This window comes from Mya arenaria, chromosome 15 (genome assembly GCF_026914265.1).
Source record: "Mya arenaria isolate MELC-2E11 chromosome 15, ASM2691426v1".
In the NCBI taxonomy this organism is placed as follows: Eukaryota; Metazoa; Mollusca; class Bivalvia; order Myida; family Myidae; genus Mya; species Mya arenaria.
The window spans coordinates 35,095,772-35,156,719 of record NC_069136.1 but is presented as its reverse complement, the minus strand read 5'-3'; the positions used below and the strand labels follow the sequence as shown (position 1 = coordinate 35,156,719).

Genomic DNA, 60,948 nt, shown 5'->3' with positions numbered 1-60,948 from the left:
TGCCCAATAAGAGCAACATGGAAAATGGTGTTGGCATCTTATGCATGGCATTTATAAAAGTCATCACATGTTTTCAAATGTTAAACGTTATGTAATTCACTTAAATTTGACTTGTATTAAAGAAAGCCGTTAGGTTAATCTAGTGTTACAAACAATTGTGAAGCACTTAAGCTTTAAGTCTAATTAAATGTGTAGCGGTAGTTACTGTGGATAATTATATATCCTCCACTTCAGACATCCGCCTGCACCACGTTGTATTCGTTTATTTTGTTTTGTTTTAATTGCGGAAAGTCTGTGTCTTAAAAACATCATGATTTACCAAGCACGTGGAATTTTATCGTTGATTCTGCTGATAAATTATTTAGAAAAAGCATATGTAAATGTAAGTATTTCAAGCTTTTCTATTATTTATTTTCATGACAACACTTTCAGACTTCGATTATTTTCTTTACAATGTTATTCAACGAGGGTGGGTGGGTGTAGAGGTCGGCATACAATTTCATCTCTGTCAGTTTGTTTGTTTGTTTGTCCGAGTGTCCGTCCGGTAAAATCGCACCACATTGAAACGTTCTCCATTTTAGTTAAATTTCGATTAAACTTGATATGAATAAATGTACAGCATCTTGAAAAGAAGTTTCATATTATGCATGTGTGTTCTCGACTCAAAAGACCTGGAAAAGATTTAATATATATTATGCCTTTGTCTTTCTACTATTTCCTTAACTTGTATATGTATGTTGTACATCTATCACATGCTACTAAATAAAAGAAGTATCGAGCTTAGCATTTGCGTTCTCACCTCAAAGGTCAAGGAAAAGGGGTTTAATATATGCCTTTGTCTTTCTACTGAAACCTTAACGTATATATGTATGTTGTATATACATCACATGATACCTAATAAATACGGTTTAAACGAAATGTCGATGTGCCACTTGACGGCTTAATACCTATGTAGTATTTTGCATGCCGTTGCTTGCTACCAAAAGCGAACAAAGACCTTTGAAAATCTTGTTTCCCACAATATGCATAACACATATATTTAATGATTCGCAATCAGTTCGGAATGTAAAATCTGAGTGTATGTCTACGTCGAACTAAGATAATTGTACAAACACGCTTTAAAGAAGTTACATCTTGCGTTAGGAAAGAGGTACACTGGGACGAAATTACTGAAGTAATTAAACAAAAGTAGTTAGAAAAACAATACCGTCGTAGGAATCTAAGACAAGTTGAAAAACGAACTTGTACCTCTATTGGGATTGTTTTCCGTAAAGAAAATTGCAAAAAATAACATTTTCAAATCGCAAAGTTCAGAGAGCGCACGAAGCGAAAACCTATAATACGCTTATAAGGTTAGAGTATGTATTAGTATCAGATTGTCCAGTATGTATTTTGATGATGTTCGTTAACTTGATGTAGAAACTTCTGTATAAGGGTCCAATGGTATAATAATTCCGGAATCATGCCTTACCATTATTATGTTAATAATAGAAACCTTTTAAAAACACATGTGATATATATTTTTAAGGCGGACGAGCCAGCATGTTCTAAGTTTGACTTTGAAGAACGATTGCTCGCCAAAGTCATAAAACTGGAACATACGCTAAAGACAACACAGGAAACCGTTGAATCTATAAAAGCATCTGCGAAAAGAAGTAAGCGTACATAATGTCAGTTCCATGTTACTTAAAGCAATGCTTATTTTACCAAAAAATAGATGAAATAAACGAATTTATCATGTTGTGTATCATCGGATTTAAAAGATAGCTAGAGTAGATAGTATCATCCCCTCCTCAACGATATGTTAAAGAAATGATATCCTAGTTTTTAACAACATGTATATCATATAACGTTTAGTGATACAATTTAATAGCCAGTAAAGCTGTATTTGTAATGTTATTTACAACGGCATGATGTGGCAAACGAATGATTACTTTTTATATTAATGGTCTTTTTCAGCTGGAACGACTTACATACGCTGGGGTCGAACCGAATGCAATACCAATGGCACAGAACTCGTGTATAGAGGTTGGTTGTTTTTATTCAATTATGTTGTACAGCGCACTGGCGTTATACCACACCTTGATCTTTCTTAGTGGCGGTAACTCACTATCGTAAGACCAATTAAAACAAAAGTAAACTAGAACGTACACATTATAACATAATTATACTAAAGGCCTACATCTAACTTGTGTATACAATTTAATCATTTCATAGTGCCATTCAAAAGTACAATACTTGGCTCGTATTCATAAAGCATGTCAAGTCGTTTGTTACTTTAAGTCAATTTCCTCAAATGCCCACATTCACATTTGTTTTAACAGAAAAACCTGTATTGTCCATCAAATCACTGTAAAGAAAGTATTTCACATATAATTTAGTCAAGAAATCATATGATAGGTGAGATTATTACTTACGTAAGATGTTTTATGAATACTGGCCCAGTTGCCCAATACCTTGCAACCAGAACTTATTTTTCTTAATGACTACAGCAAGCAAAGGCAAACAAACAAATAGGACCTACATAATACAACCTTTATATGGAACCCGACTAACATTTCTACTTAGTATAATAAGTATTTGTACACGAAACTAAATCAGTTATTTCAACAATCAAGTTGAATATAATGGATAGGGACTAGTCCATTAAAGGAGTAAAAGCCGTTGACAAAAACCCTGACGCAATGTTTATATATCATTTTGTTTAATCGTGTTTGGGTTGAATAATTATATCTATTTATATTTAAGGTTTTGCTGGAGGATCGTTTTACACAGACAATGGCGGAGCCTCGAATTACCTTTGCCTTCCGGAGAAACCGGAATGGGGAAATTACGATGATAAGGAGAACGGCGACAGTGCCTTAGTGTATGGTGGAGAGTTCCAACTTAACAACAGAGAATCATTTTTTGACCACGCAGATGTGGGTAATATATACCAGCAAGATGTTCCATGTGCAGTATGCAAGACTGAGCGATCATCTTTGATGATGATTCCGGCGAAAAGAAATTGCTTCGACGGGTGGACGAAAGAATATGAAGGTTACTTGGCAGCGGGCTCGATAGCGACAACCGCGCCTTCTGAGTACGTTTGCTTGGATGGGAAACCGGAAATCCTCTACGGCGGAGGTACGAACACAAACGGGAAATTGTTCTATATTGCCGAAGCGAGATGCGGCTCCCTGCGTTGTCCGCCATACGTCAATGGACGTGAGCTAACGTGCGCTGTTTGTACTGCATAGGAACGCTAGAACTTTTGTATTTCTTGTTTTGAAATGTTTTATTAAGGCAGTATTCTAAATATATTCTAACCTCACTTTCATTTATTTTTATTTTTCAAATTTTATTCAACACAAAACAACAATGTTATATTACATGAAATGCACTAAATCTTTAAATGATGCCGAAATATTCGGCAAAACTATTCAAACATCTGTTTGTGACTCTATGCTTTTTATAGTATGAGAATAGAGTGACAAATTCATTTTTAAAGATATGCATAATGTCGACATGTTATCGTCTACTATTGCTGATGAAATATGCTTTATATATACTATAACCTAGAGTGGCAAATATTAGGTTTAAATAAAAATATTCAGGATTAGTAATATTATATCCAAGTACAATATATTCAATCTTTCTTATATTCTTGTTTACCCCGTATTTTGAAAAGGCATTTGAAAAGATCTGCCAAACAGAGTTGACTGATAAACAATCTATGAAAACATGTTCATATGTCTCACACGTGTTGCAAATATTGCAGTTTGGTGAATTACTCTTACCCCACTTATGCTTTATAACGTTGCACGGAAAAATGTTGATTAAAACTTTATATTTGAATTGTATTATTCTGTTGTCTGGTATGGCATAAATAGTTTTATAAAATGAATCCCAAGCTATTTGTTTATCAAAATAATGTTTCCAAAAGCGATGGACATGAGGTTTGATAACCTTGTCCTTAATCAAATACGAATATATATCCTTGTTTGTCAGCTGTATAAGTGATTTATTATTAATAGTAATATTTTTATTTATTGACACTCTTGATTTTTTTGATATTTCGCTAGAGGTTATTCGTAACCAATTTTTGGGGAACATGTTTTAAAAAACTTATTTCTGATATCAAATTTTGCCTATAATGTAATTTTTGAAATATTTCCCCCCCACAAATTACACCGTCTTCATTTAATATATCATTTACATAACATATATCAGAATTAATCCAGTCAAAAATATGAGTGATTTGTTGTGAAATTTAGTAAATTTGTTACCACAAAGAACTTGGTTCCTGATGTCATAAAAACTATTTGGGGAATCAGGTTAAACATTTTTTAGCCTTATCCAAAGAGTAATTAAATCTCTATAAAAGGGAGATAATTGACTGATTTCAATGCTTTTAGGACTATCTTAATTCATAGAAAAAACTAGAAAATCCTTGCCAAACTTTTGCATCATATATTTAGGTATAACTTTCCAATGAGCTTTTTCTTCTGAAATTAAAGATTTCACCCATTTTATTTTTATTGAGTGAATGTAAGATTCTAAATCTATCATATTTAAACCACCGTTCATTTTTGCAGCAATAAGCGTCCTTCGTTTTATTTTTTCATTTTTGTTATCCCACAAAAAGCTAAAAATGATTTTGTTTAATAGTTTTATCACATGATTCGGAACGACCAATGCATGAAAGGCATAAGTGAATTTTGAAATAAGTAGCGTTTTTATAATTTGTATTTTTCCATAAAACGTTAATTTTCTTTTTGACCAACCTTGTACTATCTCTTTGCATTTTTCTACATTAGAATCCCAATTTAAAGATGCGCACTCTCTCCGGTTGAGACCAAAATAAATCCCAAGTGCTTTTATTGGTTTATTTGACCAGTTGATATTGCCAGGTTTAATAGAAAAGTCCTTGGCTTTTCCTATCCACATACCTTCCGTTTTAGTTTTATTTAACCTTAGTCCGAAAAAATGACCATATTCTTCAATTATTTGTAATGCATTTTCATTATCATGTACAGAGTTTGCAAAAAGAGTCGTGTCATCTGCTAGCTGAGATATCTTGAGTGGAACTGTTATATTGTCTACTGTAACCTCAATACCTTTTACAATACAACTAGATCTAATTCTAAGGGCCATAATTTCTGCAGCAAGAATGGAAAGTAATGAAGAGAGTGGACATCCCTGGCGTATACCTGTCTCAGGGAATACCGGATTTGATTTCCATCCATTATTGAAAATATGTAAGAAGCAATTTTTGTACAATGTTTGGATCCAAGTGATAAATTCATCGTGAAATCCAAAATGTTTTAGTGTATGAAATAGAAAATGCCTTTCAATCGTATCATATGCTTTTCTAAAATCAAGAAATATGATCGCGCTTTCGGATTGCAGCTCATCCGCATAATCTATAATATCTTGTATTTGACGAAGGTTGTATCCTATAAAACGATTTTTGCTATACCCTTGTTGGTCTGAACTAACAATTTTGGATATAACTCTCTGTAGCCTTAGTGATAACACCTTTGCTGCAATTTTGTAATCTACATTTAAAAGCGTAATTGGTCTCCAATTTTCTATATTTGTAGGGTCCCCCTTTTTATATAATAATGACAATATTCCTGATTTTTCTGTATAGCTAAGCTCTTTTTTGACGAATCCCTCATTAAAAACATCACACAATAAAGTGCCTATTAATTTCCAAAACTTTCTGTAGAATTCAACTGATAAGCCATCGGATCCAGGGCTTTTATTTATTTTCATTGACAATAAAGCATTTTCGCATTCCTCATTAGTGAACAAACCTTCACACATTTTCGCCTCTTTTGCGCTTAGCTTATTTTCTAAAGGAGTATAGTTAATATATGTTTTAATACGTTTTCATCTAATTTATCGGATTTAAATAGCTTGCTATAAAACTTTACTTCTTCATTTAGAATATCACTTTTTTCTGAAAATAAATGGCCATCCACCTTTAATTTTGTCAAATTTTTCCTTGTTTGTCTTGATTTTTCAAGGGACAAAAAATAACTTGTGTTTTCTCACCTTCTTCTAGAAATTGAATGCGGGATCTTATTTGAGCACCTCTCGCTTTGTTTGCGTAAAATTCTTCTAAATCCATTTGTATTTTATTCTTTTCCTCATTATTAATATCATTGGCTTCTAGATAATTTAGCTTTTTTCCAATGCTGTTATTTTATCTCGGACGTCCTTTGATTTATTTTTTGCAAATTCAATGGATTTATCTTTTATCTCAATGTTCATCAGTTCCCATTTTGTTTGTATGTTCATGTTTTCACTTAATGATAAACTACGTTTTATGGTATTAGACATTGCATTTACAAACTTTTCGTCATCTAAATATGCATTGTTCAATTTCCAGTAACCTTGACCTCTTTCTATTTGTTTATAAATTTTTATAGATATTGCCATGTGATCTGTGTATTTAATACAGGCTGGTCGGACATCAGTACTTTCGATAAGGGGAACAAATGTTTTATCTATTAACCAGTAGTCAATTCTGCTTTTTTCGTGACTGTTTTTCCTTCTCCATGTGGAATGTTTTGTATCTGGGTTGCTTTCACGCCATACATCATTTAATTTGTTTTCTTTGATAAGTTTAATAACGTTTTGTCCCGACTTTGCATTATTGTTGTTTTTAGAAACTCTATTGATTCATTAAAATCACCTCCAATCACTTTAATACCTAAGCATTTATCTTTTAACATGCTATTAAGATTAAGAAAAAAAGATTTCCTTTCTTTGATATTATTATGCGCATAAATATTAATAAGGGAATATGTATGTTCAAAAATTTTGATATTTAGAATTAAATACCGACCATTTAAGTCCTTCACGTTATCGATAATGCAGCAATTGCTTAATAAAGATTTTTAATTAGAATAGAGCATCCCCGGCTTAGATTGTTTCCATTTGCATTAAATATTACCCAGCCGTCTAAGTCATTTGAGAATTAATTTATTATATCATCAGTCAAGTGTGTCTCTTGCAAAAAACGCTATGTCTACTTTTTGGTTAGACAAATATTCATTAAGACGTAGAGGTTTGTTGTGATCTCTCAACCCTTGACAGTTGAGAGATAAAATGTGAAAAAAGTTAAACATCATTTACAAACATAGTATCACACAATAAGTCAAATTGCGCATCATGCCTACTTAACGAAAAAAACGAAAATTTAAGTATAACATGGCATCACATAAAATTATGCATAGGTTAATCTTGCGTTTACACATATCATTTAGTCTTAGAGAGGAAAGTTTAAGACAATTTGTATATGTAGCAAGTTAGGTGTGAACATTGCTTGTAACATAAACGTATTATCACAAATATAACCATTAAAAAACTATCATTTATATCTCTATGATAATATTTGTTGCATGCATCTGTAAAATACATGGAGTAGAAAAAAAGCAACACGAAATAGGTTTATGCATATAACAAAGGTATCATGTTACCTGCGTCAATAATTGATTTAACTTCTTTTTGAATACTATTATTCATACATATATATATTTATATATACATATGTTGATGGTGGTTAATTCTGAAGACAATATCTTCAAATAATATACATGTGTCGTACATGAGTATTTGTATTTCAAAAACGCCTTGTATTTTGAGTAAGTTCAAAAACATGCGTATTTAATATAAGAGCATGCGATAAAACATGCGCTGTAATCAAAATCATAGAACAAAATCATAATCCATTTATAAATGCAGAATGCCATATAGTTCGAAACAAGCAATTGAAGTATCACTATTTTTTCTTTTTATTCTTTTTAGTTGTGTCCGATCTGTCGTGTATAATGTCAACAGGTGTGGGAGGAGAACGACTATGAGCGTGGCCTACTTTTCATTTGTTAAGAGTCTCGTGCTTGTTCTCTTTCCCGGCCATGTTTACAAAATTGTCCATTGATCGCTGGCGATGGTCGTAATGTGCGTTCCTCGTGGAGGATGTTTGGCGTAAACTGGGACCGGGATCACGAGATCGCGGCTTTCTACTGTAATTGGATGCTGCCTTTTTGGGACTTTGGTTTGGAGAGTTTCTCGCGCATATTTTGAATGACATCAAGGCCCAGAAAGGTAAATTTCATTTTAGTATTGTAGTGCCAGCGCGAAATTGATCATTTAAAAAACAACAACTCTGTTTCATTAATGATAGGATAATGTAATGCATAATTATATAAAATACATGTACCCGTGTTAATCAGAATAAAAAAAATATAATTGATTCGTTTTAACGATACAAATAAGTTTATGCTCTCCGTGTTATTGAAATGTACCTGTGTAAAATGTTCTGTTAGTTTGTATTATTCGCGAAAAAGGAAAATACCTGATGACGGGGCGAAAATACGGCAGACACGAAATGATAAAACGTCATGTTCCACCCCGTTCACATTTTCGACCTGCCACATGGCGTTTGTCGCCCGTCACATGGCGTATTGTCGTGCTTTCTAAACGCAATTATTTAACCTTACTTGTACTGTTTAACATATGCCTTAAGGAAAAAAGTATATTTTATTTGTCAAATAAATGATGTTGAGGCATTACAACTTGTTGAACTAGTCATATAAAAGTGATATATGTATTTTTGTAATAATATAACACAAAAATGTATACGAAGTCATATCATTTGAATTTGCTACCCACGACTTGCAATCCATCGATCGGAATAACCCATACTAAGTTTGGGAAAATAAGGAGGAGTAAAAGACATTAAATTTAACGATGATTTATGAATTGGAATTGCATTCGCCTTTTATTTAATCAACATACTCAATGTTAGAAGAAATCAATATACAAAGAACTTTTTCTGTAAATATATTATGTCCAAAACCCTGCAGGATCTTATCACTTCAATTTACACGTTTGATTTAGTTCTTATCTAATGACCCGCAAAATACTGAACTCAAGAATGTTAGTAGGTCGATCTCAAAATCAGATAACACAAATGTTGGTTTAATTGGCTCGTTGCTGTGGTTCAAATTGTTTTATTAGTAGCCAGTTATAAAGGCATAATATTTCATCATGGAGGTAGTTGTTCCAGTAATATTAACTATTGCTGTATGCTTGACAGAAATACAGACTGTTTCATGTCAAGGTAAAACTCTAAAAAAAAAATTTTTAAATTTTAATTCTATTGATTCTTAACGAAACATATTTAAATTATTATTTATATCACGTTTTTTTGTCCGAGCCGTTTATCAACCATCATTTTGCGGCACGCTTCTAGAACGTCCGCATTTGAATTAAATGTTCGCTTCAAATCAAAACGGCTACCAGTTCAATAATTGGATGCAGTATTTTTTATACTAAAATAAACTCTTGTTACCAATCCAATTATGGCAAAAACCAACGTCGGTTTGAAATAGGATATATCTAAAATGAGTTTCATTAGGGCTACCCATATTCAGCATTGTTGGAGTTGAGGTAAAATGGCTTTTATGTTATTGCAAAGCGATTTATTCAAACCTATACATTGAACTTCAATGATTTGACTATAAAGGAAAGTAATACTGATTAATTTTCGATGGATGTTGTGACACAATAAATATACTTACGTGGTTATTCACTATGTCAACATTCTCATTCACCAGAGGTTTATGAGGATAAATCTAACCTATGTGTAACGCATCACATTATCACTCTGGTGTACGAGAATGTTTGTCAAATGCCTTTTATAAAACAAACAAAATATGAAATCAAAAATATTCAAATTCAGGATTTAGACAGTGGACAATGTTTTTTCCCTTTTTGTCTGGTTATTGTCATTTCAAATAAAAGGAGATTTATCATTGATTGGATGCTCTTTGTATGCTCCAAAATATTTACTCAACAGACAAAAGGGATTACATGGAAACCACGATGCCCTGTTTTGGTTAACGTTTCGAAAAGCAATGATCAACACAAATTAGGAACAGGAACGCCAGTTATGATTTGACTGATGACGGTATCCATAAACTGCATAATTTGACAACACATCAGTTTTCCAATGCCGTTCTGATTCTCAAATGCTCCATCGGCATATCCAATTAATAAATCAATCGCCCATGTCTTGTATGTTTGCGATCTTTTGATCTTTATTTATGATTTCTCAAATAACAACTTTCCATTACGTTTTAAGTAAGATGCCCTCATTACAGGATACGGTAAATCGTGGTTAACGAGTTGTAGAATTGTGAATGTTGAACCCCTCCATCCCGACCATGACTAAGGCGATTGCAAGAAGTAAAGTCCTTGTTAACATGTAAGGTTTTATGTTCACACGTAACTTTTACATAATATTGTAAAACGCTGTTGTAAATATTTCCGACATGTAAGATAATGCGTCAGGAGTCTTACTATACATAATCACATTTCAGTGGTCTGTCCAAACAGTATTACTAGTTAAAGTATTAAAGTGAGATAAAGGCAATTGGAGGAAATTATGTTAGTTATCGATAACCACGAGTACACGGTGGTGTATTTTTCTTCAGCGCTGACGTAAATCATTCTGCTTTCTACTTGTTTATTTTAGACTTTTAATCTGAAATGTGAAATCAAAACATACAAAACATTATAAGTGGTTTGTACTTTAAGTTATCAAATTTGGATATGACTTTTGGAATTGAATTTTACAGGACTAGTGCAGGTGTTCAGAAAGAATGAACCAGAGGGGAAAAAAGCTTCACAATGTTGATTGTTTTTCCCCGACTCGGCTTACTCTCAAAAACTATATTTGAATGGATAGTATGTTTCCTCCTCTTCGTCAAGTCTCAATGTTATACGCATATAACTTGATTGGGGACAACACTTAAACACGTTTTCTTTAAAAGAAAGAAAAAGAAACGTATTATATACATAATTTAAAACATTGCAAATCCGCCCCGTTGCGGGATAAATGGCCCTCGTGTTTAAAACGGCCTTTGCCTACTTCTTGGGGTGTAATGAGGCATTCTTAGACTAATCAGTTATCGCACAACGGCTCATCCCCGCTACCTGTTAACCTCTAAATAATAAATCATCGACTTCAAGCCAAAACCACAGGCATCTGGCTCATTATTTGTTACTAAAATGTGGATTAATATCATTTTGGGTACACATAATGAGATAAACAACACATCTGAAAGTATTTAATGTCATCGATATATAATAAAGAAACAAGGTATGTAACTTTAACTTACTGGATTTCACGGTAGAATCCAGTTTCTTTACAAATGCCACGACTTTAGGAACTTTAGGAACAACCGTGTCAGTCTTCAAATTAAATCACACTTTAAAAATTCGTATGAGGTGGCTATTTTCCTGACAAGCGCTCAGATGATGGCCTCGTTGCATTTGTCATTTTGTGATATTTCGGAATGGAATTGTATTATCTTTACACAGAAGCATAGAATCACTATATATTTCTGTGTGTAGTGCTATTTACACAGGGACAAATTGAAAAATGGAATGGGCTGTTCAGTTTCTGACTACAGAAAAATACGAGACATTGAATTTGGCTTGTTTGTCTAATTTAAAAAGACAATATAGTTATACTTGCTCTTTTCAAGTCACATATTTAAAAATGGATTGTTTCTATGTTGATTAAGACAATTTGATGCCCAATATGTACCCATAAAGATATTCATCAACATTTAGACTCAGACAATGAGCCAGATGCCTGTGGCCAAAACTTCATTAGTCGTGCCTAGCTGTAGTGTCTAGTATTTTTTTATTCGTGGAAGGGAGTAATATAATTTATGTTTATATAATATGAACATTCATGGACCTTGATGCAAATAAATGTTGACAACTTGAATGTCTACATTCATAATTCAGATACAAACCTTCAAAAGTCTTTTAGGACAAACACTCCTAAATAATATATATCTCGTAGGGCCTATCTGTTTCGCATGCAACAGGACTGAAAATCCCGAAGACTGTCGAACACACGTGACGTGCGGTCAGAATCAATTAAGTAGAAAAGTTTGAGTCACAACTTCTAAAGTGAAAACGAAAACCAATAATTATATTTGAACAGTTTTTAAAATATCCATTTCTCTTGCAATATCAATATTTCAATAATTTAAACAAAGTGAATTCTGATATCTACCCGACTGTATAAACGACATAATAAGAACTATATATAGATCTGACATAGCACTCAAATGATACTTTTATTTGACAAGTACACAAAACGTAATCGTAATAAAAACTCGTGACTTATGACTAATCATTTATATGGAGCAGGAGTTGTTTACGGCACTAAGAATATTCAGTAAAAATCGCAAAATAAAATAACTTTTTCACCGAAATGCGATTCCTATAAAACGCAAAGTTTTTTTTCCTTATTTCGTGTTTTGAAAAGTTAATAAGTGAATATGTTTGCAATCGTGTTTAAATCGTGTTTACAATTGTTGTTCGTCTTCAGGTTTGCAGTGTACAAGAGGCGTCCTTACCACACGGAGATGTGTATTTTTGGTCAGGATGTGAAGATGTTGAGGTGAATATTGCCACCGCAAAAATACACGTAATATCTAAATTTCATGACAAAACAAATCGACACCATCGTAGTTTATTATTAATCCCGAGCCTGCATTTCATCGGGTGTTCCTACGTTACCGTGAACAGGATTATACCATAGCATATACAAATAATAATAAATAAACACTAATATGTCCGGTTTTTTTTGTCATAGGCGTTTAACGTTTCAAATTTTCATAAAATGTTACCATCAAAACAAACAGTAAGCCAATGTTTAAGGGCCATCCACTATTTTAAGCATGTGGAGGAACACTTCAAACACTAGAGTTTCTGTAAGATGATCATTTTTAAGTTCAAAACATATAGTTTTTCCTACACGCCTTTGCCAGTAAGTATTAGTACGATTGAATATTAAATCTTCTATCTGTTTCATTTCCGAAACTCAGTTTGTATTTAAACGGTATCGTCTTTCGGCTGTTTTATTTGTTCCGTTGTTTTGCGACATTTCTACGGTTTAATGCAGATGCTCTGGGAATTAATTTCTACTAAATACATAGCAAACTCTACTATTGGGAATATTACTATACTACATACATTTCAATGAAATTATTTCGGTCATTCAGAACCACTTTTTCTCGGTGAATTTAAACAAAAGAGGATTAATTGGATTCTTACTTGTTATCAGAGTTTTTTTATACTCAGAGTCATTTTGTTTATAACAACCATCTTTACTATGTTACAAATACGTAAACATGTGGTTTCCTTGGTATAAAAGTATATTTATCTAGTAATTGACATTGTAACAGCTGATCTATGATCTTATTTCTCATTAGACCTGCGACTATCTGTCAGACCAACTGTCTTCCTCCTCTATCATTGGACGGCGTCAGACTTCTGTCAGTCTCTACTGTTGCTCTTCAGATCTCTGTAACCGAAATTGCACGTGTAAGTGTTCGAAGTTATTGTTGAACATACAACTGTCTCTAGACCAGCAATCCTTTGTCGGACTAAAAGCATCGTGTGGTGACACCCCATAGAGTCCTTTCTGCTACACTTCAGTTCTCGGCAGTAAAACATTAAGTAACAACATATTCAGCGCATTCGAACGCTGTGTCGAAAATTTCTTTACAAAAGTAGGTCACTTAAAATATGAGCAGTGGCAGAGAGAAATGTAAGCGGAATAACATAAGTCCTTTGCTTCGGTGAATACATCGGAACGTGTGCCTATGCTCTGATATGGTCTTTTTTCAATATTTAAACAAATTTTAGAATTAAAGGATAAAAATAAACGCCGATACGGATTAAATTTGCTTTAGTTGTTAAAATATTATATCAACATTTATTCTTAAATCTGATTAGAAATAAATGTAAACATTATAAAATTGAAACGAAAGAGTAGTCAATACTTATCATTATATATGCGACAGGTTGATGAAAAGAAATATGTTTGTTAACTCTATTTTAAATAATTTTAAAGCCTTTGTAAATCTGGCAGTCACAGTCAGTTTGTTTGTTTGTCCGAGTGTCCGTCCGGTACAATCATTTTAGTTAAATTTCGATTAAACCTGATATGAATAAATGTACAGCATCCTGGAAAGAAGTATCAAATTTTGCATGTGTGATCTCGACTCAAAAGTCATGGAAAAGGTTCAATATATTATGCCTTTGTCTTTCTACTATTTCCTTAACTTGTATATGTATGCTGTACATCCATCACATGCTACTAAATAAAAATAGTATCGAGCTTAGCATTTGCGTTCTCACCTCAAAGGTCAAGAAAAAAGGTATTCCTTTGCCTTTCTACTTAACGTATATATGTATGTTGTATATACATCTCATGATACCTAATAAATTAAACGAAATATCGATGTGCCACTTGACGACTTAATACCTATGTCGTATTTCGCATGCCGTTGCTTGCTACCAAGAGCGAACGAAGACCTTTGGAAATCTTGTTTACCACAATATGCATAACCCATATACTAAGATAATTGTACAAACACGCTTTAAAGAAGTTACATCTTGCGTTAAGAAAGAGGTACACTGGGACGAAATTACTGAAGTAATTAAACAAAAGTAGTTAGGAAAAGGCAGTACGTAGGAATCTAAGACAAGTTGAAAAACGAACTTGTACCTCTATTGGGACTGTTTTCCGTAAAGTAAATTGAAAAAAAAATAACATTTTCAAACCGCAAAGTTCAGAGAGCGCACGAAGCGAAAACCTATAATACGCTTATAAGGTTAGAGTATGTATTAGTATCAGATTTTCCAGTATGTATTTTGATGATGTTCGTTAACTTGATGTAGAAATTTCTGTATAAGGGTCCAATGGTATATTAATGTCAGAATCATACCTTACCATTGCGATGTTAATAATAGTAGCCTTTAAAAACACATGTGGTATATGCTTTTAGGCGGACGAGCCAGCATGTTCTAAGTTTGACTTTGAAGAACGATTGCTTGCCAAAGTCATGAAACTGGAACATACGCTACAGACAACACAATAAACCGTCGCATCTATAAAGGCATCTATACAAAGAAGTAAGTGTACAATGATGCCAGTTCCACGTTAATATTTAAGCATTTATTTTATAAAAATAGATGAAATAAACGATTATATCATATAATGTAACATCTGATTGAGAAGATAGCTAAGAGAATCACCTCCTCTTCAATTACATGTTTTAAAAATGCTATCCTGGTTTTTATGCACATGTATTACACATAAGGTTTGGTGATATGATATGATATGATTTTAAATGTTTTAAAAAGTCATGACACATATATCCGATGCAACATGCAAAGCTGTGATTAGGAGTTGAACATGTTTTACGAAGGAATATTTTATCAAATTTCCAATCAAAAAGCATTTACCTTTTCATACAAAATGGATATGTTTGTGAGTCAAATTTATCGGAACTTCCTAATCAACAATGCCTTGTGGCTTTGTGTTGATTGCAGCTATTTAAAAAAGATACATGCATTTTTGCTTCCCGGAAATGAATTTCATACACGAAATTTCATTATTTTTCTTAATATCTGTCTTAGTTGACAAGATATCATCAAGATCTCTCAAGACATTGTTGAATAGGTAGTCTTAGGCATTTTCACATAAAAACGAAGTACTAATCTCGACAGACCTTTCCGTAATAATGTGAATTCTTTTTGATCCAAAATCTGTTTAAATATTTTTTTTGTAAAAGTTGTTGAACTCCTAACTAACCAAAAACATGTCGCCAAGAATAAATGCTTCACTCCAAATAAAGATCGTTCCTCAAAGCTAAATAAAACATGTATTTTAAACGTTGTAGTTTTTTACCATCCCCAACCACTTTGCATCGATGACGGCCCTTAATAGCCAGTAACGCTGTATTTGTAATGTTATTTACAACGTTATGATTTGGCAATCGAATGATTACTTTTTATATTAATGGTCATTTTTAGCTGGAGCGACTTACATACGCTGGGGTCGAACCGAATGCAATACCAGTGGCACAGAACTCGTGTATAGAGGTTGGTTGGTTTTTATGCAATTATGTTGTAAAGCCCAGTGGCGTAAGGCTACACCTTGATATTTCTTAGTGACATTACTTCAATGGGTTAAAGTCAAATTAGAACAAAAGTAAACTAGAACATACACATTAAAACAGAATTATACCAAAGACCTACATCTAACTTATATAAACGTTAGATAACCTGACTAACAGTGTTCTACTGAGGATAATAAGTATTAGTACACAAAAACAAAATCAGTTATTTCAAAATCAAGCTGAATATCTTAATGATATGGACAAGTCCATTAACGGAGCCGTGGACAAAAAAACCTGACGCAATGTTTATATATCATGTTGTTTAATCGTGCGTGGATTGAATAGCTAGATTTATTAAATGTTTAAGGTTTTGCCGGAGGATCGTTTTACACAGACAATGGTGGGGCCTCGAATTACCTTTGCTTTCCGGAGAAACCGGAATGGGGAAATTACGATGATAAGGAGAACAGCGACAGCGCCTTGGTGTATGGTGGGGAGTACCAACTTAACAACAGGGAATCATTTTTGACCACGCAGATGTGGGTAATATCTACCAGCAAGATGTTCCATGTGCAGTATGCAAGACTGAGCGATCATCTTTGATGATGATTCCGGCGAAAAGAAATTGCTTCGACGGGTGGACGAAAGAATATGAAGGTTACTTGGCAGCCGGCTCGATAGCGACAACCGCGCCTTCTGAGTACGTTTGCTTGGATGGGAAACCGGAAATCCTCTACGGCGGAGGTACGAACACAAACGGGAAATTGTTCTATATTGCCGAAGCGAGATGCGGCTCCCTGCGTTGTCCACCATACGTCAATGGACGTGAGCTGACGTGCGTGGTGTGCACTGCTTAGGAACGCTAGAATTGTGTATGACTTGTATTGAAATGTTTTATCATGGCAGTATTTGAAAATAAATATCTCAACTTCATTTTCATTTTAGTACTATAATGGTAGCGCAATATTATTCAAAAACAGTTTTCATTACTGATAAGATACTGGTCCGCATAAATTGAATACATGTCATCGTATTCAACAGAATGAAACAAAATTGTTCAGTGTAAATGTTAAGGATAATTATATTAAAACAAGTAATTTCGTGCATTCCGCTGTTTTATTGAAATGTAACTGTATATATTATTTCATTTACTGAATCTCTGAAATATTTAAGTCTGTTTCAAAGGGGTGTGATTTTTATCATATTGTATTTTTGCTTCAAAAAACCCAAAATACCTCAAATGGCGAGGCGAAAATACGATAGAAACGAAATGATAATCCGTCATGTTCCGACCACGTTCTTATTTTCGACCTGCCAGATGGCGTATCGTCGTGTTTTCTAAGCGCAATTTGGATTTAAAAATTGTCATCATTTCACCTATGCTTTTCACTTGAACTGTTTCCCATATGCTTCAAAGAAAAAAATCAATACATGAATTTTATGCCGTTGACTCTTGTTGAAATAGTCATATAAAAGTGATACATGTATTTTTGTAATATGATTTTATAACACAAGGATGCATACGAAGTCATATTATTCAATTTGCTACTCACGATTTGCAATCCATCGATCGGAATAACCCATACTAAGTTTGTTAATATACTGAAAGGATGAGTTAAAGATATTAAATTGAACGACGATTTATGAATTTGAATTGCATTCGCCTATTTTTAATCAACATACTCAATGTTAGAAGAAATCAATATACAAAGAACTTTTTCTGTAAAAAGATAATGTCTAAATCCCAGGATCTTATTACTCCAATTTACATGTTTGATATAGTTCTTATCTAATAATCAGTAAAATACTGAACTCAAGAATGTTAGTAGGTCGATCTCAAAATCAGATAAGATAACACAAATGTTGGTTTAATTGGCTCGTTGCTGTGGTTCAAATTGCTTTATTAGTAGCCAGTTGTAAAGGCATACAATTTCATTATGGAAGTAGTTGTTTCAGTAATATTGACTATTGCTGTATGTTTGACAGGAATACAGACTGTTTCCTGTCAAGGTAACACTCTAAAGGATTTCTATTTTAATTCGATTGATTCTAAATGAAAACATATTATTTTTTTTATTTAAATCACGTTCATTTTTGTCCAAGCCGTAAATCGATTATCAGTTTGCGGCTCGCTTCTAGAACGTCCGTATTTAAATAAAATGTTCGTTTTAAATCAAAATGGCTACCAGCGAAATGATTGGATGCAGTGTTTTATACTGAAACAAACTTTTGTTACCAATCCAATTAAAGCAAAAATCAACGCCGAAACTGCATTATTCATGCCTAGCTGTAGTGTCTAATATATTTTTTATTCGTGAAAAGGAGTTATATAACCTTTATATAACATGTGCATTCATGAAGCTTGATGCAAATAAATGTCTACAACTTGAATGTTTACACTCATAATTTAGATAAAATCCTTCATAAGTTATGTAGGACAATCACTCCTAAAAGTATATATATCGTAGGGCCTATCTGTTTCGCATGCAACAGGACCGAAAATCCCGAAGACTGTCGAACACACGTGACGTGCGGTGAAAATCAAGTAAGTAGAAAGGTTTGAGTCACAACTTCTAAAGTGAAAGCTAAACCTATAATTATATTTGAACAGTATTTAAAATATCCAATTCTCTTGCAATATCAATATTTAAATAATTTAAACAAAGTGAATTCTGATATCTACCCGACTGTATAAACGACATAATAAGAACTATATATAGATCTGACATAGCACTCAAATGATACTTCTATTTGACAAGTACACAAAACGTAATCGTAATAAAAACTCGTGACTTATGACTTATCATTTATATGGAGCAGGAGTTGTTTACGGCACTAAGAATATTCAGTAAAAATCGCAAAATAAAATAACTTTTTCACCGAAATGCGATTCCTATAAAAACGCAAAGTTTTTTTTTTCCTTATTTCGTGTTTTGAAAAATTAATCAGTGAATAAGTTTGCAAGCGTGTTTAAATCGTGTTTACAATTGTTGTTCATGTTCAGGTTTGTAGTGTACAAGAGGTATCCTTGCCACACGGAGATGTGTATTTCTGGTCAGGATGTGAAGATGTTGAGGTGAATGTTGCCATCGTTAAATTTGATAACATTCCATTGGTACCATCGCAATTATTATTGATCCCGGGCTTGCATTACATCGGGTGTTCCTACGTTACAGGATTATACCATAGCATATACAAATAATAATAAATAAACACTAGTATGTCCGTTTTTTGTCATAGGCGTTTAACATTTCAACTTTTCATAAAAAGTTACCATCAAAACAAACAGTAAGCCAATGTTTAAGGGCCATCCACTATTTTAAGTATGTGGAGGAACACTTCAAACACTAAAGTTTCTGTTAGATGATCATTTTTAAGTTCAAAACATATAGTTTTTCCTACACGCCTTTGCCAGTAAGTATTAGTACGATTGAATATTAAATAGTCTATCTGTTGCATTTCCGAAGATCAGTTTGTATTTAAACGGTATCGTCTTTCGGCTGTTTTATTTGTTCCGTTGTCTTGCGACATTTCTACTGTTAAATGCAAATGCTCTGGGAATTAATTTCTACTTAATAATGTTTCGTACATAGCAAACAAATGTTGTCTACTATGGGGAATATTACTATACTACATACATTTCAATGAAATTATTTCGGTCATTCAGAACCACTTTTCCTCGGTGAATTTAAACAAAAGAGGATTAATTGGATTCTTACTTGTTATCAGAGTTGTTTTTATACTCAAAAGTCATTTTGTTTATAACAACCATCTTTACTATGTTACAAATACGTAAACATGTGGTTTCCTTGGTATAAAAGTATATTTATCTAGTAATTGACATTGTAACAGCTGATCTATGATCTTATTTCTCATTAGACTTGCGACTATCTGTCAGACCAACTGTCTTCCTCCTCTATCATTGGACGGCGTCAGACTTCCGTCAGCCAACAACGCTGTCTCTACTGTTGCTCTTCAGATCTCTGTAACCGAAATTGCACGTGTAAGTGTTCGAAGTTATCGTTGAACATACAACTGTCTCTAGACCAGCAATCCTTTGTCGGACTAAAAGCATCGTGTGGTGACACCCCATAGAATCCTTTCTGCTACGCTTCAGTTCTCGGCAGTTAAACATTAAATAACCACATATTCAGCGCATTCGAACTCTGTGTCGAAAATTTCTTTACAAAAGTAGGTCACTTAAAATATGAGCAGTGGCAGAGAGAAATGTAAGCGGAATAACATAAGTCCTTTGCTTCGGTGAATACATCGGAACGTGTGCCTATGCTCTGATATGGTCTTTTTTAAATATTTAAACAAATTTTAGAATTTAAGGATAAAAATAAACGCCGATACAGATTAAATTTGCTTTAGTTGTTAAAATATTATATCAACATTTATCCTTAAATCTGATTAGAAATAAATGTAAACATTTTAAAAATGAAACGAAAGAGTAGTCAATACTTATCATTATATATGCGACAGGTTGGTGAAAAAAACATGTTTGTTAACTCTATTTTAAATAATTTTAAAGCCTTTGTAAATCTGGCGCTACATCGGCCTGCATATGAGAGCTCAGTAAATGGGATTGGCAGTGCAGATCTAGCTGTCGACGGGGACACAAACAAAGACTTCTTCAGCGGAAAGTCTTGCATGCACACTATTTCGAACGAGCACTATTCCTGGTGGGCGGTGGATCTGGGACGGGAATTTCACATCACGAAAGTGAAAATACATGAACGGGGCGATGCCGGAGCAGACGGTAATAGACGAGTGACCATGTTTTATTATACGATATATATTGGAACCAAAAAAAGCCTTTGCGCTATATAACGATTTTAGTATTGTTACGCTGTGCGTTTCTCGTTTAGTCGAAGTTGGTTCTTGGATTGTGTATCTTAACAGAATATTCGATAATTTAGTATATATTTTTTATTATATTGGTTTACAAACTGTTCGCTCGAAAACACCGATTTACCTTTAATGTATATGGAATAAAAAATAAAGAAATTTCCATATAATGTATATTCGGACTGCTAAAGAACTTAGTAAACGGTAACAGTAAAGTCGAAACTCGTTGGCTCGATAACGCTTGGCTTGATTTCCTCGTTGACTCGATTTGATGTTATGGACATATTTTATTATTTGGCCGCTCTCTTTGATATCAAGACGACGGGTTTCGACTGTACAAAACTACGCCTGAAGTACCTATCACCTCTGCCAGCAAAATTTATTTCATTTATTTTTTTCTTAATTTAAAATATGATATCAGCACACTGAAAGCAGAGTATATTTCAAGCCTTGTATAATAAATATTAATATCTATTGCGACATCTTATCATTCTCAGGTCGCAATTTCCACCTTCTTGTGCTGGCGAGCTCGGTGAACGCCACGAAACTGGACAGGACATCAACTCTATTCACCAAATGTGGGGCGTACTTCGGCCACTCTAGCGAAGGCAACACAATTGTCATCGACTGTCCTAGGAGCACGACAGGTAAAGTGCCTCAATTAACAAGCATGTAATGGAATTAACACATAAAATGTTGGTTTTTATTACATGATTTTGGCAAGATTTTATATCAATAACAATTTAGTTCTGTAACCCTGAGTGCGTTGCGTACTGTATATTAACTGTAATGGTTTCATCCCTCTGTTTTTAAGCATGTATTTATTGATATATAATTGCTGATCTCGTCCAAAAATCTAAAATTGCCTATATGGTGCAATGTACTATCAAACTTGACTACCAATGTACGACTTAAACTAACCGTCATTGTACATTGCAAGTCGAAATGTATTTCAATAAAATACTTCCTATTACAGGTCGTTGGATAAGAGTACAGCAAAATGATCCGCACATTGAATATCTACATCTGTGTGAGGTGGAGGTCTTTGGGTTCTAGGTGTCCTCTAAATAAAGAAGAATTACGTGTTTGTTTGGTTTGAAAAAATAAATGCGCCATTGATCTTATTGTGTGTTTTGTTCTGTGGGCACATACTATCTTGATGTACAATTGCCTCTTAACAGATTGTTCACGTACATTGTACATATTAAATGCATACTTGTTGCCAACCTAAACTATCTGAAAATAGGTAACTATCATTTCTTCGTGCGTTGTTTCGTTATTTACCTTCAAAAGTTTTAAGTCTGGCTATTTAACATTTAATTGATTCAAGTTGTATTAGCAAATCAGCACTTTTCCTTTCGATATCAACAAGAGCAGAGAGTTGTTTGATCCGAAAGCGCGTAGAACTTGATAGAACTGGGCTATTGATATAACTTGGGATGTATCTAATAAGCATTTCAACTTAGTGAGAATTTCGTAATTTTTGACATCGATTATTTTAAACACCCGCTATTTTTCATCAGATTTTTTCATATGCATATATTGTTTAGACCATTTTTTTGCTTATTTTCATATTTTTGGTGCACAAACATTGTTCGTTTTCTAAAAATTCAAATAAGAAAAAAGGCATTTTTTAAATAAGTTGAAAATTGTTACTAAGATGCTTATTGAATACGGTCCCAGAGCTATTGTATATGTATGCGTATTTATGTGTCTTCGTTTTCTCTTATCAGACCATTCATTAAACATGGCAATAATCAAAGATTATAAAACTAGAAACAATCTTATCCATGTGTAATTGATGTAAACGCAAGAACAATTGCCTAGTATTAGGCAAGGTATGTGCAAGCAAAACTCGTCCTCCCGTGATAATAATTCGGCACGAAATTAAGCGTGACCTCATTTAATGAGAACAGAACGGAACAGAACCGAAATTTCATTCGACTTAAAAAAAAGCTCATCGTCACAACACTATGTATAGTAAAAAAGACATGGCATGTGAAATTATAACATAAGTCATATTATTAAATCATTTATATGTTTAATATAAATATTGTGAGAGTGTGTATAACAGTAACAAGACTGTCATCGATATTAAGGAATAAAATGGAAATGTAATTATGTCGGTGATTTATAGATTTCTATTTCTATAATTTCTATAATGTGCTGATCAATGGTTAAATAATACAACCGAAAGGTTCCTCTACGTGATATATACAATTTTGTGGCTAACTGTGTCAGAATATTAATTATTAAGAAAAAACAAGAAAAAACGCAACAAAAATCAAAAACAAAAACATTTGTATGTCCTTAGGATTTACAGATTTCAAACAGTAGTAATTTTTAGACTGGGTTTGTCAATGTTATCTTATTTGTACCTTAGTATCAATAATAGAGTAATCTAACTCTTTTAAACTAGTGTTTAGTCTAATTGTGCTTATCATTACTGTTCTGTTTTCAAGCACCATAGCCCGATATTAAGAGGTTGATTTTTTTGTACAAGTCTTGCATGCCTTGTGGGGAAGGCATCGGTTTGATCTTTTTATTGACTTTACCGACGTGAGTTCGCATCCAAAGAAAACCAAAATACTTCTTAATAGTATAATTGTATTTTTATCTGCGAATTCGATCATAGAATGATATAATGATACAATAAGTGTTTTCAGATGCATTACCGTTAAAACCTATGTTTAATCCAAATACATAAGCGAGTCCTTTTTAACAACAATCCGCTAGACAAACGAACTATCTGGAACATTTTTGAAAAGTAGATAGACATTAAGGCAAAGACACAGATACAATAAGATAGCTGTACTAGGTCGCACAGGCCGCACTAGATTCAGTACGCAGGCCGCCATACGTCGATGCCCGTAAGCTGATATTCCTGATTTGTAATTCTAGTAAGGAATGCAATGCTTACCCAAAGATATTTTCTCTTAGTATTGTTAGTTGATTTAGTGCATTTGGATACTGTTCTTTTTGTGAAAGTGTTGCGTTACTAACTGAATTTACTTGTGTCGCATAGACTGACAAATCGCTACACTGCTCAAAATGAACGGTAACTAAATATGTTACGCGTAGAATAATGTAAATGAATGTTCTTTACTGTGACAGTGTTAATATGCTACCTTAAATGATGACGTATTTTCATTATTAGCTACATAACATTAGCATTGCCAAGCATTGATGACAAACATAACAGACTTCGTTAATTTAACAGCAACCAGCAAGCTTCAAAAATAACTAATTCATTTGGTGTCAATTTTAATCAGAATATATTCTCTTCATTAAATGCAGATGTATCAGAGCACTTTCGTTTAAACTTAAACAAATATCGATAACGCTTAGGCAACAGGTTCGATGTCAGGAAGAACTCGATATTCGAAATATTTCTTCTGGTATTTGATCACATTGAGAACCCAGGGGCCATATCGCTCAGACTTGTGGTCCGGACCTTGACCGGTAGCTTTTGACATAAAGTTGATCCCGATATCTCCGTCGTAGCTGGGCGTAAAAAAGAACGGTACGGCGTAACGATCTTGCTTGATGTCGATAACGCGGTGCTTGGTCGCCTTAAACCTCCCGCCCATCATACGAGAGAAGGTATCTCCAATATTCATGACCAGGGATCCAGGTCTCGGATCAACCCCAACCCACTCACCGTTCATGTTCTTGATCTCTAGTCCTCCGTAGTTAAAGCGTGTAAGTAGTGTCAGGAAGTTAGTGTCGGTGTGTTCTGGAGTAATAAGCACTTTCCCGTCTTCAATCACAGCGTTTGATGGTGGTTCGCCTTCCCAGGGAGGATAGTGCATGATTCTAAAGGTCGTACAAGGCCTATCAGCGAAGATCGAATCGAACGAGTTTTCATCAATTCCTAACCCAATAGCTGCGAGGCGAAGGATTTCTATGGCGGTGTTATGCAGAATCTCATAATGTTCCTGCATAAAAGCTTTGAATGGAAATGAGCCGTCTTCTTCAGGCCAGGGGGATTTTTCATAGAACCAGTTGTTTTTCGCAATAGTGGAATCATCTTCGCGCACGTCTCTAGCGAACTCGAAACCTTCTTTTCGGCTTGGCTCGCCTTCTTGCACGGGGAAATACCCTCTATAAACATTCTTGTTCGCTGGATTCCAAAAGTTTCTCATCACAGTCCGTTTAAAATCAATTGGTTTGTCGAAAAACCATTTGCAAGCTTTAAATAGCCCATCGTAATCCAGTTTATCCACATTATCAATAAATAGGAATCCTTCATTTTCTAACCCTTGGACCACTTGATTGGCGAGCTTCTGTCGCTCAGTGTAAGCCTTCTTCATGTCGATGATAGGCAGAGTCGTCGACATGTTGGCTAAAATATAGAAATGTATTTACCTTTTTAATGTGATACATTACATAATTAGCCCAGTGAAATAATGTACAAGAATGTTCATGCATGAAAACAACAACAATTATATACATGTTATAAAGTCGAACCCCGTTGGCTCGATATCCCAGGGACCGGCCAAAAACTTTCAGCCTCGCGCATTACAAGCCAAGCGGGAAGGCTTATTTAGAGTGAAATAAATATCGCTCTTTTACCTTAAGTTTGAGACAAAGAGAAAATCGAGCCAACCGATATCGAGCAAACGGGTTTCGACTGTATAACATAAACATAATTATTTGTTTACATTCATGACCATTCTTAAATTTATTGATTTTAATACATTTAATATCTGAACGTTTTGCGTCTGAATATGAGACTCATTATATCAATGCAAACTATACAGACACTTCTAGTAGTCAATCCCCCAAATGTAATTTCTGGTAACGGCCCACCCAAACGATACTGAATGAGAAAAACAATCATGAAAACAACACCAACAGATCATACACGCGTCAACATAGCTTTGCCATTAAACTAGGAGATAACTGCATTGGAAAATTCACTAAAACAAGAGTTCACTGCAACCAGAGTTTATTCGGGGTTAAGACCAGTTAATATGTTCAACATTCATCAATAATTACAACATTTCTAAAATAAGCCTTATCATGGCAAACATCAACTTGAACACCATGAAGAAAACATCATAAACACCATTAACGTATTTTAACTTTGAAGAAGCGTAATTTCATAAGCATTGTTTATTACTTAATGCAAATAACATTCAATCACGGTTTAACACCTAACAAAGTAAGCTTTACACACTATTTGGATATAATATCTGTATTCAAATGTCACAGATTACTCATGTATATATATTGGTACAAGTAAAGTATAATTCTTACCTTCTTTTTAATTGAATGCTTCACTAATGATCCTGTATAATCTACTAAACTAAACAGCGATAAACACTACTCTAAAATGATATCAACTTCAAGTAAACAAAAGTTCAATATTCATACCTTCACTAACATTGTAAGATTATATTGTAAGGTTAGAAAGTATGTACATATAAATAAGATATGTTAGAGATGTCTTAAAGGGACTCGTTCTGGTTTTTGAACAATTACAATTTTTTGTTTGACGAAATAAAGATATCAAAAGCTGGAAACTCAAATGTTTGTATAAGCTCATTTTTTTGAAGGCCACAATGTTTATAAAACTTAGGGTCGCTTAATAGGGGGTTTGTTGTTGCACAATGATTAAGTTAGTATTTAGCCGAAGCGAAGGGCGTCTTCGATGGTCAAACTTACACTAAACGAAGGTCAAACTGACACTTAACGATGGTCAAACTAACAATACACGAAAGTCAAACTAACTAACTTTTTATTCTTATACCAATTAGTGAGTGCTCAAACTCGCACTTGTAAAAAGGTCGTTTTAACTTCCTAAAAAGCCTACAGCGTGTCCCCCTAATAACACTTCAAACTAATACCCTTCGTTATATCATCAACAATTCAGATATTAAATCATCAAAGTACACTTAACAACACGCCACGTGGAGATAATTAATGAGTTTCCAAGGGTATCAAGTATTGATATTAGTGGCAAGTAAGATATACAGTTTTATCAAAAAACTACTGTCTTTGTTTGCTGTCTGGTCTAGCGAGCAAGGCGATAAATTGGAAATAAATCAGATACGTCCAGAAAACAAGCCACTTTATCAACATTGAAGTTCCAGAGATCGTAAATCAACGTTAGCAGCACAAGGTACCTATTTAAAGTGTTACTGTATCAATTTATCAGATTGTCAGCTTTAAGAGGAAGACGTGTTAAAAGACAAATGGTCAGATTGTTTTCATCACGTTAAATTATAATATTTCAATAATACCCTGAATCATAAGATCTCAGAGAAGTAAAACATACAACTTCAAGCCAGTTATTAAAGTGGCACTCTTATTCAAAACAAATACATACACATGTATAACGAACATCCATTTTGAGTGATAAACCTTTAACTTCTTAGTAAATAATTATTTTATGGTACTTATCAATTACTGATAACAAGATTGTAATCGTGTATTTTATAGCTGAAAACGCAAGAATATTAAATGATTGGTGAGTGCTAAAAGATTTACTGTGAATTACTTTTGTCTCATAATGTGGAAATACCATGTTTTCTGCACATTCCTTTCAAATTAAATTCGGTTTCCTTCATAAGAACCGCTGGTTCATTGGATGAACCTATCTCTAATGATGAAATTAAAAAAGTCTTATCATTGGGTCATTGAATCTCTTTTTTAATCATACGACACTCCTCGTATGTTGGGCATTAAGTCATTTCCAATTTTATTATTCCCATCAGATCCAAATACTTACGGAGGGTTAACTCTTATTAGCATTTGTTTCAAAATTGATTACTCTTATATTGAATGAAAGACTAAAAACCTGGGCGGAGTAAAACAGTACATTAAAGGTTGCACAGTTTGGGTTTTAAAATAAGTACAGTACTGTGGATCCTCTTTTTACTTTACACGCATTGCTTCAAAAGCAGTTTGAAAGGAAAAAGAAGGTGTATTGTTGTTTTATTGATTATAAAAAAAGCTTACGATTGCATTGATAGAAACAGGCTCTGGTATAAATCTAAAGGTTGGAATCGATTGTAAAGTTTTGTCCGTAGTAAGATCAATGTATAATAAGGTGAAACTTTGTGTGAAACATTGTGTAAACTGTAGTTAAATTGAAATTGTTCACATAAGGCTAATACGCGTTCCTAATTGGATAAAAGGTTAAAAAAACTATATTTAGATTTTTATCAACAACCTGCCAGATCGATTTTGTTGATTTTTTCGGATTGTTGTCACTTAGCAAATATGTTGATAAATTGCAAAAGGTCTTCTGTCATAGGCATCCATTAGAGTTCTTTGAATGTTAGAACTATTTACAAAAATAATTGTTGATGGAATAACGAAATGTTTTGCTTTTTTCAATGTATTTTAATGTAATTTAAAACTGAATCCAAACCGTGTAATTTTCGTTCTAAACATCAAGTTCAATTGTAACAATACAATAAAATATACAGGGACAAACCCAATAGTCGAAAATTAGTAAAAAAAAAAACGGTTAAAGGGCACAAACAAAGGGCCAAACGACAATGAATTATAGACACAAGGCATTAAGTCACATGCACAAACAAGGCTGTTAAAGGGCACAAGCAAAGGGCCAAACGACAATGAATTATAGACACAACGCATTAAGTCACATGCACAAACAAGGCTGTTAAAGGGCACAAGCAAAGGGCCAAACGACAATGAATTATAGACACAAGGCATTAAGTCACATGCACAAACAAGGCTGTTAAAGGGCACAAACAAAGGGCCAAACGACAATGAATTATAGACACAACGCATTCAATCACATGCACAAACAAGGCTGTTAAAGGGCACAAACAAAGGGCCAAACGACAATGAATTATAGACACAACGCATTCAATCACATGCACAAACAAGGCTGTTAAAGGGCACAAACAAAGGGCCAAACGACAATGAATTATAGACACAAGGCATTCAATCACATGCACAAACAAGGCTGTTAAAGGGCACAAACAAAGGGCCAAACGACAATGAATTATAGACACAACGCATTAAGTCACATGCACAAACAAGGCTGTTAAAGGGCACAAGCAAAGGGCCAAACGACAATGAATTATAGACACAACGCATTCAATCACATGCACAAACAAGGCTGTTAAAGGGCACAAACAAAGGGCCAAACGACAATGAATTATAGACACAACGCATTCAATCACATGCACAAACAAGGCTGTTAAAGGGCACAAACAAAGGGCCAAACGACAATGAATTATAGACACAAGGCATTCAATCACATGCACAAACAAGGCTGTTAAAGGGCACAAACAAAGGGCCAAACGACAATGAATTATAGACACAAGGCATTAAATCACATGCACAAACAAGGCTGTTAAAGGGCACAAGCAAAGGGCCAAACGACAATGAATTATAGACACAACGCATTAAGTCACATGCACAAACAAGGCTGTTAAAGGGCACAAGCAAAGGGCCAAACGACAATGAATTATAGACACAACGCATTCAATCACATGCACAAACAAGGCTGTTAAAGGGCACAAACAAAGGGCCAAACGACAATGAATTATAGACACAACGCATTAAATCACATGCACAAACAAGGCTGTTAAAGGGCACAAACAAAGGGCCAAACGACAATGAATTATAGACACAACGCATTCAATCACATGCACAAACAAGGCTGTTAAAGGGCACAAACAAAGGGCCAAACGACAATGAATTATAGACACAACGCATTCAATCACATGCACAAACAAGGCTGTTAAAGGGCACAAACAAAGGGCCAAACGACAATGAATTATAGACACAACGCATTCAATCACATGCACAAACAAGGGTGTTAAAGGGCACAAGCAAAGGGCCAAACGACAATGAATTATAGACACAACGCATTCAATCACATGCACAAACAAGGCTGTTAAAGGGCACAAACAAAGGGCCAAACGACAATGAATTATAGACACAACGCATTCAATCACATGCACAAACAAGGCTGTTAAAGGGCACAAACAAAGGGCCAAACGACAATGAATTATAGACACAACGCATTAAGTCACATGCACAAACAAGGCTGTTAAAGGGCACAAGCAAAGGGCCAAACGACAATGAATTATAGACACAAGGCATTAAGTCACATGCACAAACAAGGCTGTTAAAGGGCACAAGCAAAGGGCCAAACGACAATGAATTATAGACACAACGCATTCAATCACATGCACAAACAAGGCTGTTAAAGGGCACAAGCAAAGGGCCAAACGACAATGAATTATAGACACAACGCATTCAATCACATGCACAAACAAGGCTGTTAAAGGGCACAAACAAAGGGCCAAACGACAATGAATTATAGACACAACGCATTCAATCACATGCACAAACAAGGCTGTTAAAGGGCACAAGCAAAGGGCCAAACGACAATGAATTATAGACACAACGCATTCAATCACATGCACAAACAAGGCTGTTAAAGGGCACAAACAAAGGGCCAAACGACAATGAATTATAGACACAACGCATTAAGTCACATGCACAAACAAGGCTGTTAAAGGGCACAAGCAAAGGGCCAAACGACAATGAATTATAGACACAACGCATTCAATCACATGCACAAACAAGGCTGTTAAAGGGCACAAACAAAGGGCCAAACGACAATGAATTATAGACACAAGGCATTCAATCACATGCACAAACAAGGCTGTTAAAGGGCACAAACAAAGGGCCAAACGACAATGAATTATAGACACAACGCATTCAATCACATGCACAAACAAGGCTGTTAAAGGGCACAAACAAAGGGCCAAACGACAATGAATTATAGACACAACGCATTAAGTCACATGCACAAACAAGGCTGTTAAAGGGCACAAGCAAAGGGCCAAACGACAATGAATTATAGACACAACGCATTAAGTCACATGCACAAACAAGGCTGTTAAAGGGCACAAGCAAAGGGCCAAACGACAATGAATTATAGACACAACGCATTCAATCACATGCACAAACAAGGCTGTTAAAGGGCACAAACAAAGGGCCAAACGACAATGAATTATAGACACAACGCATTAAATCACATGCACAAACAAGGCTGTTAAAGGGAGATATTTTTTATTGGTTTTCAATTCTAATATGTTTTTGTTTAAACTTTCGGTTTCTGAGCTTGTTTCTGTAGTTTTTCATATGCATTTTATGTAAGTATTCAAAAAACATTTCGATAGAATATCTTACATATACATATTTACACAAATAAAGAGTGTGAGCAACGCAATTTTTCCCGTGTTGCCTTTTGTTGAATTTGTAACACTACTAACCTGTTTGTGTACAATACTGATGATACCTCCAGAATTTTTTTAACCTAATCTGTCTGCTTCTATGATTTATTTAAGCAATTATTTCCAACTTAATACCCACCTGTTACAGAAACGCATTATTGGACAATGAACTTTCCGATCCTCTGTCAACAGACTCAAAGCCATCCATATACTAAAGTGACACTCTTTCAAAATCAATACATACACATGTATAACAAACATCAATTTTGTCTGATATACCTTCAACTTCTTACTAAATAATGCATTTATGGAAAATATTTGTTACTGATTACAAGATAACCGTGTACTTAATAGCAGAAAGCGTAAAAATAGTAAATGATTCGTGAATTCTAAAATATTTACTGTGGTCTTCTGTCGTCTCATAAGGTAGAAGTACCGTGTTTTAAGCTTATTTCTTTCAAATTATACTCAGTAACCTTCATAAGAACCATTGTTTGCGACATTTATTCATCCTCTTTCGATCATTAAAACAATATTATTAATTTATGGTAATCTTATTTGGGAGTAAAAGTGCATCTTGAATGGTTTATATTTACACAGTCAAAAATACAACCAAATGAGCCGCCATGCTCAATATTTTTCAATCAATGGTGAACACATTTACAATTAGCAACATTATTTATTAAGGTTTGGACACGATAAATCTACACCATGGTCTTAACATGGTCGTCGGTCCCAATTAAATTACCAGTGTTGTTGGGTTATCGTGGTTCAATAACGTACATCGTGTTTGCACTGCCACACGGGACCCTCCCTTGGCTTCTATAAGTAGTTTAGCTGAATGACTTGGCGGATGTTACCTGCGACTCGAGAATTAACAATCAAGTGTCCATTTATTCGGCCGCGGATCCACAATTTTATATAAAAGACTGTTCAATTAATTTATATTAGTAGGAATAAACCCTTTTACGTAATTGCATAATGAACGCTCAAGGGTTCACGTTATAAAGTACATAGGGCTTTGATGTTCATTCTTTGGGGAAAAATGTGATAAAATCCAATCAACAATTTGCTTTCATTCCCTCTCGGTGTCAAAGAACAATAATTTATGAATCAATCATTCTTTTCCGAATGATGGACAGCTTGATTTAAGATGTTTGCTAACTCTTTATGTTAATGCTTTTTATCCAATATTAAATAGTTCGTCGTCAAATTTACTTATTTACGTTAAACAGACGGATAAAACAAATTAGGTGGATCAAAAGTACTTCAATTCTATATTTTAAGTTGTTCTACATTTCGATTTTATGTGTGTTATCTTCGTTACAAATACGGCACCAAACATCGGTGAAAATTAAGTTTTCATTTTCATACCGAAACGTACACTTATTTAATTACTATTTTAAACTTAAAGTACATTAAAAAACAAAAGTATGTAAGAAAGATGTTCATAGAAATATTAAACATACTTTGCTTGCAAAGTATTATTGACATATCTCGGCAGATGCTGGTCAGTTCAATTGTGTTATTTCATGGCGCCATTTTTGCCTTCCAGACTATGGTCCTTCTTAGAGTCATAAACCGACCAAATGTCATCATTGAGACAGAATTAGGGTGGTGAAAAAGCACAAACATGATCCATATACTGTACACATGATGCATAAAATGTGAAAAGATAACATTTCGTCTATTTAAAGCGTTGAACTATAATTTTATCTATGTATGCTCACATTTCGTTTTATCAAGTTGACATCACTGACCTATGAACTCAATGTTAAATGGAGCTAAAGGATGTTATTTAGAATATTCTATTGGATCTTATTGCTACGTAGTATTTTTTCGGCATTTGAATTATTTATTTTTATTTCTATAGAACTGGTCACGTAACAAGATGACTTTTGATATAATTTACGTGGTCAAGCAGAATGCATCAGGCGCCCTGTGAATGTATAACGCTTTTACTGGGTTTATTATTTTTGTCACGTTTATTTTATAGGATGAAAATGAAATTAGGAATGTTTTAACCAATAATATAGAAATGTTTATCTATTTATCAGATAAATGTGTGATTTTGTTCATTTATAACATGTAAATATTATGTTTTAGTACGGATTGGCTAAGTATACGACTTTAAGTCACACTAAACAGAAAAAGGCAAACATTTTCCAATAATGAGCATTGCCAAACTCTCAATGACAATCAGATAATTTCTCAATGATTTTTATTCCGTTTAGGCCGATGTAGAGGTCGTGAAAATGACATGTTCTGCATGCCACAAGCACCGTTAGACCAACTTCTTATTTAAAGATTAGAGATGCATGAACATGCTATAAAGTGAAAACATGATTAAAGTGGCAAATACCATATATTGTTTTTATACCAACTTTGTTTCCAGTTTTGTTTTAGAACAGTATCAAATGTTTCAGTCAATACTTCATTCATCCACTATCAACATAAATTATTTTTACTTTGAAAATACGAGGGCCTTTCAAACAATAAGTAGATTGTGTTAAGTTCAAAAGTGTTTGATGTAGTGCATAAATATTTTGTGATTATACAAATAAACAGATACATTTAAAGATTCTCCAAAATGTAATCAGCTAAAAACATTTATTTATGGATTTCCATGATTGTCGTGTCAATAAAAGGGTTCGACGAAGCATTTGGTATAAAACTGAGTACTTTGAAAAGTTTTAGAGATTTAAAATATATATACATGCTAATAATACTATCAAAATTTGTTTATGAATGCCCAAATGTCTCATTGGATACTATAATAATATTTAACTAATCTGATCAAGATTTTCTAAAAATCAAGATTTTTTATGTATGTGATAAAAATTGATCTTGTTAAATGTGAACGACACAACAACTTTTACTCTTTTTCGTCATTTGATTCGTTGTGTTTTCCGCTCTATAATTTCACATATGTGCAGCGATAACAGTTATTTATTCGTTTAATAGTCCAGTTAGAAGTCATCTTAGAAATTGCCTTCTTTTAACATTACTAAAAGCCTGCTGCGCTGCATTGCTCAACTTATTTTAAAATCAACATCAAGTACAGTTGATGTTAAGCAGTACCAGAATAATAATTGCACTAATTAACCTTAAAGAGAACAGATTGTGACGATTTTTGTTCATGAATAAATTTATACCCATTCGTCGATGTTTTATGTACCGTGTCTAAGAATGCTTTTTATGTGCTTTGCATTTGAGAAATTAGCTTTTATCTTTTCATATGATATATCAAGATTTGAAGAAAAACACCTTGTAAGTTTTGTTAAAGTTTAATATTTAACTAAATTGTAGCTTTAAATTAATACTGCCCTTATTGTCAAATGAATGAGTTTTGTCCCTTTTCGTTTCTCATGTCTGACGTATTATCCTTCATATTTTCTTCGTTAAAGATTCCAAAGGAATCCGTCATACAAGTAAGCTTTCTTCAAATAAAAAAGGGGACCATTTTTGTTCGTCATGATCTCATTGGCCTTTATAAAAATGTACTCTGAATTTCAACAGAAACGTACATCGACCAAAAATTGAACGGTTCTACAGTAAAATCCATACAAAACTTTTTAATCGCTTCAAAAATATTAGAAGCGCAAATCGTCAATGATCATATCGGAAAAGGTTCATTAATATGGTTAGGGTTAGGGTTAGGATTACAGCCGGATTTGAATTTCACAATGATTCCGACTTTGTAAAAGGTCCAGTAGGGATTTGTCAAACGCCCGCTCAATGGAATTACAGGCTTTGTAAAATGATTATGTGATATTGAATCTAGGAAACGAAACTGCTATCAGATGCCTGGATCGGATGCAATCGTCCTTTATAACAATAAATTCTGCTAAAACACCCGATACACGCAGGATTGATCGATGTATTTTGAATTTGTAACCATATCATTGGATAGAGTTTCAGGATTTGTTAAACGGGCATTTGATTGATTATGTAACGACCACCAACACAACTGAGAATGACAGACCTGCAACACACTTTAAACAACACATGTTTTATTCGCCTACAAGAATGCGAAATGACATGAAATTGCAGATTTTTTTCAGAAAGGTTCAACAAATGATATGCAAGATAACTTTACGTAAATTGTGAAATTACATTGTTGAAATTGTTTATTTTCCCTGTGGGCACTGTAATATTATTTAAAGTCGAGCGGGAAACATATTGAATTATGTTTTAACTGTTTTAAACGATTACATATCATGTAATATTTAACTGATAAATGTATTAAAACCAACAAAAAGTCATCAAATTGACATCACCGAATGATTATAAAAAGAAATATGTTCACGGCTAGCGCACCCACGAAAACAAATATTACGTTGTGTGATCAAACGTCAATAAGGTTTTATCTTTGACCAAATTAAAAAAAAAATGCTCTGTTTCTCTAGAATATTTCAGTTTCTTTTAGCGGATAATCATGTGAGAAACATAAGGTCGCGACGTCCTTATGGTAACGTTTTAAAATGTTCAAATCGGCATAATGAACGTTTCGGTTCCTTTTAAAGCAATACCGGCATCCAAATCCGTAAGATAAAAAGTAAAATATCCAAAATTCTTTTTTTACTTAAGTAAGAATAACCGCAGTTAATAATGCATAGTATTATGGCGAAAATAACAAAACAAAAAAATATATATATAAAATATGTTGTTTTTAGTGTAGGATCGTTTTTAATCTATCAAGTGCAAATGAAAACCACCCATATATATTGGTTAGATTACACTGGAATCAACAAATCCTCCGTTTTGTGCATAATTATTTACGGAGATATTTGGTATTTTTAAGCGATGAATCTTGGGGCAATGTTCATATATCCTGAAACATATTGGTTTATCAGTTACTCCAATGGAACTAGCTAATTGAATTAAAAAACATCAATTAACATTACCAAGTCTAAGGTTAAGACGTGCACTTATCCAGTACAGTTTTGTGCTACTTATAATATAAAAAAATATTCGATTTTTGGTTCAAGTGAAAACAATTTTAAAAAGTAACTTGTCGCACCAACAGGTTTTCAACGCTTTCAGCGCTTTCATTTATAGTCAACAGGGTATGAAAATATTGGTTAGATTACACTGGTCGCCATTTACTGAATGTACATTTGGAAGGTTGATCCTGCAAGCAAACAAATGGTTTTAAACATTGGATTAAAAACATTTTGAAAGGTTTTGAGTAAGTGTTATGATACATAGGTTTTCAATCGCCGCCGACGTCAGTCTGATTCGCGTGGAGACTTTTCGTTTTCCAGGTGAAGAGTGAAGACCACACTTCGGTGATAACAGTTTGATGTGCGGTGGAATATTTTAGTGAATCAATTAACTGTTGTCGGAAAATTCCGGAAAGTTCGTATAACAAAGTCAAATAGTTTACTAAAATATACTAAATAGATAATATTACATCAAATGTATGTTCGAGCAGTTGTTTTCGTTTGCAATGTTTGTACTGTTTGAAAACAAACGTTGGAGCATTCAGCTTCAAATAATTGTTTGTATATAGGAATTCCATTTCCCTTATGAACGGGAAGTTGTGTTTAATTTAAAAAAAAAAAATGAATGAAACATATGCAATATTTTCTTTTAGTATTAAACTATTATGTTTGACATAATATTTGGTTCAGACGTGATTAACTACATTTAAGGCAAGGAACTACAAAAGGAAAGTAGTTCTTAAAGGTGATATTTTCACTCCTTAGTTTGCAGTGAAAACATGTTTATCGCTGTTATTTCTGTGATAATATTCAATATTTCACGTACAAGCAAGAATAAATAAATACTTTTGTCAACTGGTATCTCGAACTTTCTTGTATTTAATTATTATTCGTATTTTTGTATGTAGACGAAACACGACACCAGCTGTAAGCATAACTGGTAGCAAAACTCCCAACGATATAATTAAATGAAACGCATCTGTCATTCATTGCATATGCTGTTTGGTGTTTGCCAAGGCATGTAACTTTGCATAATGCCTAATGCAAATGCACTACATGAATGAGAACGAAAACTTCAGATTTCAGACGATGCTTTGATATTGTATCGAGTTCAGAGTTACAGTAATTACGCTCGGGCATAATACAATAATGAGAACAAAACAACAGCTACTACAAAGCTCATCATTACCATTCAAGTATTCATTATCAAAAAACACATTTCACTTAATATCTCATATTTTTTACTGAATGTTGCAATAATGTATTATAGTAATGGAGCTCTTATGTCACTTTTTCATAAACACCACTTCATTTCTACATCAAAATCTGATAGTTATAGACGGCACTTTTCAACTTATATTCTACACAGGCAAGCTTCCAATCATATATGGTCATTGACATCCATGCATCTATCATACTGTATCAGCGCTTAAACCTTTGGTTGGTATTAAATGTCTCATTGCCTACGCAACATTGGCAGTACATCTTAATGTTTCTTTATGATTGTAATTCCTGTGACATAATTTTTTTAATGCTATGTACCAGGTGTTATTTTAACAAAGCTGTATGTACTTTATTTGACGTACGACAACGTTTTTTAAGCCAACTATTGTTTCGCGATTGATATTGAGACTGTTTTGAGAAATTCAAAAATACCTAACTAAGGTTATACTCTATTCACGATTTTGTAGCTGGTGGCTGAAATGGATTATTAATTTACCCACTTTCTAGTTTTTACTACGGTCCATTCAGTAACATTTATTGGTTTGTTTCCATTATTTATTTGGACAATCGGATCAGGTCTGTCTTTTATGTTTTCGTCTTCGAAATCAAATTATTACCTTATCAAAATATTAAGGACTGCTCAACCATTTCACACTATTTTTCATGATATATTTCCATAAGTACATTATGTTTACGTAAGTAAAAACGCATTTAAGAACAGTCGAAACCCGTTGGCTCGATATCGCTTAGCTCGATTTCCTGGTTTGATCGAACTTGATGTTAAGGACCATTGTGTTTTTTACCTTATGTAAGCATGGATAGATTTTCACGGGCTCGAATTTTTTTGCAATTTCTGCGATATCGAGCCAACGGGTTTCGACTGTATTAAAGCAAAATGATAACTTTATTTATTATAAATCCCCCTGTTATAAAATATGTGTTTGTTTTATAATATTTTTACAACGCTTTTGGCAGACAAACTTCACTTACCGGTAAAGCTATACGAAATAAAACTTTAAAAATCAATTAGTAATTGTGTTCACTATAAGGTGTCCATCATTGTAGAAACGATCTTAACAGAACTGTCGTTTTAAACAAGTTAAAGAAAACAATCGTTTCCCTTAAAATGATTGTCGTAAGAAAATGCATGTCTCAATTTCTTTCGTGCTACCGTAACCTTTTAAACAACAATCCACTATTTGTTTTGTGACTAGGAGTGAGCCTGTATCTTCAATTGCAATTATACAATTCTACATAGTTCATTTTTACCGGCATGAAACACTTCCATCAGTCGTTTGTTTACAAACAGTGAACAAATTTCAAACAAAACAATAAATTATGTTACAAAAAAGATCCTATAGCCGACGTTTATTTGCGAATGAATATTTTGCCATTTTGTATGCATCCCGGTAAGGGCACGCTCCGTTTTTAAAACCCGTAACCGATTTACGAAACTGCTTATGTCACCTTACACCTCATTTGTCGTTGAGTAATTGATGTTCAATTGTATTGTTTTCATCGTCCTCTGTGTCTAATCACATTACAAGTCGATCAACCAGTAATTTATCTGATGGATCCCCAATGATATCATTGCTTAAATAATTTAAAATGACACCACTTGTAAGGCAGTCGATTCTCACAAACGATGGAAACATCCTGGAAGTGTATCGTTTTACACTCTCAGTCTTAGTTGATTCAACATTTGTATTTGTGCTAAAATTTAATCGTGATATATATGTTACAGTCTAAGTTAAGATACTCACTGTTTTCCTGATAAATCCATATCAATAAACCTATATTAATGCACTCCTTGTTTATTTATTCTTTTGATTTTCTTAAAGCAATTATAAATGTATGCGCTATGTTTTAGCCATTGATATATCCGTCGTTTTAGTAAGCGTTTGCCAACCGCTTGCCAACCCCCTTAAGATTCGTTCGAACCCCTAACGACCACATTTGAAGTCGAAGGGAGTGTTCTTATATGGAGGCAGTGTCAGAAACTGTACCGACGAAAATATGACGATGCTATACCAGAGATGAACATGTGGAAAAAGAGAAAAATGTTCATTGGAACAATAATTAGTGTCAAAATAACACTACAAAGGGTGAAATGTTGATCTATAACGCTCTAGATATATGAGTGTTATATAAAGTATGAGCCATATAATTATTGCTGTTTCCGAAAACACCGTCCAGTTTTCGGAAACTTTTAGGTGAATGTATCAGCTTGTTAGTTTAAAAATGTGTTTTTTTCCTCCTGGTGTGTACAATGATAATTTTATTATCGAAATATTTAAAGACATAGTTTTAAACATTGCTATGGCGAGCTATGCCCGACCTCTGTCTTTGACTGACTTAATCGTACCTTTTAAAAGTAGCCACTGTTGCTTCGGTTGATTCATTCGTTTGCACGTATTAATCGGATCGTTGAGATTTTAAATTACTTGATAAATTTTTCCTTTATGTTTTATTTAAATTTTCATTTCTTTTAAATTGATGCTGGCTATGATGAGGCTTATAGTTTAATTATTATTACATGCTAGGACAAATGCGGTAACGGTCATACAAACTAGATCCAGCCATCAGTAGACTAATGTTCCAGTGTTGTCTGTTTGTGAAGTTTCTGTATGTGGATCTTGTGTTAATACGTTTTTGGCTTTAGTTCATTGCAGTTTTGAGTTCTTGCCCTGTGCCTCGAAACAGTATTTGTGCAATCTCATATCTCAGTCTCCAACAAGCTTTCCCTTGAATCGAAACAAGAGTGCAAGGTTTACTTTGACAAGATACACTTTTCCCATGAGAAACATATGTTTTTCCATCTGAACAATATCATCATAAATGAGAATTTATTTAAAATAAATGCACATCCAGGAAAGAGAATGAGAAATAGTCTAAAACAAAATTCATGTCACTGACATGTAGCTTAACTTGGTTAGCCCCGTTTATGTTCAAATTTGTGTCTCGGACCAGTCACATTTTTCATCAGTACATATCAGAAAATATACGGCCTGTCAGCCTCACAAGGTTGGGAATGACAAAAAACGAAAATAAACTTCATGTCTCAACGATGAAATTGGACGTCGTTAGTCCCATTTGCATCCTTATAAGTGGCGCGGACGGGTCGTATCGGAATCCCAATCAGCGGTTTTATCGTGCGATGGGAGACCAATCAAATGGAATAAAAGCTAGACAACAATTTCTTTCACAAACCTTACCCTTTATCTTCGTCTCTGCAAACGAATCTTCTGAGCGTCGCAGAACCTCTTATATGCAGAATTGTACCGGTTGTCTCCTGTCAATATCCAAATCGACTCTGAACACCGATGACAGGTTCTAGGTATCTGTGCGAAAGACAAATGAAGCGCAAATCTTCGTAGACTATGCGTTGCTACTCGCTGGATATTAGCTATAGCAAATGCAATAGCTAGAATCTTTTTTGCTCGTGCAGCTCTTTCACGATTTCTGCTTAGCAAGCTTAGCAATATCAAAAGAATATTGATGACAATAAGTCAATAATAATCAATACTTTTGCGAATGAAATTGCGTTAGTTTAAACATATTGTATTCATCAACGTATACACATATATTATAAAGACAAACAGAAAACACATGTACAATCTAGAAAAGGATTAGAACGAAAGATAAACATATCTTAAAAAGTTCTTCTCCAAACTTAAACAGAAGTACATATTTAATGACGAACATTTGTACAGCTTACAATGTAGATGACACAATGATATTGATATTGTTGGATTAGATCAGATGGTAGTGTTTAATGTGATTTGGCTTCATTTAATTTTATTAAATATTTAAAGATTTTTTACATACCTTGTACACAGACAAGATAGTAATTAAAAGTTAAACATGTTGTGTGATTAACAAAGCTATAACAAGCTTAGTTTATTTTCACTTTTCAAATACAAAAGTCGTTAATTTTGTTTGAGAGCAGAATAAAATAGTAAAGAAGATAAGAATGAAGAAAGAGGGTAGGGTGGTTGGCTTAGATGAACAACTTCCAACGCCTTTTCTTCACTGAGCCCTGATTGGTAGTATTAAATAATATGTATACAGAAAGGAGATAATCCTGGAAGGGATTGATATTAGGTAGTATGCGACTGTCACTGGCTATCAAATCTTTTTGTCATTTGAATAAAGAGGTGAACTGCATCGAACAGTGTCTTATTTTGTTCTTCTGTAAGGGTAGTGTCACCGTATGGTAAATTGCGAAGCGTTGCGTTAGTCAAAGCCTCCACAGAGCTGAGAAGAAGTCTCCTTTGTTCAGTATAAAGGGGACAGATAAGAAGATAATGATATGTTGTTTCCTGAACTCCACATGCACAAAGGGATGAGGGCACAATATTTTTGACAATAAGGTGATGGTTCAGTGAACTGCAATTGCGTTAAGCATGGTCAGTTTATCAGATCTAGTAGTCCGAAGTAGGAAATTTTAGAATGTTTGTAAACATCTTACTTAGTATTAAGATGAACTTTTCCTACTCAGATATTTGGACATCATGTGAGTCTAATCGAGTCCATTTGTTGTGTGTGATTACTCTTGATTGCTAAGGCCTAAAAAAGAATATGTCTGTTTCCTATAACCCGACCGACCGTAAGTTTTTACCGCCGACCGAAAAAAAATTATGCCCCAAAATTCGAAAGGTCAGATTTTAGCGATCTCTGGCCTGCGATGACAACGATAATTTAAATAATTTAGTCGTGTCCGAACTCGTCGCATAGTTACAAACATTTCCGGTTTGACATTTGTAGTATGCGTCAGTTTTGACCCGGGATATTTCGATGTGAGCGTCGGTATCATCTGAGAGGAGCCTCAATGCATGATCTGAATGTTTGTTTAACCCGCAAGAGCAAATAACACCCAAAGTGACAAGTGATTATCGATCTAGAATCTGATCGGTTACCGTGTCAATTAGCAGCTCTCAATGACGTCATATTAACTCCGCTCATTATGCAAATTAGCGGATATCTTCCGCTTTTTCGCTAAGTGCGATGGTATTGAAAAACAACAATACAAATATATACTTTCTTCATTTATTTTAAGTTGTTTGATTAAATCTCCGGTGAATTAAAAAATATTCTTAATAAGTTTTTAATGAGATAACAGAAAAATAAACATTTTTCGTAGCATATGGTCTAAAAAGCGCGGGAAACAGGTGCACGCTAACTTCCTGTCAATTTTATTGAAAATGAAAGGAGAACTGCGTAGATCGTTGTCAGTGTTACAGTTAAGTTCTATAACAAAACAGTATTGTATAACAGTTATGGTTATGCCATTTATGAAAAATACAATGTTGCAATATTGGCAATAGGAACGTTGAATGTTTTTGTTTACTTCCGGAAAAAAGATAAACGTAAAAGTAAAACTGAAAGCTAAAGTAAGAAAGTTGTCGTTGCAACTAAACACTCGCTGGTGCATATTGGAATTTGACAAGGATGCACTGGGTTACATAACGAACATGCATTAACTAAGTAATACGTCCGTCAGAGTAAGATAATATTTATCCAAGTTTTGACTCTGGTAATGTTTAAACCACCTAAGACCAGTCAAGTCCAAAAAAGGAAATAAGACAAGGTATTCTATTAAAAGTTATATTGATATTTTTTCATCGTGCTCGAGATTTTTACAGAATGATCAGTGGATCTAATACAGCAGATGTTTTTAAAACACTGGAAATGGTTAAAGTCATTTATCATTCGAAGTATTGATTTATATATGTTTTGTGGATATTCTTGCCAGTTCATGTTGTATTAAACAGCAGTTTAACAGTCTATTTTAAAATAGTTTGTGCAATAATATCATTTTTATTATTACAAAATGTATGCATTTTGATTTTTTTGTTTAAAACATTTGCCAAAAATAAATTGTCTAAATAATATTTTATTCACTTTTCACTGGGTTATATTTGCTAAGTGTAAATATGAACTGCTTCCCTGCTGAACATACTGAAAATGCCCAAAATTGCACATAATTTTGCCACTGCTGGGAGTCGAACCAAGGTCTTGCCCTTCAAAAGGATGCATTCTACAACTGAATTACATGTACAATGGCTGTCAAGCTAGCAGTTTTAGCTTATATAAGGCAGAAAGTTTGAATCTATATATATCACACTGTATTCTTTTACTAAAAAATAATTCACCTGAAATAAACATGAATATTGGATCATTCTGAGATTTTAAAACAAGAATTAAAAAAGCCTAATATGGTTAAAGAAAATGAAACAAGCGGATTCAGGGATATATTCTTAATAACTGTAGGCGTTCAATAACAGAAACAAGTGACACAAATTCATGGGACGTTGGGTCGGGTAGCAAAATACCAAGCGCTATAGGGACTTGATCGATATACTTAAGTATAGTTTACTAGATCGGGTCGCCAAATTGTCTGGTATATGTTTGGTGCACTAGTGATGAGGGTCATCACGAAATGTTAGTTAGAAATTCTAGAGTTCTTGGCTTGCAGTTCAACAGTAAACAATTACAATGGAATTCATATGAGCTTATCCTGTATATATGAACTGTCGGAGATAAAGTCAATTATTTTTTATCACAATAAAGTGAAAAAGGACTCAAATTGTTATTTTGTTAGGTGTGACGATCAGTAGAAATGTATATTAAATTTGGTTTGCATGTATGTTTTATTAGTTTAGTGATCGACAATTAAAAACAAAATATAAAGAAGCTTTAACATGTTTTATGCTTTATCAATTAAAAAGACTTAAAGGGAATCACATTTATAACTACGTTAATGATTTTAAATAATCGTTTTCAAAATCAATCTTTTAAGTTATCTTTTTTTCTTATAAGCGAACAAGGAAGTCCAGAGAAAATATGATATATATTGGCCGTTTGTGTCATTAAACATTACACGGAAAACACTAAAAACAAAAGATCGAATATAATGTACAAAACCTCTCAGGAGAATTTGGTCATTTATTTTGTTGTACTTTGGTTTGAGGTAATGTGAAATTCTCAAGAAGTGAACTCGTTCGGACTGTTCTTTAAAATAGGTTAAAAGTTTTAACTTAAAACCCATTTAAATGAAAGCCAACGTAACATTTAAGTACAAAACGGATGTGCTGTTTTAAGGTAGATGTCATTATTCCGGTGGGAGAGCGACAATGCATCTAGTTTTAACCATATATATTCTCATCGTCTCTCACATTCTTTTCAAAAACTTTTTATCTATTTTAAATTTTTATTGGGTGCCATGGTATATTGCCTGACTCGTCTCTTGGATCCATTATATGTGTAGACATCGTTTGAATCCAACATGACATATAGTGTGTAGATAAAGCTAGACTGCCTTTAATAAAAAAGCGAGGTTAATCTAATCGAATCTAAATCGAACACGCCTGGATTTTTACGTACTTAAGAACACTTATGTTTGATCATGAAACAGTCGAACGGCAACTTATAGTAATCAACCAAGAAACGACACACTGACTTCGACTGTGTTGAGATGCTTCTAATGTCTACACAACTAACAACGAAAGCTCTATTTACGCATTGTGTCTGTTTATCATTTTATTTACATTAAACTATTTACAATTTAGTAGACTAGTTGATTCAATTGAATGCAATGTATTCTTAAGCCAGTCACACACTCCCTTTGGATTTAAATACTGCTGGAAGCGCTCATAATATCATTAAAGTCACACTATTAGAGGTACATTGTGTAAGTTGTGTACAGCGCTGGGTATACGTATTTTTTCGCTTTCACAGTCAGTAAGCCATTACCAACGGAGCTTTGCTTCCCAATTGAATAATGGGTTCGTCCCCGAAAGTCCCATTGTATCTTCATGCTTTTTCCTAATTGTGAAATTTAACAACGAATTCGACATTTAGATAATGCAGCAATGATTTATTTTAATCCTAACTTGTTTGGTCTGAAAGCCATGAAACTCTAAAATAGTAATAAATACTAAAGTGTCTAAACAATCTGCATTGTTTTAATGTTGGAATATTTATCATGTCACAAAAGGTTGGAATTTAAACATTACATATTGTAAGACCACAGTTAATTTGCCTGGAAAAAAGCTTTTCACACGCGTTGACACTTGTAAGATATCAAATATTAAATAAGATTGAACAACTTGTTTTGAGCGTTTTATGAACGTTTCATTGGCAATGCCGATTTTCTGAACAACGAAAACTCCATTTACGCATTGTTCCGCGTTTTCATTTTATTTTCATTAACTATATACAATCTAACAGATGAGTTGATTCAATTGAATGTGCAAATGAAATGTATTCTTAAGCAAATAACACCATCCCTTTGGATTAAATACAGCTGGAAGCGCTCACAATATCTTCGAAGTCATACTGTTGGACGTACATATACTTGCTTAGGTATAATTCATATAATTTCTTGAATAAAAACACGCACACATAATCAAAAGTGAATAACAACACGCGCACCGTTGTTAACGTACTGTTGGAACAGTCATAAACAAGACACATCTAGTGACATCCATTCAGTGCATTCATTTTGAATTAAAATATCGTATTATATGTGCTCGAATTTCAATATCTAAGTAAAACAACATACCCTTACAAATTCTTTAATATTTATTCGTTTATAATTATTGAATAATTATTATAACCTCATTGAAGAGGACAGTAAAACAGTTGTTCAAAAAACTGTTTTATGCCTACTCAACATAATACTTGTACCAATGTTCATCAGCAAGGGTTGAACGGGAGCCAAGGACTCAAACACTATGGAACGTGTTGTGTGCTACTATTTGATATTTGGTTCCCTTCTTTTCTTCGCCATGCTTCAACGAGAAAATCCCACACAATGAGTGCCAGTGGTCATAATTAACTGCATTTAAAATAAGTTTTGACTTATGTTTTTGACAGTCATTCTAATGGTAACATTTTAGAATTATTTTTTTTTTAAATTAATTGGTAAATCGCGTGAGAAAAATAACGTCGAGACGTCCATTTGGTTACGTCAATTCAAAATGTTATCCTTTGAATATTCATGATATTTCAAGCAAATGGGGAAAAACACAATGATACATCCTGGCAATGTTTCGTTTCGGATTCTAAAGCATAGTTTATCAGTGTAAATATTATCTTTCTTGGGATCATTGTTAGTTGATATCATCACTTTTATATTTAGATTTAGTTTTGTCGACTTTAAGTCATAATGGAAAGCCATTATAGAGATGATAAAATGTTAACGGGTATGCATGAAAGGGACTTTTGGATTTGTGGACTCGCTTCAAGTACTATATATTTCTCACATGGATGAAAGGCATAAAACATCTGCATCAACAAATGATATCAAGGCCCGTCGGTACCGACACGTGCATATAAGCGTTTTTTCCTCAAAATCTAAATATCCCGATCGATCAAATAAATATTTACGTAAATCGGTTATAAAAGGAACAAGAAGTTATAATTAGTATTAAGTTTTGCTTTTTGAAATCAGTAATTTTAATGTTTCAAAATGTTGCCACTCAGTACATTTTAACTCAGTACAAAACATGGACTATCAAAAACAGTTATGTTTATCTCCGGAATATTTATCAAAAAGCCAGAAAATATTGTCAGCTTTGATTATTTACAAAAATGTTCTTTCCAACGCAGCCATTAGAAATCTTTAATACGTCAAATAATTTAAAAACGAGATACTTGATGGGATATCCTCTGTTGTCCTGTTATTGTTGTTTTCAATGTATAACTTTGCATTTAAAACCGAAACATAAAATGAACTTGTTTTGAGAATATCCTTATAGCAAATATACCAAACGCACCGCGGGATCCCAAAAGGAAATATGTTTACGAGTAGAGAAGCCACGAGTGACATATACACTAGCAAAATACATTTCGATCTTACATCATATTTAACATACTGTTTTCATTCTAATGGTAACATTTTAGAATTATTTTTTTTTAAATTAATTGGTAAATCGCGTGAGAAAAATAACGTCGAGACGTCCATTTGGTTACGTCAATTCAAAATGTTATCCTTTGAATATTCATGATATTTCAAGCAAATGGGGAAAAACACAATGATACATCCTGGCAATGTTTCGTTTCGGATTCTAAAGCATAGTTTATCAGTGTAAATATTATCTTTCTTGGGATCATTGTTAGTTGATATCATCACTTTTATATTTAGATTTAGTTTTGTGAGGCTGTTAAAAACGTTTTTATCACTCAAATCCAGTAGTCGAAACCTAAAAATAAGCCCTGATCAATGACATACGGCCAAAGCGAGAAACACAGTACAACACAGTACAACACGACACACAAGCGACAACAAATCTTGATAAATCCCTAAAAATAAACCTTAATTGATACCAAGCTGCTAATGTTTTGCGATTTTCATTTAGTATCTAACGATAAGAAAGTGCACTGATTCTTCTTCACCGTTACAACACGTCGTTTACGTTATCGTTGAAATATTTATACGTTGGAATTGTTCACCGTCCGTGTTGGTAAATCTAATTGAGTTCAACTCAAACCATTAACAGCCCCGTTTAAAGTTGAAATGATCGGACTTGTATCACGGACCTCTATGGAAGCTATATCGTGCGAAATAAGAAGGGTGCTATGGCAGAGAATACCATTTGGAAAGAGAGAATATATATAATTGGTACAATTATGCCTGAGTCAGAACCAAACTGCAAAATTAAACACATTGGGACTTTCTGTAACAACTGGTGTATACAATTCCAAATAAGCACTCAGATGCAATGCATTTTAAGCATATTTATGAATAATATTGCCTATATTTACTTAAAATTTTCGGAGGGTCGATTGATTTCACTTTAAAAGTTTAATAACACTAAATCATGTGTGACAGAAACGGACACCACCATAAACAAAAATACAATGGACAATTGCAATGCAACACAAAACAATCATTTCTTCGGACACTTTGTTCCAGACAAGATCAGAATACTAAATTATAATAAGCATTGGATTAACAGATGTCTCGTACAAATTTGTATAAATAAGATTGGCAAATTCCCTCAGGGTCCAAATTTAATGTTTAATAGCGTAAACCGTTACTGACGGTCAAAGAAAAATGCATAAAACATCAATTTGGAGAGGAAATATGAAAATCTTCGATCTAATCTTTTGTCATCTGTCTTTTAGGATTGGTTTTCAGATATTTACACAAAATACTGCTCGTTCCAAGACAAAAAAGGTTGTCAAAACGTTCAATCTGTGAGGGTGCAGCTTTTACATTTATGTCCTCAAGGACATATTTTAATCAAAACGCGCCTTTGTATAACAAATTCCAGTTTTGAAGAAATTTAAATCTTAATTTCAATCTATTATCACATCTAATATTTACATTTTATTAATTAATCTGTCTAGTGAACGTAAATGAGAAACCTAGGCAAAGCGTATACATATATAAATATGGAATACACCATAAATCAAGCTGTTCATCTGCCGTAAACTTGTTTTTTTTTTCTCCCAAAACATCATTTATTAAACCAGAGCGGTGTTTGAAGTAATTTGTTAATTATATTTCATCAAGGTCCCCCTAAGGAATATTCATCAAAGCAAGAGTTAATTAGTTTCATAGCCCTGGTGTGTTCATTTTGAAATAACTAATAAGTCCTTACAAGCATTTATTTCGTGAAACGAACATACATTGAAATTTCAATACATAATAGTACCATCGTTGTCTGTCATGTATGAAGTAAACTGATAATGAGATTACAGACCCTAAATACGGTATGTTCATGTATAACTGACATGTATTACAGTCAACTCAAATTGTATATGTGGTTTTATGATCAATGAAAGGTTATAAACCTGTTGTTCTATTTTCTTCCATTTTTCCGTTGCAAAGGATTTCTTATCTTGAATGAACTAGTACATATAAGCATATCGTAAGTCAGCTAGGTGTGTGAATGTTGATCGAACTGTTTAATAACTACTTAAAACAAGCTATAACAACATTATATTAATCACCCTCGTTGGCACGATATTACGGAAGAGTATTGTCTTGTTTTGTGGGGCAACCGGACGAAACCCTCTTGTCCGGCTTGGTGACCACAAACTAAACTAACATGCGCCGAAGTCGGAAATCGAAACCGCGTCGCATAGGTGAGAAGCGAGTGCGCTAACCACTGCTCAAACCGAACAACAATAATAACTAACCACATGGCCTGGTGTAGATATATCTTGTTTATTGCTAGTTATGTGATGTCTCTAATGGCAAAAGTTCTCCAATAAATAATAAATAATTGACACATTTGACACAATTTAGGACAGTTGTCCATGAATTTAGACTAGAAATGCACTTTTGTATATTGTTTTGTGGTAATGTACTTGAACCAATTGCTTCAATAAACCATGAAAAGGAAATGAATTAGATGCATAGACGTATTTTTGTTATTGATATATTAGCCAGACCAAAACCAATAATGCACTTATAATATAACATACTATTTTCGACTAACGAATATTTTGAGGCAAAAACACAGAACATTTGTCTAGAAAGTGCAACATCATCAACAAAGTCACAGCAAATAAAGAACTGAACTGTGAAAAAGAACATATCCAAATTATATTCAAGAGAGAAGACAGACCAAAAGTAACAAAACAAATCTTATACGGCAATTTCTCAGATCTGAAGTTAAAAATCAACAACAGTATCAAACAGGGTATTTCAACCTAGTTATTAAATGAGTGTATACTTTTTGATGCGTACGTTGTCAGTTGGGAGTGTTAGTTTATGTGTATGTTGTTGATACATTTTTTCCCTAATTGTTCTTGTGGTCAATTTACTTTTGAATGACTGCTGGCTTGTTCCTGAAGTTTTTATTGCATTATGTATGAGCAATATACATGAAGCGTATATGACACGTTTAAAATAAAACAGCATTACAAAGCCAATCCTTTTACCTTACAATATAACCATGCTGTCGTCTGCAGGCACTTTAATCAAGGCCAAACAATTGACCTTGGTTGGATTAAATTAGCAGACGATTTGATTCAGAGAAATAACGTATGCAACACTCTCGACGCCTCCACACACTATCATCAGTGCTATATCATTGTTGAAAGTCATTGAGCTATATAACAGATCCAAAACGACGGAACGTAAATATCGACACTGTGGTCTGGGCGTACTTATTATACCAGCACAACACAGTATTTGTTCAATCTGAAACCTAGAAAAAAGAATTCCGTTGAAAGATGGACATAAGGCAAGGTTCAGTTTGATCGAACAAACTTTTACATTATTGAACATTTTTACTTCTGCATATATATGTAATCGGGATATATCAGTCACATATGAGTACAATGACAAATAAACAAACAAAACATCATATCATCGAAGTGCAGTTGCACTTGTAGGTCCCGCTTGTGTCGAAATTAGTAGATATCTTGGTTTGCAGTATGTTAGATTGAAGAGTGTTTAGTAAAAAGATAACTGTTTCGAGTTGGATTAAATGAGGTAATTGTGTTGATCGAAAGAAATTGGGGGAAGGGCTGGCCGTGTTAGTATGTCAAGTTGAATGGTCGCAAGAAATTTATATTTAGATGTTTGATTTATATTTAATTATATTAGTGACTGAACAAAAAGAAACAGTAGTTAGAAATTCTACTCAATGATTTAATTATAATTCGTTACAGGGAATGGTTATGGCTACTACGTAAATGATTTCGCTACGGAAGAACGTCCTGGGGAATTTTATAACGCTCGGGAAGCATAAAACATAGTCGACATTTTCAAAAAAGCTGAGCTAAAGACTTATTTTGTATGTTTCATGTATTTTTTAGCTCATAATTGGAGGCAATATAAAACAATTAAATACAGAAGAAAAAACTGTTGCATGGTAAGATGACAGCGTATGGGCGGTAAGAAGAAACAAACATTGATAACGCGTGCATTTGAATACAAATTTATCAAATCAAATTAGCATGAAATGGATGTGCTTTTTAAATAGTAAACATTAATCCAAAAACCGTTTTTTAAAGTGTTTACAACACTCCTTTCTAAAAATAGTTTCTCTGAAAAACCTTGTTATATATCCTGATCATTCGCTTTTAGTCAATACATTTCTAGACATTCTACGGAACAAACATGACACATTTTTCGTAGTTAAAGCTTTATTGCCTTTAGAACAAGACAGAAAAATGTAAATATTTGATAACCTTGTCAACTGTTCCCTGTCGCAGTTAAGCATATTAAAACATATCCCAGATTAATCCTGGATGATGTTTAAATTCTAGTTGACATGTGATTAATCGAACATGCCTGGATGTTACCGTAATCGGTATCATTAAATTTAATGGAGCACAGTTCGATAAGAGTACTGATGTACTAAAGCTTGGATATATTAGCCAAGAGATCGCAACTTTGAGTTGATATATCACATGTCGGGATTGTGGTAGTCCAGTTGCTCATTTGTGGAAAGAAATGTCTTCCTAAATAAATGATAAATATATGTATAGGCATCATCTCTTAACTCTTAACAATGATACACAGTGCGCAAAAATAAGCCTATGCGGCTCATCTTCCTAAAAAAAGGTGTTCGGTATTGTTTCAATATTTGTATTAATACAAAACATGTTAAGTTCAACATAAAGGTTTAAAATCATAATAAAAATCATCTTAAGATATCAACGACATATTTCAATAACAGAACATACAGTTATACGGATGGAAGATCGAGTTGTTATCTCATTCTCTTAACACTATTATGTTATGGGTTGTTAGGCTTTGTTTGTTTGGTATGTACCATAAACCAACAATTACTTTATTATACGTGTGTAGCATTGATCTTGTAAAAGTACAACAGAGTTTCATAGTCAACATTTAAATTATATATATTAATAATATAAATGTCACTGCTGTGCCTTACACTGCAAGTCACTCAGAGATTAAATATATTGAATGTAATATCTCTTTTAGGAAGCTATTTCGCTTAGGGATAATTGCTTATTCGCCTGAATTCATTAATAATGTAAACACTTCAAATTTTTCCAACAAAGGTTAGGGTAATTGTTACAAAATGATAGCTATTGTAGCTTATACAAATCGTGGTGAAGCTAGCCAATTGTTTTCAAAATAACAATGATTAAAAGATGAAGGTAACTATGTAAGATGTACAATCAATTGGTATGGACATAGATAAACTAAAGAGGCACTGTGGCTCTTCAATATGGACACATTAGATGCCAATATATTGAGTTAAAACGGATACAAGAGTATAAAATTGCTTAACATAGACACAATGAACACTTACAGGCATGCGGAGCCAGATGTCAAAGAACCTTCTCATTGAAAAACCGTGGTGTCAGTGTTCTGTAAACCATCAAACCATCGTACAATAAACGAGTTCGAAATGTATTACTAATAGTAGACAGCACTTTACCACAACCATGATAATACATCTCTTACTCTGAAAACAACGAATCCAAAATAACTCATTGGACCAAATGCAGAATTAAAAAAAATAAACCTCAATACGTAACAAATATCATAATGCCCGTAAATAATAAATAAAAATGTAAAATGCAAGATGTCTTCCAAGAGCAATCTTTAATTGAAGTACATTCATATAATAACGAAAATTTCATAACATATTAATATTTTATCAAGAGAACTTTCAAATTAGTACCGGGTCACAACAGCAAAATGCGTTATTGAAACTTTAAACAAACATAAAATTGAATTTGAAGAACAATGCAATGACCTTTAACGAATTCCCTGACTTGATCATATTATTCCAAATTAAGTTTAAAATTATTGAAAAATATTAACCAGCGATATAATCAGGTGAAATTAACCTGAAAAAAATGCCTGATAAAGAACAATCAAACCCAAAACCTAAATTCCAAAGTTGCATGAATATTTTTAAGGGTCCGATATTACATATTTTTTAATAAATTGAGAAAAAAAAGTAAATTTATACGCGTTTTTGTTAAACCTTGTCGTCAAACAATTAGCTTAAATGAAATACTGATTTGATTGCAAACTTAAAATTTAGTTTTCGATTTAAAGCGAAACTAAACGTATACTTTTCTAAATCGTAGCGCTGTAATAGTTGATCATAAGTTGGCCACAAGTATTTTATCGATACAATGCATATTTGATAAATTATGCCAATACGTATATCAACTTGAATAAATATATTTCGAACGGTTATAGTGTTCTCTGTTTTTCATGGGTAGTTGAAATTATTTATACGACTGAAACTTTGAAATCGAAATATTTACGTTTCAAAATGTTGCTCTTCAATATGGATAACCTGCCAAAACAATTATGTTTGTTGTATGCATATTTGTCGGAAGGCTTGCAAAAAACGTTCAGATCCTATCATAACAATAAAGGTATTCTTTCCACGGCATCTCATGGAAATCTTTAATATGTCAAACATTTTAAAAACAGACATTTGATGGAAAACCTCTGTGCTCTAGATTTTGCCTAGTGAATAATTTGACATTTCAAACCGAAATTTAAGATGTTATTGTTATTTTCTTTTTTGTTTAATTATTCGCAGGCAATGATGTAAAATGATGTAGAATTGCAGTATTTTGGAAAAGCGCACCAAATCGTGTGCAGAAAAAACGTACAGTAAACCCTGATATGATGTCAGTGAAACATATAGATTTGATACTTTCACTGTTTGAAACAGTTTAATATCAATGTATATTCTACTTTAAAATACTTTCACTATTAATCATCTGAGTGACCTCACCGGATGATCCAAAAAGGCAATATATTTACAAGTTGAGCAGCCACAAGTGAAATTAATTGTTATGTGATCACTAGTAAAAAACAGATTGATCTTACACCAATTTTAACATTTTGGTTTCTCTAATAGTTACATTTAAAAACCATCCTTTTTCATTAATGTTGATCGCGTGAGACACGTCACGACGCGACGGCCTTTTGGTTACGTCAATTCCAAATAATAATCCTTTTATAATTCAAGCTATGTTATTTTTTTAAGCAAAACGGGAATCAAATAAATCCATCTCAAATATATAGTACGTTTCCTTTTCTCGTGGTTCGATTCTCTTGTATTTACATATTATTGTCATTTGAAAAGGGGGCACATCATTAGTCGTTGGTGAAACTCCCTAGAAAACAGCATGATTGTATGATTCTGCGTGTTTCCTTTTCGATCAAGCGATAAAGTCATGCATTGCTGCTATGCTTCTTTAGCCTCCCTTTTCGTTATCGTTGAAATACGTAATACTGTTGGCATCTCACCACCTCTTTTGATTAACCCATCATGGGAGATCATTGAGAACCAGTCACGGGCTCGTTTTGAAACGAAGTGAGAGGACTTCTAAGGCGAACACCTTTTGGAAACGTTATTGTGGTAAATATTAAGGATTCTGGGCCTGAGATGAAAACTTGGGAGGAGGGAATACTATTCATTGGTACAATTATTCCAGTGTCAGAATCACGCTGCAAATTAAACCACTTTGGCTTTTTCCGATACAACTGTTGTATATAATTATAAATAAGCACCAAGATTCATTGCAATTTGATATATTTGTGGAATTACTTTGCCTGTATTTCTCTGATAAATATATTAGCCTTGGTTAATACTACTTTCAAAAGTTCAATGACACTATATCATGTGTGACCGAAATGGAAAAAACAACAACAATAAACAATTATACAATGGAAATTTATAATGAAACACAAACACATACTTCCTTTTGGACTATAAGTTACAGAAACGATCAGAATACTAAATTTTAATTACAGTTTGATTAACAGATGTCTTGTTAAAGTTTGAATAAAATAAGATTGGCAAATTAATCCCCTCAGGGTCTATGGTTCTTGGTTTTAATGAAAATGTCCACAATTTTTATGTTTTCCCTGAGTTCATTGCCATCAACAGTGAGCTAAATGTTCATTTGCACTCAAACACTGTAGTATTTTGCTATTGCGATCGTCTTATTTACAAATGATTAAAAGTTCAATCACTAATAAATTGTGTCTTGAATAATATATGACGAATGATGAAGTGGAAAAATAATCAAAACATACACATAATGTTACTCGATGCTGTAATAGATGTAGCAGATGTTTTCAAGATGTTTTTAAGAACAACATGTTTTTACCAGTTGGTCATTGTTTCTACTCTTCGTCCTACATATATATTGTAATCGATTGTAAGCTGTAATTACATGTTAAATTTTGATACATCTTTTACATTGAAACATTGAAACACATTGAAACGTGTACAATTTATGGTATTTTTTCAGTGTTTGCATACAAAACTGAGCTTTCTCGCGCCCTCCACACATCTTAACGGAATAAAACACCATCAGGACATATATAAATGTCATCGAGAGGACATCAATGGTTATATAGGGAGAAGATATTTATTAATGAGAATTTATTTTGTAAGCATGATGCGTACTCAAAGGCAATATTGGCATGTCATACAATAAATGAATAAATGAACTCTTCCTCTATTATTTTGATTTTTTTCATTCAAAAATGAACATATTCATAAATATTCCATTAAAGCTCGTAACAATTACTTGATCAATGGTATGTGTTACTCATAACATGAACTCTTTGAAAACGTATTCCAGTTTCGAAGAAACAATACTAGTTAAAGCTTACATTACTTTGAATTTTTACATCTTATTAATTTTATCTTTAGAGTAAACGTAGTTTGGTAAAGTTGATGAAGAAAATCGAATATTCTAGGCATAGTATATACAAATATAAATAGTAAATACATCTTAAATCAAGTAATTCATCAACCGTAAACAAATATTTGTTGCGTTCACACAGAGCGGGGATGGAAGTAATTTGTTAATTTTGTTTCATCAAGCTTCTGCCCCAATGAATACACATCACAGTAAACATAGTATGTATGTTAATTACATTTATCCTTGAGAGCTCATTTTGAAATAACTCACATGTGTTTGCATGCGGTTATTATGAACAACTTGTATTCATATAAGAATTTAGTATATAACTTATACAACTTAGCGTTACATTAATGCGTTTTGTGTAAGAGTCTTTGTGGGTATGAGCATTGATATAATTGCTTGAATTATGTTTGAATCCGGTGAATGAGGTACATAGAAGTATGTGAGACATTCATAGAGGTACATAGACGTGTGGGAGACATTCATAAACGCCAGAACAAAACCAATAATGCACATATGATATAACATCCAGTGTTTGAATCAGGTAAATGAGGTACACAGACGTGTGTGAGACTTTCACAAGCGCCAGAACAAAACCAATAATGCACATATAATATAACATCCAGTGTTTGAAGTAGGTGAATGAGGTACACAGACGTGTGTGAGACTTTCACAAGCGCAAGAACAAAACCAATAATGCACATATAATATAACATCCGGTATTTGACTAACGATTGTTTCGAAGCAAATAAAACAACAATCATAACACGGTTTCTCTGGAATGTAATACGTCAAAAACGCTTATTATTATAGTTTCAGGAATTAAACGGCGATTGCAATCATTAAAAAAAAGATTAACAAATGCACAACTGAGCAGTTAAAAATCGGTAAGGCCACGCAAAAATTGTTTTTAGCTCCACGGATTTTAAAAAAAAAAATGATGAAGCGAGCCAGCGAAAATAAAATAAAAATACAATTCTGTCATTTTCATAAAAAATATAGATTGGTCACCACATTTGCCCTTTAACCCATTTGAAAACAATCATGAGCTTAATATATATTGGACAGAAGAAATATTTTTCAATGCGGGCTATTTTCTCAATTGTGTTGAGACAGCACAGAAATCGACCAACCAAATGTATAAGATATTTAAACAGATTTCATTACGATATACATTTTAATGATAATAAATGAAAATTTACCCTGCTTTTAGGAAAACAAGCTATCTACTTGAATCCCTTTAACATCATTTGCAACTTTATTTAGACCTTGAATATGGTTGATTTGAAATATTTCAAAAATGAAAACAATATGCAGGAAACATTTAAGAGTCTATATATATTTAACCAGGTCTTGTTTACATTGCATTTGAAATGTTACTGTAAAGGCAACGTCATGTGCTTACCAAAGTGAACAGTATGTTCACAATACCTTAACATAATGATCAGTGGATTGTTTTATTCATCAAAGACGATTGTAAAAAGGTTCAGATATCGAAGTCGGCTAACTTTTTTTCGGTCTGTCCGACTAAGTGTTTAGTACTATACTAATCGCTATCTATGACAAGATAAAATAGTATTTTTCAACAAATAGTGTTTTTATCAGTATTTGGTCGCAAATGACTTCAGATCAAGTTCTAGGCGTGAGAATCATGACTTTAATCAGAAAATAGCGTTTAGGGGAAAATACTATAAAAACAGTAAAAAGATTGGTACTTTTATCATCAAATTTTTATCATTATGACAAACATTTCAAAGTCAAATAATAGGCATTTTAAAAGAATTATTACTTTTTGAGATTTTTTCTTCGAAGTTAAGTTTTCATTTCATTGAGCAAACATCACTTCACTTCAGTTTGAAATCACAAAACATGTCTACCAGAAGCCGCCATTTTGTTAAATGTAAAATGATCGACACCAATACATATGCGTTTAAATTGTAAAACTAACTTTTTCAAAACAAAACTATAAAGGCGTAGGAAAAACAACGATTATGTTGCAGATTTAAAAAAAATAGCTAATTATCATAAACATATCCGATATGCGGTAAAACATATAGGTGCGGTCGCACGAAAAACAAACCTTTTTTACATTTTCAATAATATAGATGTGGTAAATCCGCGGAATGAAGAATCAGTTTGGTGTGGCAAAACCATATTTTGATGAAGAGAGAAAGACAAAAATTAAGGGTTTGTGAAAAATTACAAATTATCCATAATAATCTCAAAACAATATGTTAAACGATTGTATGTTATGCTGCCTAATAATTTTGTTTCACGCAAGAGGGATCTTGATTTCAATGTTACCTTTATGTAAAACATACGTCAGTATTAACATTTTCCCCGTTTAAAAATTCTCGCGGAGGACGAGATGTAGCGAAAAGATTGATTTAACGTCTTAAGGCAACCATGATCGGCATACTACTGTGGAAAATGGTTTATATCCGACTGACAATGAGATTGTTTGGTATTAAAATCGACAAAATATTTAATCATCCAGTTTAAATAAGACTCGAATGCAATACATTTCAGTTTGGAATAATGAGTTACAAAAATAACATATTCCTTCTGCATACGAATGTTCAACATATCGCTGTATCATTGACTTCATTCACTGTATAGGTCCGTTTTTAATTTCGAACAATCGTAGAAGCCAGATCGTTCTGAGACTCAATTAATAGACACAATTATGAGAGACAAAAGGACACTCTCAAATCTGAATGGTGCTGAGGACGTATTTCATTTTGATTTCCATTCCCCAATGTTGATACAGATTATAAAATCTGAATGGTGCTGAGGACGTATTTCATTTTGATCTCAATTGCCCAATATTGATACAGATTGTAGAGGCAAATACATACCGAAGTGCTATAACACTCATACGAGTTAATGAAATATCAAAAGGCAGACTAGTTCTAAATACTTTTTTTCTCTTTCATAAATACTATGCAAACAATTGATTACATTCTGTGAAGTCTTACTCGTTTTTTTTATCATCAACTGTTTTATTGTTTAAGCACTGTATAAATACGCACTTGTAAAATGAGATATTATCATTGTACCATTACCTCGGTGTTAGTAACCAACTTTTGACTCATAACAAGAACTCCATTATACAACACTTATATAAAATAATACAGATTTACACTTTACACACCATTTTTTTGTTAAGGTTTAAAAAAACATTATTCGTTAGCAGTATGTACATGTGTCAAATGCCATGTTTTATTTATATATACTCTTTGTATGGCTATAATATTGTATACTTTAAGTCAAAAACAAATGTACGTATGCAAAGGTATTTGTTTAGTTTTTAAGAAGTTTCACGCGTTTCTTAGAATAGTTTCAGAGTAGTAGAGTAGTGCTCGCATTTTGACTCCTTAGATGACATTTCTGAAAGAAGGGTTACTTGTGCACATCGTATTCTTTCAACTATTACTATTACTTAGTATTATATAGACACGCAATTCAATTTAGCCAAAATAGCCGATAACGGCAGATCAAAGAGTGTAATTTATTGTTCAAGTTCCAGTGTTTTACTGCTAAATCGATTAGCACAAATAAGTCTTAGTCAATTAAATTCTTGATTATTAATGGTTGCTTCCATGACCTCCGTCAGATAAACGATTTTGCTTCAGGTTTTTCACTAATTAATGAAATGCTTTGATATGGTTTATTTTAATGAATATCTAGCTTTAGGAACAAATACACAAGATTATTTGTTTCTAGAGCAAACTCATAATACTGAATATAACAAGGATTGTTAAACGTTAAAACCTATGCGTTACTCATCAAGCTTTACTGATAATGAACATATTAACATTATAAGGTGATAATCACACAACAGCTATTTTTTTTATTTTCTGAGTCAAATGCCAATTTAATTAATAGCCCAATTTGGCTCTTTGAATTCTAGGTTATTTCTTAAATGATTGTTTTGCTGTTCTTATTGATATTGGTATAAGTTCTATAAAAAGTTTAGCTAAAATATTTACTATTATACAAATATCCTACAAATATCCAACAAGATAATTTTGTTCCTTTTATATTACACGCTGATTTTCAGGTGGCGGATCGACATGTCTTTTTAAAGTTGATGGAAATGCTTTCCCAGACCATTTAACTCCACAACATTAACTACAACTATAATTCAGTAGCTATGTCATTAATGTGTTGCAGTATGATAATGTGTTAGTACAACCTACCATACAATCATTGTGATGCTGCAGCCACTTGTATAACAGTGTGTAGTTATCCGAAGATTATTCGTTGGTTAGTTTACTGATTGAATTGATTTGTACGTTTTAAAATAAGTCATGGATAAATATGGGCCAAACGCGACACAACTTGTATTAATTTGACAAAGTAAACAGTAACAGATTTGTACAAGTGCCTTTGGCTGCTGTTTTAAATGTGCACGCTACATATTATTGTCTTATGCATTTTTTTATTGGAATAATGCAATTTGTTTCATTTGTTAATTTATAAATAGTTGAAGCATTAATAGCATTCGTAATTGTGTCCGACATTATCTGTCCTACCGTTATGACTGAAAAAGCAGTAATTAAATAATACGTCCTTATTATGACAATATCAGTGTTTATGACATAAAACATACAGTTGCTGTTTATTCAGTCATGAACTTCTTTCGGTCGACGTTAAATCTTACTTTCTTCTTGGTAAATTATGAATAAAAAAGGTCACTATAGGAACAAACGATACAGCCGAATAACTGCAATGAGCTTGTTTGGAAATTGATCACTGTTTATGCCCTTGCTACAGAGTTCTGGTAGTGTTGCTATTATTATTACTGTCAATGAACAGTTCGAACAGTTTCGAACTGAAAATGCAGTTTTAGTAGTTTGGGTGTTGTGTTAGTGCTTTTAAAGGATCTCCTTGCAAACAGAATGTAAAAGACCAGCAAATACGGGTTCGTTCGCTACTTTCCCGGAGTCGACACTGTACACGTTATTTCATTACCATAAAATATAGAAATAAAGATATCCGTTGAAACAAGACATAGCGTTTCAAGTGGAGAATGTTCAAATCCAATCGTGATCAGTTCAG

The 60,948-nt window shown here is 33.3% G+C and overlaps 3 protein-coding genes and 1 pseudogene across 3 annotated transcripts; 3 read left to right on the top strand and 1 right to left on the bottom strand.

Annotated features, from left to right (window-relative positions):
- Nucleotides 1-223: 223 nt before the first annotated feature.
- LOC128219032 (short-chain collagen C4-like) lies at nucleotides 224-3,837 on the top strand. Its single transcript, XM_052926844.1, has 4 exons — nucleotides 224-382; nucleotides 1,529-1,655; nucleotides 1,960-2,028; nucleotides 2,749-3,837. The coding sequence occupies exons 1-4, from the start codon at nucleotides 311-313 to the stop codon at nucleotides 3,237-3,239; spliced, it is 759 nt and encodes a 252-aa protein (XP_052782804.1). The 5' UTR covers nucleotides 224-310; the 3' UTR covers nucleotides 3,240-3,837.
- Nucleotides 3,838-13,611: 9,774 nt separating this feature from the next.
- LOC128219323 (short-chain collagen C4-like) lies at nucleotides 13,612-16,849 on the top strand (annotated as a pseudogene).
- A 1,041-nt stretch (nucleotides 16,850-17,890) lies between these two features.
- Nucleotides 17,891-21,951, top strand: LOC128218772 (fucolectin-5-like). The gene is made up of 7 exons (XM_052926464.1): nucleotides 17,891-18,002; nucleotides 18,461-18,537; nucleotides 18,997-19,068; nucleotides 19,872-19,995; nucleotides 20,527-20,754; nucleotides 21,341-21,490; nucleotides 21,820-21,951. The coding sequence occupies exons 1-7, from the start codon at nucleotides 17,930-17,932 to the stop codon at nucleotides 21,897-21,899; spliced, it is 804 nt and encodes a 267-aa protein (XP_052782424.1). The 5' UTR covers nucleotides 17,891-17,929; the 3' UTR covers nucleotides 21,900-21,951.
- A 965-nt stretch (nucleotides 21,952-22,916) lies between these two features.
- Nucleotides 22,917-26,170, bottom strand: LOC128220486 (uncharacterized). Its single transcript, XM_052928903.1, has 2 exons — nucleotides 26,106-26,170; nucleotides 22,917-25,188 (listed from the first exon to the last, which is right to left on the bottom strand). The coding sequence occupies exon 2, from the start codon at nucleotides 25,181-25,183 to the stop codon at nucleotides 24,188-24,190; it is 996 nt and encodes a 331-aa protein (XP_052784863.1). The 5' UTR covers nucleotides 25,184-25,188; nucleotides 26,106-26,170; the 3' UTR covers nucleotides 22,917-24,187.
- Nucleotides 26,171-60,948: the final 34,778 nt, after the last annotated feature.

Coding starts and splice junctions, on each gene's coding strand:
- LOC128219032 (XM_052926844.1), top strand. CDS start 311: ATGATTTACCAAGCACGTGGAATTTTATCGTTGATTCTGCTGATAAAT. Junction 383..1,528: donor TAGAAAAAGCATATGTAAAT/GTAAGTATTTCA, acceptor TATATTTTTAAG/GCGGACGAGCCAGCATGTTC. Junction 1,656..1,959: donor AAAAGCATCTGCGAAAAGAA/GTAAGCGTACAT, acceptor GGTCTTTTTCAG/CTGGAACGACTTACATACGC.
- LOC128218772 (XM_052926464.1), top strand. CDS start 17,930: ATGGAAGTAGTTGTTTCAGTAATATTGACTATTGCTGTATGTTTGACA. Junction 19,069..19,871: donor CAGGATGTGAAGATGTTGAG/GTGAATGTTGCC, acceptor ATTTCTCATTAG/ACTTGCGACTATCTGTCAGA. Junction 20,755..21,340: donor GGGCGATGCCGGAGCAGACG/GTAATAGACGAG, acceptor TATCATTCTCAG/GTCGCAATTTCCACCTTCTT.
- LOC128220486 (XM_052928903.1), bottom strand. CDS start 25,183: ATGTCGACGACTCTGCCTATCATCGACATGAAGAAGGCTTACACTGAG.